Raw genomic sequence first — 72,089 nt, 5'->3', positions numbered from 1 at the left:
AAAGTGAATCATACACCTATGGGAACTTCAACCAGATTGGATGAATGTTCTATAGGAACAAGTTTGGACCAAACTAAGTTTCGAGGTTTCAAGCCAATCCAAAGGAATCTCATCTCACAGCAGTGAAGAGAATCCTGAGATACCTAAAGGGAACAGACGATTTAAGCCTATTCTATTCAAGAAGTGATACATTTGAACTAAAAGGATTTGCGGATGCTGACTATGCAGGAGATCTGGTCAATAAAAAGAGTACATCAGGTATGGTTCAGTTCCTTAGGCATAGTTTAGTTTCTTGGAGCACCAAGAAGCAAAACACAGTTGCTTTATCTACAGCTGAGGCTGAATATGTTGCAGCAGCAGCATGTTGTTCCCAAATGCTATGGATAAAACAACAACTACGTGACTACGGAATTTACTTTGAATGTGTTCCCATCTATTATGATAATACTAGTGCTATTAGTATTTCTAAAGATCCCGTGCATCATTCAAGAGTCAAACATATCCAGATTAGGCATCATTTTCTAAAGGATAATGTTGAGAAGGGTCTTATTAAAATGGAATTTTGTGAAACTGAGCGTCAAATTGCTGATATTTTGACTAAGCCCTTAAATAGAGATAGGTTTGAAAAATTGAGACTTGAACTTGGCTTGATCAAGTTGAAATGATTGCTATAATCTTTTCCCCTTTGTTTTGATTCTTTGTCATTATGTATGGATGAGCATATTTGATGTTTTTATTTGCTTAAATGCATCACAATCTTTATATGATTATTTCATATGTATGAGTAAAAATGTCTGAAAACTGTTCTCCAATGTCTAAGAATATTCCCCTTATTGTTCATAAGACAATTCTATGCCTTAAGTGATGACAAAGGATTAAAAGATTAATTGTGTTCCAAAGTAGCAAAATTTCGTTGTTTCCATTCGTTGTTCCCAAACGCTGTTCGGAAGTTATGATGGAGTTTGCAACTGAAGCCAAGGATTTGAATGGGTTAGTGCAAGGTGTGATGAACAAAGTTGACAAGGCTTTGGAAGGTCAACAAGTGATCGTGGAACGACTTGGTGAAATGTCTACATCTCTCCAAATGATGAACTCTAGATTGATGAAGTTGGAGGATGATGTGCTCAAGATTGATCACACCATGGCCGAAAATTATAAGGAGGTGATGGCTAAGCTAAATGATGTGGTGCAAGAAGTTATCGAGCAACCTTCCTCTCCTAAACCTTAAACTCTTCTTAGTTTAGTTTTTGTGGGAACATGAACTTTTTACTCTTTGTCTTTTCTATCTTTCTTTCTTAAGCATGCATGCTACAATGGAACTATGTTAATTTGATAATTCTATGTTTAATCTTGTTGCATGTGTGCGTCTCTTGAATGGCTAATATTATTGGATTGCGATTTTGAGAGTTGAATGTTTTATTTACTTATACTAACCAAATTGTATCTCACAAGTTTGGTGGTGTGATGTGTTTTAGTAGCTAATTTCATCTTTTTGAAATCGTGGACTAATGTTTTTGAAGATGCCAAAGGGGGAAAGAGAAACGCAATCAGAGTAATTTTTTTTTGTCATGGTTTATGTTCTCATGTTTCTTTACAAAAATAAAATAATGAGTCTACAATAATTGACTTATGTGCATTACATATTATTATATTATATGCCTTCTTCAAAAAAGGGGAAATTGTTGACCCTTGAGTTTTGAAGATGACTTAACCACAAAAGACATAGTATATTTTATTTATGTTGTTGCTAGGTAATTCATTCTCGAGCAAAGAGAATACTTGATTGAAGATTAAAACGGAGAATTAATCAAAGGTCGAAGTAAAGATGGTCGAGTGATGAAGAATCAAGCATGGAATGAAGATTAGAATACATTAGTGTTGTAGCCAGAAAATCAGTGGCTACGATGATGACACGTGGCACCATCCCAGCCATACATATGGCATTCGCTCATGGAAAGAAAGTACATAGGTCTGCAGGTTATTTGGGCTAAAGTACACTTTTCTGAAAGAAAAGGTAAGGTGTACTGAAGAATTCCCTTGTGGCCCTAATATTGTACTTAGGCCCAATACAGGTAAAGCCTGATTCAGCAATAGAGTAAATTATATTCACCAATCAGCACTTGCCACGTGTCATGATATTTTTGCTTAGCCAATCAGATGCTCCTAAATTAGGGTGACATCAAGGCACAACAGTCTTTTCAAACAGTATAAATAGTCCTTGAAATCAGGGGAAAGGTACGTTTTTCAGAGCATAGTACTGTTATTCTGCCATAAATTCTCTCTCTGTCTACTTTCTCTCTCTAAAAGTTCCTTCATAACCCTGATATCTGACTTAAGCATCGGAGGGGGGAATACCACCCAAACCTCCAGGGTGGTCCCTTTTTTGCAGGTTGCTGCTCAGAGTTCTGTACCGGGATCCGAGCCCAATCATTATTGCACAAGTCTCCAAATTAAGAACCTGAAGTTGGGAGTTGTTGTATTTATTTACCAGTTTTACATACGAACATTTGGCACCGTCTGTGGGGAGATGCAACAATGACGGATTGTCACTCATCAAACGTGGCAAGGAATAGAAGTTTCAGAATTCAAGTAGAGGATACTATGGATGACGAGAGACCACCCCATGGACGGGACAGGCACCATGCTGCCGTTCATCTTGAGGGAAGGACTGTGACCCCTGTCATCCAGGAAAACCTTGATCATCCGTGACAGCGGTCACTGGAACTACTGTTTTGAACGACTTCCAGACCAGAATGGCCGTTGTTATGGAGGAGCAGATTAAGAACAATATGTTATTCTTTCAGATAAGTCCAGGAGGGGAGGTTGCTAAGCCGCTCAAAGGAAGGTCTCGAGAAGGTCGTCCAGGGACCAGCCGGCCACCACGGTCAGAGTTGTCCAGACCACCTTCTAAAGGGAAAGCAGCCAGCTGTTAGTGAGTCAAGGAGGAAGATGGAATGGAAGCTGGTAGTCCGTCCAGGAGATAATATCCCTCCCACTGGTCACAAGATGGAGACGGATGCTAGAGAGTACCTGGAGGCCAAGAGGGCTGCTGCTCTTCAGCGTTCAGCCTCTGGTTCTACTCCTTACATGAAGGATCCGTCATTGAGAGTTCCATCTAAAATAGCCAGGAAGAAGTCATGGACCTTCGGCTATTCAGCCAAGGCAAGAGAAGACAGTTTTGCAGCCAATGGTGTATAGGCGTCAGGCCTTAGCTAACACCTCTTCGAACCCAGTATTGAAGGAATACCGCAGGGAGTTCATACCCATTGAGGGTCAGGCTGGGGCACTCCAGATTAATTGGCCGACTCCCTTTTCGGTCAGAATCATGGAGTCTCCTCCTTTCCCAATGGTTAAACTCCTGACGATCGAGCCTTTTGATGGTACAACCGATCCAGATGATCATTTGTCAGCTTATAAGCACCAGATGTAGTTCAGGAGTTGACGACGCTACATGGTGTAAGAATTTCCAGCCACATTGAAGGGAGTGGCACAGAAGTGGTTCAACAATTACCTCCTAACTCAGTGAATAACTTCACTGAGCTTAGTATCTTGTTCACTAGCCATTTTGTTGCAAACCGTCAAGAACACAAGACAAGCATGCATTTAGGGAATGTAGTTCAAGGGCCTAAGGAAGCCTTAAGGAGTTATGTGAAGCGGTTCAATTTAGAAGCATTGCAGATCCAGGATCTGAATGCTGGAATGGCGTTTGACGCCTTCATCCAAGGTCTGAGACCTGGCAGCTTTAAGTTTGATTTAGTGAAGAAGAAGATAACAACCTTAACAGAGGCTCTGAAGGAAGCCCAAGCATTCATCCATGCCACAGAAGTTTGTGCAGAAGCCAAACAGCCAGAGGTGAAGAAAGCTGAAGAGGCAGTTCAGCCAAAAAAGAGTCTCCCTAAGAAAGCTGAAACATGGGCGATGACTTCAATGACCACCTCGTCCAAGAGGAGCAGAAGGTCTGAGCCGACAGACTCAGTTGAGCCCATAGAGTTCAACAAAGATCAGTATTCCATCCTCATGGAAATTAAAGATCAGCATGAATTGAAGGCGCCGGCAGAGATGAAAACACCGTACAGAAATAGGGAGAAAAGTAAGTACTGTCATTTCCACAAGGATTGTGGTCATGAGACGAAGAGTGCAAGCATCTTAAGAGAGCATTGGAGGATTTGGCCCGAAAGGGAAAAATGAACTCTTACCTACCTTCGTCCGGAAGGAAATTCCAGAAAAAAGATAATCGTCAAGGAAGAAGGAAAGATGACGAAAGTACTGATGAAGATGTTGTAATGGTAATCTCTGGGGGATTCGCGGCTGGAGGTCCAACAACTCGCGGCCATAAAAACTATCTGAGGGAACTCAGCCAGGTGATGCTCACCAATCAGGCGGAGGCTGATCCTTTCCCCAAGATAGTGGTCAGTGAGCAAGATCGGGGAAAGATAAGAACCCCTCATGACGACCCGCTGGTGTGGAAATGAAGATTGCTAATCTAAGGGTGCGACGGATCCTGATTGCACAGGAAGTTCCACCGACATCATAGCGCGGATTGTTTTCAAGATTAAGGTTTGATAGAAAAAGAATTGGTTCCGTAAATCATCCGATCATTGGTTTGGTGGGGTGTGTAATTCATCCTATGGGGACGGTTACCCTACCCGTAAGTTGGAGAAAAGAAGCTGCGAAACGCTTTTTGTGAAGTTTGGTAGTACGAGACCTGACGGCATACAACGTCATCCTCGGACGACCTACTCTAAATCAGATCAAAGCTGTCATTGTTACTCACTTGATGCTCATGAAATTTGAGTGTAATAATGGGAAAATTGGGTCTTTGTATGGAGACCAGCAAGCAGCAAGAGAATGCTATCTTAATACATTGAGACCATCATCATGGAAGGAGAAATCAGAACGGCCAAAGGCCATAGAAGAAGAGCCGGCCGAAAAAGTGAAAGGCCATATAACTGAGTTGAAGCATGAGGTAGAGAAAGCACAGGCAAAGCCTCTTCAAGAGGGCAAGCCGTCAATGCTCTTACCCAGCAAGAAAAGGAGGTGTTTGGCTATTAAAGAGAGAAGAATTCATCTTATGAAGTAATGGCGATTGTGAGCTTGGGACTAGAACGTCCAGAGCCAGTAGAAAGTCCAGTAGAAATCTGTTTAAGATCAGAGCCTCCGGAGAGGACATTGAAGATTGGATCCGTTCTGAATTTTGAAGTCAAGGACGCCTTGGTTGCGTTGCTGAAAGAGTTTGAAGATGTTTTCGCCTATACTGTGGAAGAAATGCCGGGGATAGATCCTGAAGTTGTCGTGCATAAGCTGAACATTGAGCCGGGGCAGAAGCCAGTCCGACAAAACAAGAGGCACCTAAGGCCGGCCAGGAATCAGGCCGTTGACCAAGATGTCCAGAAGCTACTCAAATCCAAGTTATCCGTGAAACCTATTATCCAGATTGGTGGCAAATGTGGTAATGGTTCCCAAGCCGAATGGTACTTGGAGGATGTGTGTTGATTACACGGATTTGAACAAGGCTGGCCTAAAGACAGCTTTCCACTGCCCAAGATTGACCGGCTGGTTGATTCTACAGCAGGGCATGCACTGCTTAGTTTCATGGACGCCTACTCAGGTTTCCACCAAATTCCTATGTGGCCGGATGATCAGGATAAGACCTTTTTCATTACTGAAAAGGGGTTATATGGCTGGCTTCGGATGCCCTTCGGCTTGAGGAATGCGCCGACCACCTTTCAAAGGCTCATCAACACTGTTTTTCAGCCGCAGCTTGGGAAAAATATGGAGGTTTATATTGACGATATGATCGTCAAAAGCAGAGAAGAAAAGGACGATTTGGAAGATTTAAGAGAAACCTTCATCACTTTGAGAAAGTACAAGTTAAAGCTCAATCCTCAGAAATGCGTATTTGGCGTAGTGGCTGGGAAGTTTTTAGGGTTTTTGGTCGATCACGAGGTTTTGAGGCCAACCCTGACAAAATTCAAGCAATTCTGATATGACCTCGCCGTCCAAGGTCAAGGAAGTTCAGCGTCTGACGGGATGTCTGGCTGCTCTTGGACGGTTTCTTTCAAAATCAGGAGATAAGTGTCATCACTTCTTTGCGACTATAAAAAAGAATGCAAAGTTTGAATGGACGGAGGAAGCTGAAAAGCACTTCAGCAAGTTAAAGACCATATCGGAATTACCTAGGCTAATCAGCCCGGCCGAAGGAGAGAAGTTGTACGTTTACCTGGCCATGTCCCCATTCGCGGTAAGTGCTGTTCTCCTAGCTGAGAGAGATTCAGTACAAATACCCGTCTATTTTGTAAGCCATGTGCTAAAGGATGCAGAAGGCAGGTATTCGTCAATTGAGAAGTTCGGCCTGGCGCTGCTAATGGCCAGCCGGAAGTTAAGGCCTTACTTTCTAGCTCACAGTATTCTTGTCTACACAGACCAGCCGTTAAGGCAAGTATTGCATAAGATGGACGCATCCGGCCGAATGTTAAAATGGTCTGTTGAGCTTAATATGTTTGATCTGACGTTCGATCCCCGAAAAGCAATTAAGGGGCAAGCTCTAGCGGACTTTATTGTAGAGCTCATCGGCCAACAGTGGAAAACGTCAAGGACCCAGCAGAGGGAAAGAGGCATTGGACTCTAATGGTGGACGGATCATCCACTGCTAATGGATGTGGAGCCGGGATCATTTTCCAATCGCTAGAAGGGGACAAGTTTGAGTATGCAATGAAGTTCCAATTCCTGGCTTCAAACAACGAAGCAGAGTATGAAGCTCTCTTAGCCGGCATTAGAATGTGCAAAGCGGGTGGAGCCCTAGAAATGGAAGCTAAAACTGATCCTCTGCTGGTAGTCAGCCAAGTGAATGGAGATTTCAAATGCAAGGAGGCGTCTATGAGTAAGTATATGAACCTCATAAAAGAGGAGATCAAGTCTTTGAAACGATTCGTCCTAGATCAAGTGCCAAGATCTAAAAACCATCAGGCTGATGCTCCGTCCAAGCTAGCCAGTTCGGCTGAGGGGGATGTACCTAGAACAGTGTTCTGGGAGGTCAAGGTGGCCAAGAGAATTGATGCCAAAGAAGTTCTGTTTCTCAGCCGAGAAGATAAGTGGATGAGCCCCATTATTGAATACAAGAAGACAGGCGGTTCCCCTTGATCCTTTAGAAGCTTAGTATGTGAAGGCAGGGACAAGTGGTTCGAGTTGTGGAATGAAACTCTGTACAAAAAATCCTTCAACCGGCCTCTTCTCAAGTGCATCAGTAGGAAGGATGGATTGGACGTTTTGAAAGAGTTGCATGAAGGAGCCTGTGCTTCCCACATTGGAGGGAGGGCGTTAGGAGAAAAAGCTCTAAGGACTGGCTATTTTTGGCCGACCTTGAAGGAGGACGCCTTGCTTTACGCGAAGAAATGTATAGTTCAAAAGCATGGCAACATCTATCAGAAGCCGTCCAATTACTTAACTCCAATCCTTTTTCCTCTACCCTTTGCTAAATGGGGAATGGACATTCTTGGCCCTTTTCCTATTGCTGCCGGCCAGAAGAAGTTTGTAATAGTAGCGTCGACTACTTTACAAAATGTGTGGAGGCTGAAGCACTGAGAGGCATTACCACCAACGACGTCAAAGGGTTCATCTGGAAGAACCTATCACAAGGTTTGGTATGCCCCAGTCCATTGTCTTTGACAATGGACCACAATTTGAAACACCCAAGCTTCGTCAATGGCTGGCCGATCAAGGAATCAAGGCTCACTTTGCGCAGTGGCTCATCCACAAGCTAATGGGAAGGTCGAAGCTTTTAATAAGATCTTGTCAGCCGGAATCAAAAAGAAGTTAGACAATGCAAGGGGATTATGGGTCGAAAAATTACAGTTGGTCTTGTGGTCAATAAGAACAACGGCCAAAAACTCCACTAGAGAAACTCCAATTATGCTGGTACATGGCTCAGAAGCCGTCCTCCCCATTGAAGTTGAGGAGCCAACTCTGAGAGTGATGATGTACTCAGAAGATGCCAATTGGGCGCTCTTCGGACGGCCTTGGATCTAGTTCCTGAAGTCAGGGCAATGCGCTGCTGAGGATGCAACTCTACAAGCTAAGAATGGCTAGAGATTTAACAAAAGAGTGGCTAGGCGGCCACTGAAAAAGGAGACCTCGTCCTGAGAAAATGGAAGCAATAGGCCGAGCCAAAGATAGGCAAGCTCACTCCAAATTGGGAAGGCCCCTACAAGATCGTCGAGGAAGTTCAGAATGGTACCTTTCGTCTGGAAGGAATGGACGATTGTTCTATTCCTAGGACGTGGAACTCTGATACTTTGAAAAAATACTTTGTTTAAGATATCTTGGAAAAGTATAATTTTTTCTTAGTACCTCGCAATGAAAGAAGTAGAAATGTATACATGTACCTTGACTCTTCGTCAAGCAAAATTCGCATAATACAGCTCTACTTATCTCCTATGACTGTCTTTATGTTTTATTTATTTGCTTAAGTTAAAATGCATATCTTCGTCCAAGCTAACTAATAAAATAGAGCAGCGAGTAAAAACACCTTCTATTAGGAGATCGGCCAACATGTTATCATCCTAAAATGGATAAGCACATGAAATTGGCCGGCAGTTTGTTTACTTAAAATTAAACATCTCCTAAACAGGTCGGTGGAATTAGGACGCCTTAGTAAAGGATCCTACTTTCCTTCCAAAAGCCAAATTAGAAATAACAACCTTAGTAAAGGAACAAGTTATTTCAGAAATTAACAAAGATGGACGGTTACAATCATTTCATAAAACGTCCAAGTTATTATAAATTATGGTCTTTGTTCCTTCTTGAAAAAGATAGGTCACTAAGACCTCCTCGTCCAAGAAGGGGGCATATAGGGACCTAATTTTATGAAAATAACAAGTCTTTTGTCCACTAACGAATGAGAACCAAAATTCAGGCCGAGCAAGTTATTAACTTAGCAGTTTTTTAAACTCACAAGTTTTTAACTTAGGCAGCTGATAAAACGTCTTGATATATTCGGCCAAAAAGGGTCGTTGATCAGATAAAGTGTGTTAGGACGAATTGCTTTTGTACTTAGGCATAAATGTTTGATTAAAACAAGGCGTCTAGTGCATGAAAGTATAAAGCATTGGAAATGGAAGAAGATAGTTCTTTTATAAATTGAAGAAAAGATTACAAACTAATCTAAAGCAAACGTAAAAAAAAAAAAACTACAAGTACAAGAGGCCTGCGGCCGAGAGGGAGAATGGGAAAAGTTAAGCCTCTGGAGGAGTGTTGTTCTCTTCGTCTTAAGCTTCAGCTTCGTCTTCCTCTTCATCTTCAGAGGATTCCTGGAAGACGGGGGGTTTTTCCCTTTAATGTTAGTCTTGTGCAGGCTCTCTTGAAATTCTAGCCGGCGAACATATCTAGGGATGTCGTCCTCCTCAGCCAGCATTTCAAAGGCCTGCACAACCCAAGCTTTCGAAGTATTGATCACTTCGTTCATAGCCTCCGTGGCCGCCTCCTCGGTAGCCGAAAGTTCCAACTTCAGCATATGGCCCTTCCCTCGGAGATAGCGGTTCTCTCTTCTAAGTTCCGCCGCGGCCAGCAAGGCCACATTCCTCTCGTTCTGGAGAGTGTCCCTCTCGTCCAGAAGACTGGTCAGCCGGAGGAGATAGTTTTTGATCTGGGCCTCCATCTCAGCTGACCGCTTTTCCCAGGCCGTCTTCGACTGCTGGTGCAGTAACTCCTGCTCGACCATGGAGAACTGGGCAAGGTTGGCAGCTTTGGTAACATCAGTAACCAGTTTTTTGTTCTCTTTCCTCAGCTGCTTTGCCCAGTATTCGGCAATAAAGCTGCGAGCAAAGAGCTGTCAAAAGAAAGACGGAAAATGTTAGGACGAATGCAAAATTGAGAAAATACATCTAAGTAAAGAATTCAAAACGTCCAAAGAAAAAGTTACCTCTGCAGCTAGTTGAGACATGTAGCTAACATGCCCTGATGTGGCTCCCCTCAAACCCTTGATGTAAGGTTCAGGGAAGCATTTGAAAAGCTCCAGCTTGATCTTCTCTCTGTCAGCCGAGCTCATCTTCGAGAAAGCGGCCGAAGACTCGTCGTCAGATAGAGTTGGAGAACCGGCTGGAGCTTCTTCAGCTATGCTCTTTCCCTTATCTGAAAAAGGTGACTCGTCAGTATTTCTGACGGATATAACGACAGTAGGTTGGAGGGACTCATTGGCCGCCCGCCAACGCGCAAGGTTCTAACTATGTTAGAGTAGTAAGACTCACTAGAGGATCGGGAGGCCGTCCGAAATGCCTCCGGCATCTAGGAAACCAGTTTGGCAACTGGCCCAGAATAGGTAGACCCGTCCGCAGCCGCGTCCGGCATGGCAGGTTGGGTCCCTGCTCCGTCCAAATTAACATCCGCGTCCGGATGCTTAGTGGCCAGTGGGCCGACAGGCCCGTATAGGTGACCAAGGCCATTTCCTCGGCCTTGGGAGGGTCGTCCTCAGCAGGAATATTAATCACGACCTTGGGAGCAGGCCGTGATGATTTCTTCTTCTTCGCTGTGAACCCCTTTGATTTCTTTGGAGGAGGGGCATGGTGGCCGGTCTTTTCTTGGAGGCCGCCTTCTCCGCCAACGCCATGGACGTTGGGGAATTTTTCTGAAAAAATAAGTAAAAATGATTAGTCTAAAGAGAAGCTTGGAAGAAAGAGGGAACCGTCCAAATAAGCTCAGGGAGTCCTATCCTTCGAAGAAGGAAGACGTCCAGAGACAGCTTTTGACGTTCTGCTCCATAAAGAGGAAGCTCGTCCAAGTCATCCCAAGACGTTTTGTCCTTCGAAAAAGGAAGACGTCCAGAGACAACTTTGGACGTTCTGCTCCACAGAAAGGAAGCTCGTCCAGATTCACTTCAGGATGTTCTGGTCATCAAAAGTGAAGACCGTCCAAAATTAACTTTGGACGTTCTTCTCCACGGAGAGGGAGTCCGTCCAGAGTCAATTCAGGACGCTTTGCTCTTCAAAGAAGAGACTCGTCCAGTAAAAAAAAATAAAATATGTCATACCAGGGTGTCCGTCCTTTTTTCAGCACCAGTTTTGCTGAACTCCTTCCAGAGGGAGTCTGTGAACCTGGACGAACTCATATCTCCTCTCCAAGATTTTCTGAGTTTCGCCTTGGCCGAGTCTGCATAAGAAAAGGAAACATGGTTAAGATCCTAAAAATAGGACGAGGGCATTTACTTAGAAATTATTGCAGGGTATACCTCAATCCTCGGCCCACCGCAAACCGGCCGCAACCAAGAAATCGTCACTGTAAAACATCTCCTTGAAAGGGATCCAATTGGACGGACCCTTGAAGGAGACGTCGTTGATAGAATACTCCGAGATTCTGAAGTATTCCACCAACTGCTCAGCCGAGCTGTTTTCTAGCTCCAGGAAGGACGTTGTTCGTCCAGCGTTGGTAGCAGCCCGGCTAGTGTAGCGATATCGTCTGGCCATCGCCTCGTTAGGAGCTTGGATGAACAGGAACTCGGCTTTCCAAGCATGCATCTTGGACGTCTTGTCCCAAGACGTCATGAAGCCTTGACGGTTTTAAACGCTAAACCAGACCCCATCAACAGTTTTGGGAACCTTGGAGACGTAGTGTATTTGTGAGAAGGCAGCCATGGACGGATCAACGCCCTTAAATTCGCAGACGGCTGTGAAGGTCAGGATGTTTTGCCATGAATTTGGGGCAAGTTGGTTAAGTCCTATGTTGTAGTAATAAAGGAGGCAGCTGATGAAGGGGTGCAAAGGAAAACGCAGTCCGGCATCTAAGTCCAGACGATAAACAGCGAAGTGGCCAGCAGGAGCACTAAGTATAGTGTCCTCCCGGCCAGGAAGAACAAACCGATACCCAGGCATGGGTATGGCTGAAGAAAGGTGTTCAAGGTGAGGACCTACTCGTGATATTATGGTTTTATATAGAGTTTTCTCCCCTATTTATGTGCTAAAAGTTGTGGTTATGGTGCTCTTAGGAGCCATTTGGTACTAACTCTCTCCATCTAGTTGTGGTTTGCTGTTTTGTATTGATTGTAGGTTTTAGGTAGCTATTACCTACTTATATGATTGCACACTAGATTAGAGAGGTTGATGCTGATTTCTAGATCCCGAGGATGCTTTCCGGGACTTTGAGCAAAGGACGAACAAGAAACGAAGATTATGCTGACCGGCACGACAGGATCGGGCGGCACGGCCCGATCGGGCGAAGAGACAACTTTTATGGCTCTGCTGCGGGCCCGATCGGGTGTTCAACGCCCTGTCGTATTTCGGTGTTTCGCCCGATCGGGCGAGTTGGCCCGACATCGGGCGCCCCTCCAGCTGTTGCCTAGCATTATATTATCATGCCGCCCGATGTCATCGAGCGGGTCAGCCCGATCTGATCGGGCGTCTGGCGTTTTTGGCCTTTCTCATCCGTTTTGGAGCCCGATGCCATCGGGCGACTTTGGCCCGATCGGGCGTCTGACGAGACGCGGTTTTTTAATGATTACGGGCCCTTCTTTCGAGATTTTCTTCTATTGTTTTAGGGCTTGTATAAATAGAAAAATCAGAATTATTAGCTCCTATCTAGTTTTTATTATTAGTTTTTCTTAGAGAGTGTTTCAAGAACCTTAATTTAGTGCTTTGTGATTTCAATTCAAGATCAAACCTTTTGCTTATTCATAGTTCAATATAATTCGGTAATCTTTCTTCTTTATTTCTTTTGTTATTTCTTCCATTGTTAATTATATTATTTTCTTAGTTATTTGCCATGTTTCAAAGTATGAGTTTTTATATGATTCTTGTTATTGTTTTCATGATTATGAGTGAGTAGTTCTATATCTAGAATTGTGGAGATCTATGTATGCAATGAGGGATTGATAGATTAGTTTGATTATCTTGTATTTCAATGTTTCCTTTGATTGATTCTTCATGCTAGGATTATAAGTTAGGCCTGATTTATATTTCTACTGTTGCAATACTGAATCTACTTCGAGAGGAGAGATACCGTATAGGCTTTCAATTATTAGGCAAAGTGACCCTTGACTATGCGAGAGCGGCTGGGTGATCTTTGAGGGAGGTAATGTTCGAGAGAAATTACATGTGCCCTAGACAGTTGACTTACTAGGTGGTTATTATTTATCCTGATTTCCCGAATTGTATGCATAGTGATCCATGATTCTAGTACTTTTTAATATATTTACACCTTCATATTTAATTCTGCTATCTGTTTAGTTTAGTAACACAACCATTCATCTGATTTGTTATGTAATATTAGAGTTCAGATACGATAGTATAACTTCTCCCTGTGGATTCGATCCTGACTTCCCTGACTACTAGTTAGTGGACCTTAGGTTATTTTTGATTAGGTGATACGACTTTAGCCTGTCAAATTTTGGCGCCGTTGCCGGGGAGACGGTTTATTTTATTTTGTCTGAATTATAGTATTAAACTAACCTCTACTCTGAAGAACACCTGTTCTTTGGAGCATCTCACGTTTGTTTTAGTGTTTTTGGTGTATGAGCAGGAAATTGAAATCTCCAAATCTCATCCCGTTCGATCCAGAGATTGAAAAGACCGCTCGTAGACTCAGAAAGAAAACTAAACAAGCTAAGCTGTCTGCAGGGACACCCTCCCAAAAGACACCTTCTCCACCATCTTCCCCACACCAAGAAACCCCACCTCACCTATTACTGTCAACATGGGTGAGAATGTTACTCGAACCTTCAGAGACTATGCGCAACCATCTCCTGATAACGTGCCTACTGGGGTACGGATGCCCACTATTGCTGCTACAAATTTTGAGATCAAGTCTCATGTTTTGAATATGGTTCAGAACAATCAGTTCGCTGGGTTACCATCTGAAGACCCAAATCAGCATCTGCAGAGATTTTTACATGTTGTGCTACTCAGAAGCAAGCTGGTGTTACTCCTGATGAGATGAAACTCCTCCTATTTGGTTTCTCTCTCGCGATAAAGCTTTGTTCTGGTATAAAAGCTGCCTTCCACCATCACCACCTGGCCAGAACTTTCCAAGATTTTCCTCATCAAGTGGTACCCTTACCAGAAAACTGCAGATATGAGACATGCCATAGTTACTTTCACCCAAGATCCTGGTGAATCTCTATATGAAGCTTGGGAGCGGTTCAAGGATCTGCAGCGTCTATGTCCTCATCATGGGTTGGACCAGTGGTACTTGTGTCAGATTTTCTACACTAGAGTTGATGCAGAACACGACGGGTAATTGATGGAGCATCTGGTGGGTTCTTCATGGATAAAGCAATTGAGGAAGGGTATGAACTTTTGGAGAAGCTAGCATCTAATCAAGCCTCTACCATTCGTTCCTCTTTGAAAAAAGGAGGTAAACATGATGTTGAAGCCATTTCTCTACTGTCTGGGCAACTAGCTACTCTAACTCAGAAGATTGATTCCCTGAAGTTAGGTAATGATTCCTCCCACATGAGTGTTAATGCGATGGCTAGTGCTTCTAACTATAATGTGCATATATGTGATGCTTGTGGAATATCTGGGCACAACTCTCAAGAGTGTCCTGCGCTGGGAAATAACTGTGAGGCCGTCAATGCTTTCCATCACAACCTAGGAACCAGTTCAACCCTATTCCAACACCTACAATCCTGGGTTAAGACACATCCAACCTCTCATATAGGAGTACTAATGTGTTGAACTCTCAACCTCAACAACCATATCTGCCTCAACAACAGGGTCAACAATACCAACCTCCACAACAAGCTCCACCTGGTTTTCAGAGAAATCAAGCACCTCCACAGCCTGCTCCTCCTGCTGACCCAGCCATGACAGAGTTGAAGAATATGATGTTCCAGATGCAGAAAGGGTTCAATGCTTTTCAAGCTGACACAAAAGCTCAACTGGAAAATTTGGGCACGCATAACAAGATGTTGGAGACTCAACTAGCTCAGTTGGCTAGTTCTTCTGCTAGTAGGCCACCTGGGGCCTTACCTTCACAATCAATGCAACCAAGGGACACTGCCAATGCCATCACTCTTAGGAGTGGAACACATTATGATGGTCCCCCAATGCCTAAGGATGGTCCGGTTGAGCCAGAAAAAAATGCAGACTACTGAAACTTCGTCAGCTCCTGAGGCTACCACCAACACAATGCAGAGAAGCAGATAGTACCTGAAAAAATTCCTCCACCACTCCTGCGATAAGGTACCATTCCCACTCGTCTATCAAAGAATAAGCTGGATCACCAACTTGGTAAGTTTATGGAGGTAGTGAAAATCTTCAGGTAACTGTCCATTTACTGAACTCATTACTCAAGTACCTGCATATGCTAAATTTTTGAAGGAAATTTTGACTAGGAAAAGAGCCTTTAATGCAGTAGAAACTGTTGCCTTTACTGAAGAATGTAGTGCTCTTTTGCAAAATCAATCCCTCCTAAATTGAAAGATCCGGGGAGTTTCTCCATCCCTTGTAATATTGGCACCATATTTATTGACAAAGCCTTATGTGATTTAGGTGCTAGTGTTAGTGTCATGCCCTTGACTGTTTGTAAAAAGCTTGACATGGGAGATTTAAAATGTACCAACATTACTCTTCAAATGGCTGACCGTTCTGTTAAATACCCCCTAGGTATCTTAGAGGACGTTCCTGTGAGGGTAGGTAAATTTTACATTCCTGTGGATTTTGTTGTGCTTGACATGGAAGAGGATACTCAAATCCCAATCATTTTAGGGAGACCATTCCTTCATACTGCTGGAGCTGTCATAGATGTTAAAAATGGGAAATTGACTTTGACTGTGGGGGATGATAAGGTACTTTTAGTTTGACCAATGCCTTGAAAAGTCCCATGCTAGAGGAAGCCTGTTACAGAATAAATGTCATTGATGTGCTGGTTAATGATGACATGCCTCAATCCCTTTTGCGGGATCCACTGGAGGCTTTGCTTTGTTTTACTCTTCCACAGGTGATGATATTATCCGGACTACTGAAGTGGATGCTTGGGAAGCAGCTTTTACCTGTGTCGAGCTTGATGGTACTACCACTCATGAGGATGAACGGTTAGTATGTGCTACTCAACCGGTAGAGGTAAAGAAACCTGAACTGAAACCCCTTCCCCCTTCTCTGCGATGCTTTTCTGGATGATTCTGAAAATTGCCCTGTGATTGTTAGTGCTGCATTAAATGATGGTCAAATGTCTCAACTTTTGTCTGTTTTGCGACAACATAAAAAGGCCATTGGATATAATATTGATGATTTGAAAGGCATAAGCCCTGACTTTTGCATGCATAAAATTCATCTTGAGGATGATCATCGTCCTAGTATACAAGGTCAGCGTCGTTTGAACCCGAATATGCAGGAAGTTGTCAAAAAAGAGGTTATGAAATTGCTTGATGCTGGGATTATCTATCCTATTTCTGATTCTAAGTGGGTGAGTCCAGTTCAAGTGGTTCCTAAAAAGGGTGGTACTACTGTAGTTAAAAATGAGAAAAATGAATTAATTGCTACAAGAGTAGTTACTGGGTGGCGTATGTGCATTGATTATAGGAAATTAAATGTTGCCACTAAGAAAGACCATTTTCCCCTTCCCTTCATTGATCAGATGTTGGAACGTCTAGCTTGTCATTCTCATTTCTGTTATCTAGATGGCTATTCTGGTTTCTTCCAAATCCCATCCACCCAGATGACCAGGAGAAGACCACCTTTACATGTCCTTATGGTACCTTTGCATATCGAAGGATGCCCTTTGGCCTATGTAATGCCCCTGCTACTTTCCAACGTTGTATGATGGCCATATTTTCTGAATTTATTGAGTCCATCATGGAAGTATTTATGGATGACTTTAGTGTGTATGGCATTGATTTTGATGCATGTTTGCTGAATTTGACTAAAGTACTGAAAAGATGTGAGGATGTCCACCTTGTCTTGAACTGGGAGAAGTGCCACTTCATGGTTACTGAAGGAGTGGTACTTGGTCATATTATTTCTGAACGAGGCATCCAGGTGGACAAAGCAAAAATTCAAGTGATTGAGCAATTACCCCTCCTGTGAATGTTAAGGGTGTTAGAGGTTTTCTTGGTCATGCGGGATTTTATCGCCGCTTTATCAAGGACTTCTCTAAAATTGCTAAACCACTTACTCAGTTGCTCCTCAAGGATGCCCCGTTCCTGTTTACTGATGAGTGTCTAGTGTCTTTTAACAGGATCAAGCAAGCTCTGATTACTGCTCCTATCATCCGATCTCCAGATTGGACCCTCCCATTTGAGATTATGTGTGATGCCAGTGATTATGCTGTGGGAGCTGTCCTTGGTCAGAGAAAAGACAACATCCTCCATGCCATCTACTATGCTAGCAAGACACTCGATGAAGCTCAAGTTAATTATGCCACTACAGAGAAAGAGCTGCTAGCTGTGGTCTATGCCTTGGACAAGTTCAGGACCTATCTGCTTGGGTCTAAAGTCATTGTCTACACTGATCATGCTGCATTGAAGTACCTCCTCGCCAAAAAGGAGGCCAAGCCTCGACTCATTCGGTGGATTTTGCTGCTCCAAGAATTCGACTTGGAGATCAGAGATAAAAAGGGTGCAGAAAATGTAGTGGCTGACCATTTGTCCCGATTGCAGTATGAAGATATGGAAGAAGGTCTACCTATTGACGACTCCTTTCCTGATGATAAGCTCCTGGCAGTCACTTCTGTTACCCCGTGGTATGCGGACTTCGCCAACTTTTGTGTGAGTGGACAAACCCCTCCAGAGCTGAGCTACCAGCAGAGAAAGAAATTTCTCCATGATGCCAAACAATTCTTTGGGATGACCCTTTGCTTTACAAGCTCTGTGCTGACACCATCTACAGGCGATGTATCCCAGAGTGGGAGGTGCATGACATTCTGAAGCACTCTCACTCCCTTCCATGTGGAGGCCATGCTGGGCCTCCAAAACAGTAGCAAAGGTACTTCAATCTGGTTTTTATTGGCCAACACTTTTTCATGATGCTAGTACTTTTGTTAAGTCTTGTGATGCATGCCAACGAACAGGAAATATTTCCCGTAGACATGAGATGCCCCAAACCCCATCCTAGAAGTTGAACTATTTGATGTGTGGGGTATTGATTTTATGGGTCCTTTTCCCTCTTCCTCAGGCAACAATTTCATACTTGTTGCTGTTGACTATGTCTCTAAGTGGGTAGAAGCTATTGCATCACCGACCAATGACTCTAAGGTTGTCATGAAAATGTTTAAAAAGATTATCTTTCCACGGTTTGGGGTACCAAGAGTTGTCATTAGTGATGGGGGATCCCACTTTCACAAAAGAACCTTTGAAGCCCTACTCAAAAAGTATGGTGTCTACCATAGGACTGGCCTAGCATACCACCTCAGACAAGTGGGCAAGTAGAAGTGTCTAACCGGGAAATAAAGTCTATTTTGGAGAAAGTGGTAGCTAAATCGAGAAAAGATTGGAGTGATAAGTTAGATGACACCTTATGGGCTTATAGAACTGCTTTTAAGACCCCTATTGGTACCACCCCTTATCGACTAGTCTATGGAAAAGCATGCCACCTACCTGTCGAACTAGAGTATAAGGCTTTTTGGGCGGTTAAAGAGTTGAACCTTGATGCTAAATTAGCAGGAGAAAAGCGTTTATTGCAATCAATGAGCTTGATGAACTTAGACTAAATGCTTATGATAGTTCGCGTCTCTACAAAGAGCGCACTAAGAGATGGCATGATAAGAAAATTCTGAGTAGGAGTTCAATATTGGTGACAAGGTTTTACTGTACAACTCTAGACTAAAGCTTTTTCCTGGTAAGTGAAATCTAGGTGGTCTGGTCCTTTTTCTGTCACTAACACTAACAAGTTTGGTTCTATTGAGGTATGAATGCAACAGGTGAGAAGTTCAAAGTTAATGGACAACGTCTGAAGTTGTACTATACCGGAATCCCTGTTGGATCTGTGGAGGAGTTATACCTTCAACCCCCTCCCCTTCTGTTTGAGGGATGAAGCATTATGGTCGTGCGGGACCTTTATAAACCAGCGCTAATCGGGAGGCAACCCGATTTCTTTCCTTTTTTTCGTAGTTTTTTCTAGATTTTTATTTTTTTACTTTGTTTTTTTGTAGTTTGGTGAGAGAGTGAGAGGGTACTGATATCCTCTTCAGGTTACATGTGTGCAGGAGTGCTTACCAATGGATCATAAAATACGAGCCATTGCTACTGGGCATAGCCCGAAGTCATCGGGCGAGGCTGCCCGATCGGGCGCGCAACGAACATGAAAAGAAGAAAAGAGCTCGCCCGATGGATCGGGCTGGACGCCCATCGGGCGAGTTCCGTCAACAAATTCGACAAAATATGGAGGAAGTGCTAAACGCCCGATCGGGTCGGGCGACTACGCCCGATCGGGTCGGGCGACACGCCGATGGCCGTAACCAAATTTGGGAAGGTAGAAAAACGCCCGATCGGGCGAGGACACCCGATCGGGCCCGCAACGAATTTGCTTTTTGGGAATAAATTGACAGACGCCTGATGGCGTCGGGCGAGCTCGCCCGATCGGGCGCGCAACGGATTTGGTAAATTTCAGGAAAAAAAAAGACGCCCGATGGGACCGGACAGAATCGCCCGATCGGGCTCGGGGTCCGGCTGGTACGAATAAAGGGGTTTTTCCCTTCTTTTCAGTCACTTCCTCTCACATTTTCTCTCTCCTCCAAACCCTAACCCCCAAATTCTCCATCTTCTTCTCCAAACCCCTTTCCACCATTGAAGACCCTCCTTCAAACCTTCAAATTCTACCAATTTCTCTCTCTATCACTTTCTATTCATCTCTCACTCTATTTTATTCACTTTTCTCCCACTCTATCCCTCCCCTTCATCTTCTTCTTCATTTTTCCACCATTAAAGTGAGGATTTGAGTGCTTCAAGTTTTTCCCCATTAGAGAGTGAGTTGAAGCTTCGAAATTTTAAACATCCTAGCATCATGTTCACAAGGCGACGAAAATCTACAACGGGCTCACAACCACCACCACCACCGGAAATTCCCCGAGATGAGACCTTCCCGGAAGTCATCTTCTCCACGGAGGAACAAAGGGAACGATTTCAGCGCCTCAAGGGGGCGAGGTAAGTCCTACACGTTCCTTGATATTGAATTTTTGGATAAATTGGGCATTAATAATGAATTTAAGGATTTTATGAAAATCATTGGTATGGAATCCCTTTATCCTGTTCATGTCAATACATATCCAGTGCTTGTGTATGAATTCTACAGTAGCTTGAATGTGACCCACCCTCGCTCAGGACCAATTTCGCATGTTTCCTATAGGCTTTTAAATAGGGACTTCACCCTCACCCTCCCGGAGTTTGCTCGCATACTCCGTGTCCTTAACCGGGGGGGATTGGGCACCCCCTGACTATCATCACAGGGACATTTACTATGCCATAACTGGGGACGAAACTGATTTTACCTTGCAACACTGTCATGCTAGGTACATACACCAACCCATCTTCAAAATTTGGGTTCGTTTATGTCAAAGACCTTTTTTGGGAGGGTTGAAGGGCAGCTCATTCGAGGGGATGAGCTTTATCTCATAGGTAGCTACATGTATCGGGGCACTCCCCGCCGTTTTCACTACAACATCCCTCACCATGTTGCGCTCCAAATGGAGCGTATTGCCACCACATACCCTAAGCGGCGCGCCGATGGGACGTTCTCCTCTCGGCCCATCGTGAACGGGGGCTAGTCACTCTTTTTGCTAGGGCCATTCCCGACTTTGACGAGACTCGTATCAGCCAGCCTTAGGCCTACCCTATTGGACTATGCCTATCTCACTCGCCTGCATTGGTTAGAACGGGGTGGGGACACTACAGTGGCAAATTAACGGAATGCGTTCCATTGACCTGCCCAACCCTTGGCCAAAATCAAACCTGGCCAACCTCACTATCACCTTCCCATTGCAGGTTCTGACTTTCCCACCCTCGCCCCCGATCCCTGAGCGTACCTATTACCGTCGTCCCCATGTTGAGGATATCCCTCATCTTCTGATGCTCCCCCTCCCCCATATTCTACTGCTCCTCCTTCCTTTGATTTTCAGGAGATGATGACCCTGCTTCAGCGTATGGATACTGGCATTACAGCCAATACAGCGGCCATCCAGGGCCTCAGCCAGCAGGTTGATGCCAATGGTGTTCTTCTACAGAATCTCAGTCAGCGGGTCGATACATTAGCCACTGATCAGCACCTGGCGTTATATTCGATGTACGACGAGAACTGCCGCTTGCATCGCATTGCTGAGCATGATGCACATCCCTCTTGGTATACTTGGAACCCGAGCTACAGTCAGCCCGGCAATGAGGTGGATGGAGATGAGGCTAGTGAGGACGTGCACATGGATGACTGATCTCCATGTCTCTCCTTCCTCTTGTTGCAATGAGGTCATTGCCACGTTCAGCTTGGGGAGGATTTCTGTAAGTATCACTCTCACTATTATTGCTTTTTAGGTAGGTTAGTGCTACTGTGTTCTTAGGCTAGTTAAGTTAGTTAATTGTTCTTTTTCTTTTTCATAAAACAAAACAACCAAAAAAAATGAAATATTGCTGAAAAATACCAAAAATACGAGTTGAACATGAATAGTCTTATTGCTTCCCCGTGCCCCAAACTTTGCCTTGAAAAATGCTTTAACTCATTATATTGGATAGTCGGGCATTCTGATTGGGATGTTGTGATGTGATCTTTGATTGCCTTGGTCTTGAGTAGATTTTGATGATAAAACACCTACTTTAACTGCATGCTTGAACTGGTTACATTGTAAGGATTCATTCGAGCCTTCGGATGCATATTTATGTCCGAATTATCCTTGTGTGTTAGTTCCTCATATCATTCTTATCTTGACTTTGGCATTGTACTCGTTGATTTCTGATGACTTTGAACATTGTGTTGTGATAGAGGCGTTCAATTGTTTGATTTTGGCCTCGAATTTTCTACAAAAGAATCATTTCCCTCCTAGCCCCGCTGAGCCTAATGAGTTTTTGGATCTATATCAAGCCACATTACATGCCTTGAGCCTTTTCAATGTATTTATTGTCCCAAGCCTAGCTTGGGGGACATTTGTTAGGTTAGAACTATGTTGTGTGGTTGATTTTCGGGTTGATTGAAATAACATGTTTATGTTACATGAGGTGAAGTGAATAAGATAAAAGAAAACAAAGAAAAAAAAATAGAAAATAACACATGAAAAGAATCAAGAACTCACGAGTCATGAAAAGAGAAAAAAGTGTAAAAAATCATAACAATACATTTTTGCTGAAAACTATCAAGGAGACAATTTGGTTGGTTCGAAAAATCTAAAGTTGGTCATTATTTTGGGTATGTGATTGAGACCATGGAAGTTGTTTTACCACATCTAGTTTTACTAGTGTTGATTGCTCCCCTTTTCTGGGCTTTTCCACCACATTCCCCAAATAATTCCTACCTTTACCCGAGCCCCATTACAACCCTCAGAAAGACCTTTTGAGCACTTGTTTGAATGTTTATTGGAATGATACAGAGTCAATGTGCCAAAGTTGAAGTTTAAGTTTGTTATTCGAGTCGACTTGAGTAGGATGAGCGATATTTTACCCTTTCTAAACACATGAGAGTGTGAGAGGGAAGGGATATTATAGTTGGGTTGGTGAGCGTTCGGGCATACTTTATGCTCGCCACAAAAATTGAGAGGAGTGACACCCTGGTGAGTCCCTTTTCAAGATATGCAATTCATGTATGGCTGTTATTTTGGATAATTTGCTTAAGTGATTGGTAGTCAAAAGGGATCTGATTCAACTGAACTTGAACTTTGCTTGCTTGAAGGTTATTGAGGTCAAATTGTTTGAGTTTCGTACTTTGAGGGGTGAAGCAAATTCTATTCATATTCATGTTGTGCTTTGCTTAGGGACAAGCAAAGGTTTAGCTTGGGGGAGTTTGATATTATAGTTTTATATAGAGTTTTCTCCCCTATTTATGTGCTATAAGTTGTGGTTATGGTGCTCTTAGGAGCCATTTGGTACTAACTCTCTCCATCTAGTTGTGGTTTGCTGTTTTGTATTGGATTGTAGGTTTTAGTTAGCTATTACCTACCTTATATGATTGCACACTGGATTCGAGAGGTTGGATGTTGAATTTCTAGATCCCGAGGATGCTTTCCGGGACTTTGAGCAAAGGACGAACAAGAAACGAAGATTATGCTGACAGGCCCGACAGGATCGGGCGGCACAGCCCGATCGGGCGAAGAGACAACTTTTATGGCTCTGCTGCGGTCCCGATCGGCGTTCAACGCCCTGTCGTATTTCGATGTTTCGCCCGATCGGGCGAGTTGGCCCGACATCGGGCGCCCCTCCAGCTGCTGCCCAGCATTATATTATCATGCCGCCCGATGTCATCGGGCGGGTAAGCCCGATCTGATCGGGCGTCTAGCATTTTTGGCCTTTCTCATCCGCTTTGGAACCTGATGCCATCGGGCGACTTTGGCCCGATCGGGCGTCTGACGAGACGCGGTTTTTTTAATGACTACGGGCCCTTCTTTCGAGATTTTCTTCTACTGTTTTAGGGCTTGTATAAATAGAAAAATCAGAATTATTAGCTCCTATCTAGTTTTTATTATTAGTTTTCTTTAGAGAGTGTTTCAAGAACCTTAATTTAGTGCTTTGTGATTTCAATTCAAGATCGAACCTTTTGCTTATTCATAGTTCAATATAATTCGTTAATCTTTCTTCTTTATTTCTTTGTTACTTCTTCCATTGTTAATTATATTATTTTCTTAGTTATTTGCCATGTTTCAAAGTATGAGTTTTTATCTAATTCTTGTTATTGTTTTCATGATTATGAGTGAGTAGTTCTATATCTAGAATTGTGGAGATCTATGTATGCAATGAGGGATTGTTAGATTAGTTTGATTATCTTGTATTTCAACTGTTTCCTTTGATTGATTCTTCATGCTAGGATATAAGTTAGGCCTGATTTATATTTCTACTGTTGCAATACTGAATCTACTTCGAGAGGAGAGATACCGTATAGGCTTTCAATTATTAGGCAAAGTGACCCTTGACTATCCGAGAGCGGCTGGGTGATCTTTGAGGGAGGTAATGTTCGAGAGAAATTACATGTGCCCTAGACAGTTGACTTACTAGGTGGTTATTATTTATCCTTGATTTCCCGAATTGTATGCATAGTGATCCATAATTCTAGTACTTTTTAATATATTTACACCTTCATATTTGATTCTGCTATCTGTTTAGTTTAGTAACACAACCATTCATCTGATTTCGTTAGTGTAATATTAGAGTTCAGATACGATAGTATAACTTCTCCCTGTAGATTCGATCTTGACTTCCCTGACTACTAGTTAGTGGACCTTAGGTTATTTTTGATTAGGTGATACGACTTTAGCCTGTCAAATTTTGGCGCCGTTGCCGGGGAGACGATTTATTTTTATTTTGTCTGAATTATAGTATTAAACTAACCTCTACTCTGAAGAACACCTGTTCTTTGGAGCATCTCACGTTTGTTTTAGTGTTTTTGGTGTATGAGCAGGAAATTGAAATCTCCAAATCTCATCCTGTTCGATCCAGAGATTGAAAAGACCGCTTGTAGACTCAGAAAGAAAACTAAACAAGCTAAGCTGTCTGCAGGGACACCCTCCCAAAAGACACCTTCTCCACCATCTTCCCCACACCAAGAAACCCCACCTCACCTATTACTGTCAACATGGGTGAGAATGTTACTCGAACCTTCAGAGACTATGCGCAACCATCTCCTGATAACGTGCCTACTGGGGTACGGATGCCCACTATTGCTGCTACAAATTTTGAGATCAAGTCTCATGTTCTGAATATGGTTCAGAACAATCAGTTCGCTGGGTTACCATCTGAAGACCCAAATCAGCATCTGCAGAGATTTTTACAATGTTGTGCTACTCAGAAGCAAGCTTGTGTTACTCCTAATGAGATGAAACTCCTCCTATTTGGTTTCTCTCTGCGTGATAAAGCTTTGTTCTGGTATAATAAGCTGCCTTCCACCATCACCACCTGGCCAGAACTTTCCAAGATTTTCCTCATCAAGTGGTACCCTTACCAGAAAACTGCAGATATGAGACATGCTATAGTTACTTTCACCCAAGATCCTGGTGAATCTCTATATGAAGCTTGGGAGCGGTTCAAGGATCTGCAACGTCTATGTCCTCATCATGGGTTGGACCAGTGGTACTTGTGTCAGATTTTCTACACTAGAGTTGATGCAGACACACGACGGGTAATTGATGGAGCATCTGGTGGGTTCTTCATGGATAAAGCAATTGAGGAAGGGTATGAACTTTTGGGAGGGTCGTCCTCAGCAGGAATATTAATCACGACCTTGGGAGCAGGCCGTGATGATTTCTTCTTCTTCGCTGTGAACCCCTTTGATTTCTTTGGAGGAGGGGCATCACTGGTGGTAGCCGGTCTTTTCTTGGAGGCCACCTTCTCCGCCAACGCCTTGGACGTTGGGGAATTTTTCTGAAAAAATAAGTAAAAATGATTAGTCTAAAGAGAAGCTTGGAAGAAAGAGGGAACCGTCCAAATAAGCTCAGGGAGTCCTATCCTTCGAAGAAGGAAGACGTCCATAGACAGCTTTGGACGTTCTGCTCCATAAAGAGGAAGCTCGTCCAAGTCATCCCAAGACGTTTTGTCCTTCGAAAAAGGAAGACGTCCAGAGACAACTTTGGACGTTCTGCTCCACAGAAAGGAAGCTCGTCTAGATTCACTTCAGGATGTTCTGGTCATCAAAAGTGAAGACCGTCCAAAATTAACTTTGGACGTTCTTCTCCACGGAGAGGGAGCCCGTCCAGAGTCAATTCAGGACGCTTTGCTCTTCAAAGAAGAGACTCGTCCAGTAAAAAAAATATGTCATACCAGGGTGTCCGTCCTTTTTTCAGCACCAGTTTTGCTGAACTCCTTCCAGAGGGAGTCTGTGAACCATAATTCTAGTACTTTTTAATATATTTACACTTTCATATTTGATTCTGCTATCTGTTTAGTTTAGTAACACAACCATTCATCTGATTTCGTTAGTGTAATATTAGAGTTCAGATACGATAGTATAACTTCTCCCTGTGGATTCGATCCTGACTTCCCTGACTACTAGTTAGTGGACCTTAGGTTATTTTTGATTAGGTGATACGACTTTAACCTGTCAACTCGTCCTAGCCAGCCGCTTTCGGCCAGAATATACTTGGGGTCAGATAAGGGGCCAAGACGCCGCCTTATCTCAGAAGAAGTTGTGGACGGCTCGTCTGAGTCGCTAGCCGGGTTAGAGGAGGTTTCGGCTTCGTTCGACTCATCTAAGGCCGACCTGGGCTTGGACGGGCTAGGGTCTGGAGAGCCTCGAACTTCAGACTCTTCCTGGACGAGTTCAGGAGAAGGACTTGGGTTAGCAGGACGAGCGCTTTGGACTTCTCGCTCTCCATCAGCGGGAATCCGTCCAGTAGATACCTCCATTTCTGAGCTGGAGGCCGGCAGGTTAACCCCTCGTCTGATACGAGCTGTTTGCTTGACGCGCGCCATATTACCCTGCACAGGTAAAGACTGAGTCGTCTGACTTTGCCGTCCATGACTAAAGAAAAAGAATGCATGTCCGGCCGAGATAGGTCCAACTCTAAAAGATGCCGAGGAAGACAGGCCCTCTGTTCTAGGGTTAGTACCAACCCATGAGCAGCCGGGATTGTTCGATGAAGAAGACGAATCCATTTTCTTAAAATATGCTTGAAAATACAAAAGAAATGAATAAGGAAATACCTGTAGAAAAAGTTCGGACGAATGTCAAAGACGAATGAAACTTCGGACGAACGGAGTAGCAGAATGCAAGAGCTCGGACGGGAGTCACTTCTCTCTCTAAAAGCTCAGTAAAAATTGTAGAGTCTCTCTCTCTAGAAAATCTCTCAAGGATGTTAAAATGATTCCAGAAGCGACAAAGGTTCATATTTATAAGGAGGTAAAAGTGACCCCCTCATCTGGTAAAAAGTAACCGTTGCCTCCAAATGGTCTCTGAAGGTTGACCTGGTCTGACCGACAAAATGGCGCCTCTTTTTCGAAAGGGTGGGGGGCAGTTCAGGTCGGTTAAAAGAGGAAACCAACCGTCTTGGCGCCTAAATGGTAACTTCCTCTTTTAAGGGGCAAATGTTGTAGCCAAAAAATCAGTGGCTACGATGATGACACGTGGCACCATCCCAACCTTACATGTGGCATTCGCTCATGGAAAGAAAGTACATAGGTCTGCAGGTTATTTGGGCTAAAGTACACTTTTCTGAAAGAAAAGGTGTACTGAAGAATTCCCTTGTGGCCTTAATATTGTACTTAGGCCCAATACAGGTAAAGCCTGATTCAGCAATAGAGTAAATTGTATTCACCAATCAGCACTTGCCACGTGTTATGATATTTTTGCTTAGCCAATCAGATGCTCCTAAATTAGGGTGACGTCAAGGCACAACAGTCTTTTCAAACAGTATAAATAGTCCTTGAAATCAGGGGAAAGGTACGTTTTTCAGAGCATAGTACCATTATTCTGCCATAAATTCTCTCTCTCTCTCCCTACTTTCTCTCTCTAAAAGTTCCTTCATATCCCTGATATCTGACTTAAGCATCGGAGGGGGAAATATCACCCAAACCTCCAGGGTGGTCCCTTTTTCGCAGGTTGCTGCTCAGAGTTCTGTACCGGGATCCAAGCCCAATCATAAATTAAGAACTTGAAGTTGGGAGTTGTTGTATTTATTTACCAGTTTTACATTACATAACAATTAGGATGTATTTATTATCTTCATGTTAAGGTTGAGTGAAAGCTCAATTAAGTTTGTGGTGAATTCTCAAAGGAACTTGGTTCTGTTCCCACGACAGGAACAGACCTGGCACTGTTAGGAACAAGGTTAGGGAACAAGACTTTAAAACTGGATTAGGAACTCCTAAGTGACTCTAAAGTTGTGCGCCTAACTCTAAGTGTGCGCCTAATATGCTAGTTAGAGTTTTTAGGGTTGTTTTAATTAAGATCCACTATTTTAGGGAATTTGTTTTTAGGTAGTTAGGAAAAGATTTTAAAATAATTTTCGAATTTTATTTAGAAAAATATCTAACCTTTATCTTTTATATTTTATTTAAAAGATTTTGTTTTCAAAATAAAATATCTTTCCAGTTTTAAAAGATTTCGTTTTAAAATATAAAACTGATTTTTGTTTTTATTATAGTTATTTTCAAAAGATATTTTCCTAAAATCTAGCTAAAGTAAATATTTTATTTACTTCCTAAAAATGAGATTACACGCCTAAAGCTACTGCTACACGTTTTTGTAGTTAGTGGATTTAGTGGCTTAGTTAATTATCTCCCAAGTATTAATTAATTTAAATAAGTTTAATTATTCCTCAAGTTTGTAAAACCACGTAATATGTTACTGCTTCTCTTATTTAGTTAAGTAGTGGTTTAGTGGGTTAATTACTTAACAAGGAATATTTAATTTAAATTGTTTAATTAATTAAAGTCATGGAGATCATGGGATCATGGATTAATTAGTGGTTAAATTGTCTTGTCTTCATTGTTTATAGATAGGCGCCTAAAACCTTAGAACAATTTGTGTCTGACTTTTATAGTCTCACCAACGTGTGTCTGACTTAGCTAATTTGTCTTAGTTGTCTAAAAGAGTCAGTGCCTTTTCCTTAAGAGAATTCATACTTACATTAATCGAGTTTATTACTCTTTCATTGTTTTACAAAGTGTATTTTTGAGAAAAAGGGTTTGAGTGAACTCTTGTAAGTGTGAGATGCAACACCCCGACCCGTACGGAGTCGAGTATATCGTCAGCAATGCGCATCTAGGGCCAACAACTGTCCTCAATAACCAACACAAGTTCTTCCGGCGCATTTTGTCCTCACTCATGCGCACCTTGAGAAACTTCCCAGGAGGTCACCCATCCCAAGACTACTCCCAGCCAAGCACACTTAACTGTGGAGTAACTAAGGAAATAAGCTCCCTAAAAGAAAGATGCACCTTGTTGGAATGAGTAGCTTGTTAAATCCCTTTAAAGCAATCATAAGGGGTATGACAGAGAAGCTTTGAGTGAAGCAAGAGAAAGAGAAAGAGAAAGAGAAAGGAACTTCTAGTGAAGTTTGTGAGGAACGTCAGTTGTGGGAACTGTCGTTGGGAACTTGAGTTGAGTGACTTAAGTTGAGAATTGAGAGAAAAGTAATAGGTTGTAATAAGAGTTGTTTTGGCCTATTATAGTGGAAAGTTGTGTTAAAATCCCTTGTGGTCGAGGTTGTTTCTTCCTACTAAACCTAGGAAGTTTTTCCTCGCTAAATCTCTCGTGTTCCCATTGTTTGTTCCCAAGTTTACTTTTAATTCCGCAAAAGTATAGCTTATTCTCTCACTATAATTCACCCCCTCTCTTATAGTGCTCATATTATACAACAATTGTGTTAAGTAGTACTGAAGTTGTGTGTTTTTTTTTTAAGTTGTGTCTTCAAATGAAGATAAATGGGGCATTTTTAGGTTGCATTATTAGATCATTTTAGTTGAAGTAATTGCATTTCAGGTGTCTTTTTTATCCATTTTGTGCTATGTTACGCTTCGTTTGTAGTTTTTTTTTACAGTTTCATGTAGTTTCATAGCTATTTGGAAGCATTCAAGTAAATTCGGGTGAATTGGATAATTGTTGAAGTGGAAGTCGATGAATCGAGGTTTTTGACCGAGGAGCTATGCTTCTGGAAGTTTTTATGCGAGCTATAGTATTGAATGAAGTGTTCTTAGATCACATGAGGATCACGTCACATATTTTAAGTGCGAAACAAAGTTGTAATCAAAGAAATTAAATAGTCTCAAAATGATGATGATCAACACATGTTCACTGTTTTGGTCGTATCTGGATTTCTATAGATCGTATTGATGCGATTCCAATTTTGTTGGAAAGTAGACTTGAAGAGCTTCGAAAGGCTAGGTCACACGCTAGATTACTTGGGTTTTTATTCCTTATTCGAGGAGGAGTCTAGTTCTATTGGCTAGATTAGGTTTTACAATTAACAAAAGGAGGGATAGACTTTTACTGTCACCCACACTTTTATTTCCTTGTTTTGAGTATTATGATGTTCATATCGTTCTCCTCCAATGTTATACCTTGTTTCACTTTTCCATTAATCCAATTTTTGAGGTATTCTTAATTTCTTTCTTCTTAAATTATTTTTTCTTGCTTTAATTTATTGTTGCTTTAATTTTGTAATTGCTTATTCATTATTTCTCAATGAATTCTAGGTTAATTATTGATTTTGCTTTAGTTATTTCAATTATGAGTGAGAAGTCTCTTTTCTAGGGCAAAGTAAGGAAAGCCATGTTTATACCATGATATTTATGCTTTGAAATTGATTGATTTATAAATTAGGGTTTTAAGTACTTCCAATTGATAAGTTAAATAGTTTGATTCTTCTTGTAATTAGTTTGATTCTTCTTTTAATTGGATAATACCAAGACATAATTAATTTGCTAATAGGAACTAGAATCAAAAGATCATATTCTTAGAGGCTCCATTACAATTGTCAATTCTGAATATGTTAGCGATTGTACAACATAGGTTGAATTGAAAGTGTTAATTAATACCCGACAGAAGGATTGACCATCTCTTTAATTACTCACCCTCTAGTTTATTTGTCATTGAATTGATTTGTATTCTTAGATTGATATAAGCATGGTGGACCAAACGTATTCCCTAGACTCTTAATTTATTGATTTAACCATAATCTTGTTATTTCTCATTTCTATTGATCAAATCAACATTCATTTTCCTAAGATAATTAATATAATTAAGTGAAAATAAAAATAAATCCTCTCCCCGTGGGATCGACCTATATTTGCTAAGTCTCTACTAACAACAGACATCGTGCACTTGTGGTATACCTTTTGTTTAGTTATTTGAACTATTTCAATTGTCTCATTGGAACTTCAAGTTCCAATTGAGGCAATCTTACTGTATTCTTTTCTTTTTTTTTCCTTATGCCCATGTCCAAAAGAACACGTACTCCAGTTCCAATTGAGCTTGATCTTGCGAAAACCATCTGGCAACTAAGAAAATAAACAACAAAAGAAGAAAAAGGAGTATGATAACCAGGGAAAATCCACGGAAGGCCCTTCAGAATCAAGCATGTCTCCTAAGTCATTGAAGTCTTATGGGGTACCTTCCCTTGATGGAATATCACTGACCCTGCTATGCCTACTATAGTTGTTGCAAACTTTGAGCCTACCCTCATCAACATGATTCAACAGAACCAATTTGGAGGGTATCCAACTGAAACCCTACTAACCACATAAAACTGTTTCAGCAACTCTGTCTTACCATCAAGCACTAAGGGGTCACTCCTGATCAGTTGAAGGTTATGATTTTAATGATGTTACAGAAACAGAGTGGAGTGCTATATATGAAGCATTCCTGAGAGATTATTATTCTCCAACCAAAACTGCAGAAATTAGGCAAACTGACCACATTTTCTTACAAGAGTGTGATGAGACACTGAAAGAAACATGGAATAGGTTCAAAGACCTACAAAAAGAGTGTCCACACCAGAACCTTGACAAGTGGTTCCTTACCTAACCATTCTACAATGGTCTGTAACACCATATCAAGAGTATAGTTGATTCATCTGCAGGGGGTGTTTTCTTTGATAAGGTGGATGAAGGGTATGATTTTCTTGCAAATATTATTGCAGCTAATGATCATACTTCTTCCAGGTGTATTAAAAGAACAAGTTGGAGGTTGATGCATATGCACTTATATCATCCCAAGTTGCACACTTGATCATGAAGATGAATGCCGTGAAATCTTAACAATCTAGTACTCCCTCTATGAGTATTCATGTGATGTCTGATATGGCACCTATTACCTCTTTTTCTTGCAAGGTGCGCGGTATTCAAGGTCACTTTGGTCATGATTGTTCCTACAGTCACGCAATTCAGATGGAGCACACAAATGCCTTTCAGCAAAGACCTCCATACAACCCATACGCCAATAGATTTAACCTAGGGTGGAAGGATCCTCCTAACTTCTCACACCATAGTAACAATGTTTAGAACCCTTAACCTATGCCACAAGCCTCCTACCAACCACCTCATTAAAACCCACCACAATATGCTGCTAGACCACAATGATACTATGAGGGTCCTTTGAATCACCATTCTGGTTTTAGTAGAACCTGAAACTAATTCTTTTAGCAGCAATCTTCTCAAAATGTCGGCTCTCAAGAGCCTAATCTGTTTGAAGTGATGAAGCAGATAGTTTATATAAAATAGAGTATTGATTAGAGTAATAAGGAGTTGGGAAATGCAACGAAACATTTGGAGACTCAACTTGCTCAAGTAGCTACGAACAATACTCAAAGGCAACCAGGTCAATTACCAGGACAACACATCCCCAAGGGGACAACCAAAATCTTTGAAGCGGCACCAAGTATCATGCCTACTATTGATATGAATTCTTGACAAAAGGTATGTGTTATGAATGATATCTAAAAGGATGAACTAGAGCTAGAAAAAGGAGATGAAGCAGGGAAGAAGAAGGAGAAGGAGAAGGTTACGGACTCTCCTATTATATAAAGTGGATCAATAATTTGGTAAAATCATGGCCATGGTTAAGAACCTTGAGGTAACAGTTCTTTTCATTGATTTAATTCCTCAAGTACCTGTGTATGCCAAGTTTTAGAAAGATATGATCACCAAGAAAAAGAATTTTGATGGTAGAGATAAAGTTGCTCTAACTAAAGAGTTCAGGTGCTATTTAAAATAAAATCCCACTAAAACTCAAGGATCATGGTAGTTTTTCCATTCCTTGTAATGTAGATGCATTGTTATTGCTAAGGCTCTATGTGATTTAGGTGCTAGTGTGTCTGTTACTCCTCTTTCTATTTGCAATAGGTTGAATATAGGATCCTAGAAATGCACACAAATCACTATGTAAATAGCCGACCGTTCTGTGAAATATCCTTTTGGGTAATTTAGACGATGTACCTGTCAAGGTTGGGAAATTATACATTCTTGCTGATTTTCTAGTACTAGATTTGGAGAATAGTCAAATTCCCATTATTTTGGGTAGACCTTTCTTATGTACTGGATGTTCTGTTATAGATTTCAAGTCTGGTTCCTTGACTTTAGTTGCTGGTGATGATACTGTTACTTTTAAGTTAATCAATGTTATAATCTCCTATGCTTAAGCACACTTGTTGTAGGGTAGATGTTCTGGAGGATAGATTTGCTCTAACTCAAGAGTGCGGTGCTGTTATGCTGAATAAAATCCCACAAAATCTCAAGGATCCTACTAGGTTTTTTATCCCATACCATGTAGCTGCATTGTTTATTGATAAGGCTCTATGTGATTTAGGTGCTAGCGTGTTGTCATGCGTCTTTCTATTTGCAATAGGTTGAATATGGGACCTTCGAAATGCACAAAAATTACTTTGTAAATGGCCGATTATTTTATGAAATTTCTCTAGACACATATCGTGTCCCCCCATGTGAGGATCTGATGATGAAACATACTGTGGTCTGAAATGGTCCGATCCAAAGGCAAAAAAGTGTGAAAAGCCATTCAAAACCCTTTTGAAAAGTGTTAAAGTGCTATTTTAAAGCCCAATTGAATATTCATGATAATTAATTGTATTTCAAGCCCAATCCTCTGAAACGCCTTATTAATTGTTTAATAACAATAAATTGTTTTATTTATAATAAATTATTATTTTCAAAAGATATTTTTTATAGTTAAAATCAATATTTTATCCCGTAAAATCAGTTTTTCGGAATTAAAGGACAAAAGAAATATTTTAAAATGTGTTATCTAAAAAGATAGCGAAGGCGTGTCAAAAGCCAGGTTGGTGCAACACCATGTGCTTGGCGCACAACCTTGCGTCCGGTCCACCTTTTTGAGTCAAGCATATCTTTTCCTGACATATGGCATTGTGCCACACAAATGTGCCACGCGATGTGCCATTGTACATTCTAATTCCTTTTCTATACTTTATTTTATATTCATATTCATATTCATATTATTATTCTTATTATTATTTATTATTATATTATGATTATTATCTTGATTGTGTTGTACCCTCACCCCCGAACTCAATCTTTGGTTTATTTTGACCATCTATGGAGTCTAGACGGGGAAATCTACATTGGATAAGTCCCTAATTTTTCCCTATAGTTTTCCAATATCAAATTAGATTTACGAGTCATCCTTTAAAGACTTGTTGGCGACTTCAAAAACATATTTCAATACCAAAATCTTTGTAGTGAGGTAGTCAATACAAATATGCGCTCATACCGCTTGGGCAAAATAAATCCAAACCTACAATTCGGCGACTTCACTGCGAGGATTTTTAGAAAATTAATTTTTTAAATGAGTGGGTGAAACTCAAAAAGTACGATTCATACCTTTTTATGCATTAGAATTACATTACAGTTTTGCATATGCATGAATATTGTTTAAGCCACTATAAGAACAATCTACCTTGCCTCATTAGCAAATGTGCTATGTGTAAGGTCACCCCCCGGGGGTTTACGCTTTGTCCTTCCAAAAAGCTTCATGAGCGATAGTGTTGGATCTTAGTTGTAAGCAAACTTACCCAACCATGGCATTATTCTTTTGTTCCTGACTTGCGAATTGGAGTGTGTCTTACACATGGAAACCTCTTTAAGAAGGAGCACTAAGTGTAGGGATCAATCTCTTAGTCGTAGACCCTCTGAGACCGAACCTAAACCTGACCAATAGTTTCAAACATATAACTGGACTTTAGGTTGGAACGTTTGCATCCATGTTATATGACATTTGCATGTGATTGCAATTCTTGCCTCTTGCATGTGATTGCAATTTTTTTCGAGGATCAAAGAATGATCGATATTAAGGGGGGTGTAGATTAGGCATTCCAATTTGTGACTTATTCGAGCTCACCTTGGTCAATATTCGGTCAAAATTAGCTCGATCGATTTGACTAAAGTTCAACCTAAACTCAAAACATGAATAAGATAACCCAAGCAAAGGCAAGCTCACCTTGAAAGCTAATAGATAAGCTCAAATATGACAATAAAATAACTTATAATGTATTAAATATAATATAAATTAGAATAATTTGCATCTTTACACTTTATTTATAAATTGAAATGAAGTTAGTGAAATATGATTCAAAGAAAGTATATTAAATTTATTTTATTTCGAGGTAAATTATTAAAAAATATTATCAAGCTAAAATTTGATCCATGATTGCATTTCAATTACCTTAAAATTTGATCAACCTTAATGTTTACAAAGAAGGAGACAAAAAGATAAAAAGAAGGAAGAAAAAGAAGATGAAAAGAAAAATAAAGTTATGGAATACCAAGAGAGAGAAAGAGAGCGAGTTTCATCCAAACTAAATAAATAAATAAATAAATAAAAGAGAGAATGAGTAGTTCTAAGTGGGTAAAAAATTGAAAAAACAAAATTCAATTATTGTTGTCAAGAGCACTCAACCAACTAATAAACCACATAAACTTTCACTAGGTCATTAACCACCAAGCCAACAATATATTTCATGTTTATAGAGGCTTCTTTTATTAGAAAAATATATGCAACAGCCTAATTTAATTGCTTGGCTGCTTGCTTATGAAGATGATGTAGTTATTAACAAATTCATAATTCTCACTTTTTCAAGTCTTCTAGCTAGTTTCAATAAACAGTATGTTGAATGAAGTGAGAAATGAACAATAGTAAATTTGAAACATATTTTGAAATTTGAATTTTGAAAATCATCAGTAATTTTGAATTATAAAAATTCGTAAACATGTCGATTTCGGAATAAGTCATAAGTGTTCAATCCAAAATTACAGTTGTTCATTCAACATAAAGAATGTGTTTATTACACTAAATTTTTCATAAATGTTCATTTCGAAATTGCAAATATTCAATTAACAATAACGTGTGTTCATTATACTATGATGTCCAGTAGAATAAACTGAATGTTTATTGGTTTATAATGCACATGGGGTGAAAAAGTTTAGGAAAGAGGATTTAAGGTGGATCCCACAAATGTTCATTCCAAAAATGAAAATGTTCATTGGAATGACAAAACGATGTCGTTTTGTACCATGCGCACCTAGATGAAGGTGCAACTATGCACACTTTCGAATTTACGACTTTGAACTGAATATTAAATAAAAATCGACATGTAGAGTGGAGGTGTAATAAAAAAACAAAGAAAATAAAAATTATCAGTTGTTGAGGTTGATGGTTGGAGAGATTGTTTGGAGAAGATATGTCCTATAGGTGGGATTGTTACATGTCACTTAAAATATGAGACTGTTATAAGAAGATGGGGTAAAGATGAGATTATTATAATCAATTTATCTTTAAATAAATTTTCATTTTAATTATATAATACTACCTCCGAACTTTATTCGTTTACCTGTATTTCTTTTTGGGATGTCCCTTATTTTATTTTTTTGGCAATTCAAGATATTTATTGATAACCAAAATAAGATTTTACAAAATAAGGAGTTAAAGTAGCATGCTACCCTAACACCAACTACACCAAAAAACACACATCAAAGAATCAGCTTAAGCCTTTCTAGCTCACTACATCTATAAGAAACTCTTAAAATGATGTCCCTAACAAGAATACTATGACTCATTAAAGAATTCTTAAAAAATTTGCTATTTCTACTAGTGGAAAAATAAGGAAGGACTGCGCTAAAAAAGACCCTTAGGGCTGCATATTCTGACAGCAGCCCTTTCTAGCAGCCCTTCACTTTAAAGGAAGGGCTGCGATTTTCAAGCGCAGCCCTTCATGTGTAAAAGGGCATCGTTTTTGGACTAAAAACGCAGCCCTTTACTTGAAGAAGGGCTGCGTTTTTAGTTCAAAACCACAGCCCTTTTGGACCCCAAAAAAATAAAAAATAAAATTATTAAAATCGAAGGCTCTAAACATCTTCCTTACAACCTTAGATGTTGCAGAACCAAAAATTATTTGGTTTTAGAATTCAATAACTCGAATATCTAAGAATTCATTAAAAACTTACCTTAAATGTATCTTGATGCATGAAATAGAAATATTTCCACTCAAAAATAGCGCGCAAGATATTGATACAATTCCATTTTTGACATAATTTCCTAATCAAAATTTCCATATACCAGAATCAAGAAAAACTCAAATGAATATTACTTTTAACATGTAGCAGATTCCAACGAATCAATCCTCCAAACAAAAAACAATCAATACTTTGAAACTCAAATCTCATATAACAATCACTCTATCACAAATCCACCATCATCAAACCTAAAATTCAACAATACAATCAGTGAACGAAAATGAACAAAAAATGAGAAAAAATAACAAAAATGAAAAAAAATAACAAAAATGAAAAAAAACGAACGAAAATACAAAAGAGAAAAATTATAGATCTGAAATTACATGAATTCATCAAAACAAATTATAGATCTGAAAAACGAAAAATCTATACTTGTTGTTGTCGTTGCCGATGATGTTTCGAATCGATGCGGAGCGGATTCGGCGGCAGATGCGGGAAGTTGCGGTGGCTAATTACCGTTCTATCTTTCTCTCTCTCCTAAAATCGATGTTAGTGGGTTCTATCTCTCCTAACCTGAGGTATTGAAATTGTCATTTTTTGGAATGTTTGAAACGGTTTGAACTCTTTATCTCTACTCCTTCATCTTCTTCACTCTTATTTTCCCAATCATGATCATAATGGAGAAAAAGAAGAACAAGAAAGAGAGCGGCAGGAGAGAGAAAGAGTGTTGTTGATGAAGAAGAACGGCGTTGAGAGAACGAACGAACAAACTGAAATCATCTTCTTCACTCTTAGGGTTAGAAAAAAGTCGGCGAAGAGGGAGAACGTGAGAGAAGGGAGGATGGTGAGAGAGAAGAGAGAGAAGAGGGAGAACGTGAGATTGAGTAAAGGACGTGAGAAGTAAGGGAATGAAAATGAAGCCCACGAGAAAGAAGATCCGTATTTTTAGGTTAGAATTCATTTTCAAATTTTTTTTTTAAAAAGCCCACAAAGGGCTGCGTTTTTAAAAAAAACGCAGCCCTTTATGGCTTATAGGGCTGCGTTTTTCTTTAAAAACGCAACCCTTCCTTTTTTCCCCTAGTGTCCTCTGCAACCAGATCGCATAAACACACTCAGTATATAACATCACATACACCTTGTCTTTACTTTTTTACTTCTAGCCTTCTTAATAGCAGTAGTTAATTACTCCACAACATCTATTTAAGGTTGACAGTTGATAAACCTCAACACCTACTTCCAGACTTAAATAATTAAAGAACATATGTTGAGTAGTTTGCATTTGTTGTCCACAAATTTACATAAAGGGCTAAAGTCCAAGTTCCACTGGTTCACCCCGGTTGCAATTGATAGTCTGTTAAGTAAGGAAAGCCAAAGGATGAATTTACTCTTTGGAGTTGCTTTGTTATTACACACCAACCTTCTCCTGCCCACCCTTACACAATCTTCTTGAAGCTTCTTGTAAGTTTTCTTAATGCTGAAAGATTGTTGAGAACTAATTGTACTCCATCCTCCAACTCTCACCAGAAGATCTCTAGCTGCAATAATCTTCCTAAGTATCCAAGAGATGTTACGACTAATAGTAACATCTTGCACATTACTTCTCTTGATGTAGTAGGCATTAACCCACCTTACCCAAAGCTTATCTTGTTTAAAAGCTATAGCCTACAATAATTTTAAGATAGTAGCTTTGTTCCAGAGCACCATATCCACCACATTCAAACCACCAGCATATTTGGGTTGTTGAATGTAAGACCAAGCCACAGGGGCCTTTCTAGAATTATCCACAACACTTGTCCAAAGAAATCTTCTACAAATTGTTTCCACAACTTTAATCAATTTCTTAGGCACAGGATTAATTTGAGCCTAATAATTCTGCATACTCCCAAGAATAGATTTTACTAGCTAAATATTCTGCCAGCATAAGAAAGGAAATTTGTCATCCAACCTTGAGCCCTTGTAGTGATCTTGTCTATTAGAGGCTTACACTGAGAGAAATTAAGCTTCTTAGCTACTAGAGGCACACCAAGATACCTAAAAGGTAGGGAGCCAATAGGCATTTGGATACTACTAGCCAGCTATGAAGTGTAATTTTCCCGTAATTTTATGGATTTTATAAATATATTTTAGTATTAATATATTTATATTTAAACATAATTTAGTTTGAAATGATTTATTTATGTGAAGAAGGTTGACCATTTTGAAAGTCAAAGAAATTATTTTAAGGATTTAAGGAAGTTAAAAAATTTTTTTAAGGCAGCTTTGAAAAATGTTTAAAATACTAATTGGATTTGGAAAAGAAGTTTAAATGGGCTTAAGGAATCCAAATTCTAAGTGGATTAGGAAAAGAATTTCTATTGATGTTAGGAATTCTAAATCATCAATCATATTCATCATAAAACTCTATTCAAACCCAATTGCTTGTTCCTAAGCCCAAAAGGAAAAGCCTACTTATAAGTATCTTAAACCCAATTATTTTACCAGACAAATTTTCTCTCTCCTCCTCACACTTCCCAAGAGCCGGCCACTTTTTCTCTCTTTCCCTTTTACGTTTTTCTTTTTGTTTCTCCCAATTCTCTTTCTTCTTCTTCAAGAAACACTTTCTTCCTCGCCAAGAAACGTCACCACACCACCACAATCACCGCCATCACGCCGCCCTTGCTGCTGCCGGTGTTGTTGTCCTTGCCGGCGTTCTTTCCTCCTTTGTTTCCTTTGATTCATTGGTTTAATTCTTGTCTTCCTCCTCAAGTTTTGATTAAAGATTATATAAATTATGTATTCAAAGAATAAAATTTCATATTTGACTATTATATTTAGATTGAGTTTTTAATTATCAAAACATGAATTTTTAGAGTGTTAAAGATTGGAAAATCATAGTAGCATGTTATAAACTATGAAATTGATTTAATTTATGAATTAAAGCATGCTTAAGTATGTTTAAATAGAGTTTTAATATTTTACAAGTTGTTGGAATTTCATAAAGGTTGTTATTAATGGAGTTTTATGGATTTTAATGACTAGTATAATAGTACTATGGTAGGTAAATTAAGTAATTGAAGTTTTAATGGTAAAAACGACTTTTACATATTTTTAAAGAGGATCTAAAAATTTTAAAGTTGCTGAAATTTATTTGTGTAGCGTCCCGACCTCTCATCATCATTAATAAGTTAATTAAAGAGCCATTAGCAGCGGAACCTAGAAGTTCGGTGCATTACGGTCGTACTTCCTAATTGGAAAGCACAAGGCAACATAAATCATAACTCAAACATATTATAACTTAAAGCATCATAATTATCCATTTAATTAAACTAAATTTGAAACTTAACAACTAACATAGTTTGACATAACTAAATCATAAGTGCTTTAAGAAAGCTAAAACTAAACAACTCCTCATAGGTACGCCATCCCGTTTTCGTCATCAGTACCTAAAACTAGAAAACAAAACGTCATGAGCCGAAACTCAGTAACATACTACTCTAACATCGTAAAACATTTCAAATCATTTTGTTAGCAAACAGGGAGGAGAGAAATAATAAAACTATTTCGTAAACATGTCATTTAATTGGGAATATAAAACATAACCATCATCCTTTATCAGGTTAATTCTCATCATATATCTTTTAATTAGGTAACTTGGCTAGTACATCATAAGGGACGTCTCCCATTACATAACAGTCAGGCGGTCACATCATAGGTGATACTTGCAGTGCACGTATCTTTTAAGCAGTCAGGCGGTCACAACATAGGTGACACTTGCGGTCCCCGTATCATAAAAACAGTCAGGCGGTCACAACATAGGTGACACTTGCAGTCCCCGTATCATAAAAACAGTCAGGCGGTCACAACATAGGTGATACTTGTGTTGCCCATATCATACTACCAAGAACCATCTTTTACTATACTTTATCATGTTTTGTCTCTTTTACGTATCATAATTACATTACATAATCGTATTCGTAACCATAAAACGTAATCATAACATATGCATAGTCATATTTTCATAATTCCATGAAATACTTTCATAAGCACCAAAACTTATCATATTCGTAAATACATTTCATATCCTACAATCTATACATCAATAACATCATGCAAAAATATCATAAAACATAGTTAGAAAGGGGTTGTGGGTGTTAGCAGTAGACGTTGCCTGGTGTCGTAGTTATATTTTCTTGAGGGCCGGGGGAGGCTTGTAATATTTCTTCCTTTAATCTAATAAATAATTGAATAATGAAATTTATTACTATTTAATTAGATGTTGCATTTTTCTTAAACATTCTTTCATTAGGCCCTGAGATTACCCATAAAATATTTTTTCGAGTTATCCTTAAGCATAATCAATCTTAATTTTATCTTATAGTTTATACCATTACAATCCAACAACTCATTATTTCCTAAATAAGCTTAGGTGTGGTCATTATTAAACTTGAATTATTATTATCATTAATCTAATGACCACTAATATATTATAATTCGAACTCCTAATATGCTTTAGAACTAAAACTAATGATATAAAGTTATCAAATTACTCATCCATGATCAACCATCAATTTTCGCATGATCACTAAACTAGGTTGGTTATCAACTTTATTCTAGTTATCTAAAATATTAGCATTAACCTCCTACATTAGTAGTCAATAAACTTATGAACAAAATATAAAGTTATTTATACAAATTTAGCGTTCTTAATACTCTCTTACAAAAATTCAGATTATATGAACTAGAAATTAATTCATTTAACATAACATCTTTAACTAATCCTCAACATAATTATTAACCCAACTAGTTGAAGGTTTAATCTAAACCAAGTGATTTAATTAAAACCAACAAAACAATCCACTTAAGCCCAAAATAACCAAGCAACAAGATTAACTTAGGTGACTTCATTAAGTAAAGCAGATTTTAAGCCCAAAATTATACTTAACTTGATAAATTAAACTAACATGACTTAACTAAGTACTAAATCAGCTTTAAGTTAACTCCATTAGCCCAACTATTATTAGGTAGCTCAACTAACATTATGAAAAATCATATTTCAGCCCACTAATGTACATGCAACAATTGCATTGAGTTGGTTTAACTAATGGAAATCAGTTTTTTGGCCCAACTACACTAATTAGAAATGGGTAACAAGTGGGCTAGCATTATAAGACTTGAAATCTGATTTTTAGCGGGAAAATAAAAATCAAAAGAGGTGGTATACTTCTGCTCACTTGGAGCAGGGACGAAACCAAACAGAGCAGAAGCTCCGACGAGCAGCACAGGCGGGTACGGGTGGTCGGCAGCGACGACAGCAGACCCGCGTCGGTTGTAGATCTTCGGAGCTCCGACAGCGGCGTGACGATAGGAGCAGCAGCAACGAACGAAATAGAGGAGTGTGTGAGCGAGGGTGGTGTTGATGGCGTCATGTGTGTGCAGATCCGGTGAAGAAATGATGTGGGTTTGTCGGTCATGGTGTTGCGCAAAAAGGTGTTGCGCTTAGTGGTGGTGGCTCGGTGGTGCCGAGAAGAAAGAGGAGTGAGAGGAGAAAAATTTTGTGATTTTTTTGTGGTTTGAGTTTGTGATTCAAAGCTCATTTACTCTATGCATTTATAGACAAATGTTTGGAGACAAAAATGGAGATGGTAGATGATGAATGGTGGTTCACATAGGGGAGGTTAGAGTAGGGAACAAAGAGGGAGTAGGGGAAGTGGTGGTCGGTTGATCGTGGGTGTTCTTAGGGGAGGTTTCCTCCTATTTTCTTCTTTTTCTTTATTTTTTTTTAATTTCTCTTGGTGACTAAATGTCAAGCTTTGACTCATTAACAATGATTGGATTTTGCTAGATTTGGGCTTCAAACATCTATATTGGACCTTAGATAGAAATCTTCAACTCAAAAATCATATAGGAAAAATAAATAGGATTTTCTTATTAGAATTCATAAAGTATAATTTAAAATCATTTATCGTAATACTAAAGTAAATATACTTGTTTTTGAAAACACTCTTAATCATAATTATTTCGAAAATGTTAAGTTAATAAACATAATTAGTAGCTAATAAAACGATATTAAAGTTCGGGTTATTACAATTTGGGGTATTAACTTTGAATTATATTGGTTATTTTGGGCGGAGATTATTCAGTAGGCGATCTTTAAAGTGATTAAAGGTGGCCTACCAATTTGTTTACACAAGGTACGTACATACCTGTGTTATGTGATGTAGTATCATGATTTTAGGAAAGAAAAGTTGTAGTATCATGTATATGAACTTTGTAAGTTTATATGTGATTTCTATTATGGTTGGATTTTACATGTTTTATGCATGTATGCAAACATATTGATTATGAGATCTGATTAGGAGTTAAATATTATGTTTGTGTGGAATAATATTGATTCAAGCATGTTGATTGGGAACTTTATTTATTAATTCACATGGGGGAATTAATATATTGATTTAGTTGGATCATGTTGAATCATGTGTTCCTTTGTATTATTATTTTCACTACTTTATGAGGATTGTTAGCCTTATTTGGTAAGTTGATGATTTATGCTTTTGAAAGGTAAGTTGGTTGTTGGCTAGCTTCAACAAATAAGAAAGATTGGAATAAAAAGGAATTAATCTTGGGTTGTAAGTTGTATGATCACTTTAATCCTAAGATAAAAAGGAGTTAAGTTGTGAATGTTTGATTATATGTGTTGGTGTGGCTTGTGTGTCATAACAAGTAATAATTTGTAAATCACGTAAAGTGTAACTTGGATAGTACTAAACTTTAGACTGGTGCACATCTGAAGTTGGACAATCAGAATTTAGGGTTCATGGTGAGTGTGCCATGGCTTTTTATGGGAAACAGATTGATTATCGTTCCTATTTTTCAAAGGTTCCTCGATATCTCAGGTCATTCTGGAATGCGGAGTCGCGCCCGTATTTCGTCTTCCTAGGTGAAGGCATGTTTTGGTAGGACAACTCGGTCCAATAACTATTCCATTAAAGTAATAAAAAGATGGTTAAAGTTTAGTTTAGTAAAAGTTATCTGCAAAATGTTAGATTGTTTTATTATTATTTATCTCTGCTTATTGTTTATTAGTATCATGTTAGGAATGTTTATTATTATTATGTAGTACTCAGCTTTGCTGATTACGTGCTTTGTTTATGTATGTTGATCATGGCTTTGCCTTATTAATCCTGTGATGACCCATTTTGGTGAGCAGATTCTTTAGAGCATTGACATCTACAGGTTTGTAGATGTTGCATCATGAGGATCAGGGAATGTAGAGCTTATGTAATATATTGATTTAATTATTGTTTTTAGTAGGAACATATTATTAAGTTTGGTGTGAAGTTAACATTTATAGTGTGTTGGTTTTAAGTACTTTGTTTATTTATTATATTTAAAGTATGAAGTTTAGTTATATCTTTTCCACGGCAAAATTCTGAATAAGCTGATACGTTATCACACAAGTGATAATGCTTTGTTAATTCTCTATGTTTTATATTGAAAAGGTATTTTTGAAAAGAGAGAATTATTGGGGTGTTATATGAAGCCATCGCTTGAGTAATGCCAGAGAAGTAAATACAACTTTTTTCATTGTTTGCTTCTTAACTAGAAGCCTTCGAGAATTTATAAAAAGCTTCCATCCTTTTTCCAACTGAACTATGATCTACTCTAGCAAACATGAACAAATTATTTGCAAACATTAAGTGAGCGAGCTTAACTCTCTTACACTTAGGATGGTAGTAGAACTCAAGATTACTACTCATCATTCCCAAACACCTACTAAGATATTCCATACTCAAAGCAAACAGAAAAGGAGACAAGGGATCACCTTGTCTCAAGCCTTTCTTAGCTAGAAAATGAATAGTAGAAAGTCCATTTAATAAGATAGAATATGACACAGATTGCACACATGCCATCACCCATTTGATAAAACTGAAAATGAAAAGCCAACTCCTTCATCATACCCTCCAAAAAAATCCATTCAACAGAGTCATAAGCTTTCCTAATGTCATCTTTAAAGACACATCTATGAGACATATGACTTCTGTTATATCCCCTAATCAACTTAGTAGCCATAAATATATTATCTACAATATGTCTACCAGGAATAAACCTAATTTGAGAGCAACTCACCACCTCAGTAATAACATGTTGAAGTCTACTATTTAAAATCTTAGAGATCAATTTATAAACTACAGAACAACAAGCTGATGTTCCTTATTAGTTTACCCATTTCTTTTGTTTCTATTTTTGAAATGAGACCACTAACTTTCCATTATATATACATTCAACTTTACATAAAATAATAGTTTATCTTTCCTTCTATGTTGCACAACATTGTTTCTCCTAAAATTTTGTGGAAAAGAGATGGGTAAATTAATAAAGACCAGAGAGAGTAGTTGGTAAATATTTGAACTATATATTTTTTATGACATTTTATGTAACTAATGTTAAATAAAAAATTGAAATAGATTAAATATAAAATAATATGTTAAATTTTGTAGAAAGAATGTGAGGGATAAAGTGTAAAATTAAAATGAATTTAGAATGAGCCTAAAGTTTAGGGATAAAGAGATAAATTCAGCCTAACTCGATTTTGAACTTAACCCTCACCAACTGGATTGACTGGTCTTAACTTTTGGGCTATACAACATGACCAGATTTAGCCCATCACCCACTCATTCCGCCCTTAAACATACCAATTGTCTCGTATTGCATTTGCATTCGCATTCGCCGAAGAAGTTCCTCGACCCTCAAAAAAGGAAAAACCCTTGCGTTAGACCCTGTAAATTCGTTGCTTCTACATTTGTAATTCGTTCTATATTTCTTGCTAGAATGTTCTTCCCTTTTATTACTAGTGTTTAAATAATTAAGTGTTTTATTTCTGTTAATTGCAGGGTTTTGTTCGATTTATTGTTTGCTGTTTGTAGATCCAGCGGTTTAGTATGAGGTGATTCCAATTTTTTCTCTCTTATTCCCGTAAATTTTACCCGTATTTTTTTTTACTGTGATTTTAACCAAGATTGTTTGATTCTAACTTGAACTGGACCCTTCATAAATGATGATTTTGTGGTTCATTACTTAAATACAAGGGGAATTTTAAATTCAATGCAGCTTCAACGTTGATTTTAAGTTTTAGAGTTTTGGGGAAGGTTAAATTAGGTTTGGTACTATTAAAGGTCAAATAATAGTTCATTTATAGGGTGAATCTTTAGGAGATTGGGATAATGCGTCTGATGCAGTTAATAATGCCTAGAGTAGCCTAATATATGATGTTTAGTTGTATTAGAAGTTTGTTCTGTTGCCATTTTAATGATCTTATGGGTTATGACTTGCATAAGCTATATATTTCAAAGTATATATCCTCGTTTTGCTACTGATTGAGGGAAGCCAATTATTACGTGGATTTTTTTGTAAACATGTGTTTTTTGTAATGTATTTAAATAATTTTAATGGATATGAGAAGTGCGTTTTTCTTCCAAATTTCATTGGGATAAGTTTGTATTCAAGCCATTGTATTAGTTTGGTTGTGATTTGGTGTTTCTGGTTCTGAACTCAAATTAATATACCAGGCTTACCTCTTGATATTCTTTTGTTGATTTAGCTTGAGTACGAATTTGTTACGAGGAATTCATCTCAACTTTTATAAAAGCAAGAATGAATCTTATCTGCATGCTAGGTCAGCTAACTTGTTTTGACACACATTATTTAGCTAAAAGGTTGGTGATAAAATTTGCTTACAGCAATTGATATTGCTATGGTTAATAGACCGAGCTTAGGTTAGTATGGGATTTGGAGGGGTGCTATATATGTGTAATGAACTTGAAATATTCTTCGAAACAAAGAAAAACTCTTTTGGTCTTGTTGCTAGAGATTGTGCATTGTTTATGCTATATGGCCATGTTACTAGAGCTAATATAAAGTTTTATTATGGATGAGAGTTGATGTGTGGATGATGAGTAGTATGTTGGTGATGAGTCCTAGTTCTGTTAGGACACTTATGTAGTTTCCTAGTTCTGTTAGAAGACTATTTATTTTAATTGCTTTATAATTCTATGTTTTAGGTGTTTGCGTGATGAAGGAATCCTACTATATTTAGGAGTCTAATTCCTTTGTCATTGAGTCTTATTATGAGTCTTTTTGGTTTATCCTTTAAGATAGGTGTGTGGTTTAGTGTTTATCTTGATATGATTCCGCGAACGAAATCTTCTTAGCTTCGAATAACCTTCACTCAGTTAATCTCCACTAAGGGTTCTAATTCACTTTTAGGGCTTCACTCTCCTTAAAATTGAACTAGGAACTTGAGGACAAGTTCTTTTCAAGTGGGGGAGATTGATGCGTGGATGATGAGTAGTATGTTGGTGATGAGTCCTAGTTCTGTTACGACACTTATGTAGTTTCCTAGTTCTGTTAAGAGACTATGTATTTTAATTGCTTTATAATTCTATGTTTTAGTTGTTTGCGTGATGGAGGAATCCTATTATATTTAGGAGTCTAATTCCTTTGTCATTGAGTCTTATTAGGAGTCTTTTTGGTTTATCCTTTAAGATAGGCGTGTGGTTTAGTGTTTATCTTGTTTGATTAGGCGTGTAGGTTTAAAGTTATCTTGTTTTGGTTTATGCTTTATCTTTAAGCTTTTTAGTGCATTAGGGTTAGGACTCTTGTGCTTATATATTTCGACTATTATCATTAGTAAGATAAGAGTTGGTTTTTGTTAAAAGTTTATTGTATTTGGACGGATTTTCTAGATTTGTTATTGTTTTTAGGGAGTGAATCTAAAATACAAGATCCTTGATTTAAACGAGTGAAGTTTAGATTAAGCTTAGGTGAGTTGTTTAGTGATTGAAGCTAAATGAAATCATCCAAAACCCTTCTTAATTCAAGTTTAAGGTGAGTGAAGCCCTAAAAGTGAATTAGAACCCTTAGTGGAGATTAACTGAGTGAAGGTTGTTCGAAGCTAAGAAGATTTCTTTCGCAAAATCATATCAAGAGCTTAGTTGTAAAAAGCGCGCCCAAGGCACGCCAAATCGCCTCCTCAAACGCAGGGAAGGCATTGTACATTAGGGGAGGAAAAGCATGCGCCTCTTGCCTTTGTGAGAGGCGCAAGGCGCACTGCAAGACAGCTTTGAGTACAGAGGGGCATGAATGAGGGTTGAGATTACATCTGGACCGAGAATTAGCAAATAAAAAACAAAAAAAATTTTAGTTGTAAACTTACTTGGCTTTAGATTCACCAATTTCGAGCAAAAGCCCTTTGTTAATTGTGTTAAATTTCAGCAAAATTAAACCCTAATTTTAGAAACCCTAATATAGGAGAATACCCTAATTTATGGTTTGATGGCAATTGACGAGTGCCAACTCGCCAGAGAGGAAACCGGTGGGCCATCTACCATGAATTCCAGTATTAGATATTTGGTTTCCAGCACCGGTGAGAAAGTTGTTCCCGTGTTCTTTTCTCTTTCTTTGTTCTTTTTTCTTTCTACTTTGTGCGACTACTTCATTGCTTTTAGCTCTAAGACACTAGGACCCCAATCCCTTTTCTTTTCAAAAAAAAAAAGAATTAGTGTTTCATGCTTCATATTTTAGTAGTCACGTGCTTTTCTCTTTTTACCTTTCTTTGTGAGGATTGTTAAACATCGCCTCCAAATTACTTAAAATCGCCCCAACTCCCCTCTTAAAGTACTATTATACCCTTGCGATATATTTTTTGATTTTTTACTTCAACTTAACTCCTCTTCTAATTCATATTCTCTCTCATTTTCGCCATCACCACCGACGATCAACACCAACAAGCACCACCGACAAACACAAAATTTCGACGAGGTAATGTTTTTTAATGAATTCCATGGACACAACATGTGGCCTCGACGTTGTGTGTTGTGTCCATGGGGCACAACTTGTGGTCTGACACAATGTCTAGCCTTGACGTTGCATTCATGGACACAACGTCCAAGAGACGTGTTCATGGACACAACGTTTGTCCAAGAAGTTGTGTTCATGGACACTGGCTTGTGGACACAACGTCCAGGCCACACATTAGCCGATGGAATTAGTTCAAAAAAAAACATTTAATTTGCCGGAACAAAAATTACGTCGTTGGAAGACATTGTTGTCGTCGGTGGTAATCGTCGGTGGATTGGAGGTAGCGATTGGTGGTTAGTGATTTTAGGTGGTGGTGGAGGAAGAGTTGTAAAAGCAGCCAAGGATATAATGATACATTTATATGGTAGTTGGGGTGATTTTAAGTAATTTCAGGACGATGATTTGAAATTCAATTCTTTGCTTTTTTTTCTTTTTCCTTCTCTCTATCCTCTGGTTTTTTTTTTTGTTTTTCCTTTTCTCTGTTCTTAATTTATTTTTTTTCCTTTTTCTATTCTTCAGCTTTTTTCATTTTCCTTCTCTACTTTTCTTCTTCTGCTTCTCTACTTCTTGATAAGGCTGCCCCTTCTCAAAGATAGCTCTCATCAGATTTTTTTTTAAATAAGAATGTACACTTTTTTTTAAAAAAAATTTATGGGTAAACTAAAAGTATAACAACCATAAATTTACAGTAGCTGATTTTACAAAGAGTATATAGCATATATTTTTTAGTTATAACAACGTGTATTTTTTTTGTGTATAAAATTATTCTCTAATTGATTCTAAAGGTCTTTGGCATCAAAAGTGCGCTTCGCCTATGAGAGGCGTCCGCCTTCGCCTTCCGCCTCAGTGTGCCTAGCGCCTTTGAAAACTAAGGATGAGAGCCGGATGTTATGGGAACAACGCAGTCGTCCTTGTGAGCACTTATACCCTTCATTTCATCTCAAGTACCCGTGTTGGATCTGCGACACTTCTTTTTGTGTTATTTAAGGCAGCCTAACCCCATATGTCCTACCAGCTATTATGTTACTTATACCCTTCATTTCATCTCAAGTACCCGTGCTGGATCCGCGACACTTCTTTTTGTGCCAAAATCGTGATAAAGTTTTGCAAAATAGTTGAGTACAAAACTTGGATATGTACCCGCATTGAATAAGAGTACTTGAGTCCGAGCAATATAGCCTACAAGCATGAAATACTAAATCAAGAATATGACACATAGTGACACTAACCTGCACTAAACCATGTTAGTATGAGCATCGGAGTTGCCTCATATAGGGCCGGCTATGCACTAGCACCAGAATTCTATCAAGCCAACCCATGAGACCGTGACACGGTAGTCTAAACTATAGTTAGAAAAAGATAGATTGTGCATTTGTGCAGTTTCTACTGCTTGTTGTATGTACCCATCATCAAATCAATCTTTGTTACTGGTTGGTATTTCTCCTGTTGCATGCTCTGATATTTCGTTGATGCTTCTTTACATGTTGCCTCTCCGATGGTTGGTGCTACAGGTATAGTGTATATATTGACTAGGTAATGGGTTGTTGTTGTGAGTATTAACTACTTTTGATTTATTTGTTTTAGCATACTGTTGTACCTACTAAAGTTATATTTTAAACTAATTTTCATATTCTATTTTTTTCATTTTCAGTCGACCAATGGAGGAAGATGCCCCAGTAAGTACTATTTGCTTTCTGCATCTATACCAGTTCATCAATGACCCTTGATTAGTGATTGAGTATTTTAGTGCTTTATTTTCCACTATCTAATGTGGCTATCTGAAAGTGTAATCTTCTATTAATGCGCTTGGGCAAATTTGATTTAGGTCGTTCATTTGAGATGTTGAAACTACAAGGAATGCATGTGTCATTATATTGTCTATCTTGTTAGTCTCTAGATGTTGAAACTCCTGAATGCTTATTGCAATCCACCATCACCAAAACATATGATACGTGGACTGCAGGCAGGATTTTTATTGAGAATGAATGATGGTTCAAATTTGATCTAGAACCTGCACATGTAAATTTGTCAAATCCTTGAGTAATTGATGTATCTTAAACGGTGCTTTACATGTTATATGAAACTGAGTTTTTCTCACTCTTTCTTTTTTTAGCTTTCATCTTCGCTACGATATTAGAAGAAAGGATTCTTTGAAATTCACATGGAGAAATATGGACTACATATTGAAATGGCTTCGGCATGAGCTATACTGGTAAATTGCCTGCCTAAATGTATTTCATGCTAAAATTTTACAACAGTACCAAAGCCTTAAAACCCAAAAGATAGGGTCGGCTGCATGAACTAAGAAATTATTCCATGTGCTCGTCCACAATGATCATATTTCTATCTGCTGATGTATGCTTTTACAAACCCAATTTCTTCACATCCCTTTTAATTCCCTTCCGCCAAGTCATTTTTGGTCTTCTGCTTCATTTTAAATCCCCATGATCCCCAACTCTCTACTTTTCTTACTGATGCGTGAGGAACTTGCGGGAGTTTGTGTAATCAATTGATCTTGTTGCCTCTATATATGCAAGTTGTCTATGAGTATTTGATCTGGTATATATTGCTGAGGGAATATACTTTGGCAGGGCAAGAACGAAGAGGAGGAGTTTAATACTGGTCCTCTTTCTGTGCTTATGATGAGTGTCAAGAATAACACACAGGTAAAAACCAACTACCCCTCCTTTCTCTTCAAGTTGCGTCTACTGGCCCTCTTGATAGTTGCGATACTTATACTTTGTGTTTTTTTTTTTTTTTCATACATCTTTCGTCTTTACATCATTTGTAATGGCTATGAGATTGATGTCTAAATCTTCTAACTTACCTCTCCAGGTCCTTATTAATTGCCGAAATAACAGGAAATTGCTTGGGCGTGTGAGAGCTTTTGATCGTCATTGCAATATGGTACTTGAAAATGTCAGGGAGATGTGGACTGAGGTTTGTGTTAATTGGTCTTAACCCATAAAAGTTGATTCTGAAATCTTACAATGTCACTGACGTTAATTTTGGGGTAGTGGAGAAATTAGTTATAGTGAAATTATATTTTGCAGCTAATTTGTTGTTGGCATGTTGTAGGTACCAAAGACTGGGAAAGGGAAGAAAAAGGCCCAGCCAGTAAATAAGGATAGGTTTATCAGCAAGATGTTCCTCCGAGGAGACTCGGTTATCATTGTCCTCAGGAATCCCAAATAAAATTGCAGCTCCCGACGTACCTTTGATAGTTCTGCGCTGTGGGTTAATCTGAGTAGTAGAAGTATTACCTAAGTGAAAGTTTTGTTCTCGAAAGTATAACTTTGCTGCGGCTTTACATAAAGTATGCCTGAGTTACTTTTGATCAAAGGCTAGAAATTTAAGTCTTGTGAAATCTGCATCTATGTTGCTATCCTGGTCACATGCGATGTTCCAATTTTGCTTGGTTTTGTAGAATGCGAACCATAGTTGACCTTGTCTTTAAAATGTACTATTTATTTTTTGGGTGAAATTTAGTACTTGTTGGAGCTCTTGGAGGAAGTTAAAAGTTCTCGAGTTCAAACAAACACAATGTTCTCATTTCGTATCCTTCAATGTAGCAAATTCCTTGGAATCGACACTTTACATGTGCAACCAAATGAGTTATAAATATATAAGGTCTAATTTCGTTTAACAAAATTTAGACGTGCATTGAACTTTTTTGAATGTAGTATAGTGATTACTTATTGGGAGGAATTTCTACCATATATTCGTCCTTTAGATGTTTTTTTCTTTGAAAGAGGAGAAGAACAGACTAGGGTGGTTTTCAGGAAATGAATCATCATAAAGCACTCTTTTGAATGATTATAGAGAAAGGAAAATTAGGAATATCAAACTAGTAGGTAAGATTTGTTTACAAATAACCCTTATGAGCCAATGAACTGTAGTAGCATTAGCTTTTTGAAATACGAGAGTCGAATTTGAATATTTCAAACCTCTTCAAATCTTCACTTGTATCCAAAATGATAGTATTAATAGTCCAGAAAATCTTTCAAATATTTTTGATAGACTGAATAACAGCTAAATTATGACCCTAAGCAACTTTGTTTTTTAAACCCAAAGAAATGGCTCCTTTGATTCCTTTTCTTGACCCTCGCGCTTCAGCAACAAGAATGAAAGTCGACCTATCTAGATCCTCTGCCCCACAAAGCTAAACTTTCTCTTGAGCATCCCGAATAACAAACTCAAATGAAGCTTGACCATCTGAGAGCTTGCAACATCAAAATTAATTTTATAATAGTCTGACAAGGAGGAGACCAAACAATATAATCTCAAGTCCTTGCTTTATGAGGATCTATAACCAAATTTTGGGGCCAACGAAGCGAAAAATGAGTATCATAATCATCAACTAGAGCACCTAGGCGTCTAACCTTATCAACATAAACTCGAATAATCGAACTCACTTTGGAGGCAGAGCATGTGTCCTAACGAAAGATCACACCATTCCTATTATACCAAATGAACCACCAGATAATAAATATCACCCTGAAAAATTCTCCATGTAAAACCAAAAATTACTCGACTTAAGAAAGAATAAATATTCTACAAAAGACATACCATTACCTATACTAGTTGGCCATTCCAAATGAGAATGAAGATCCTCAAAAACATTTACTACAAAAGGACAATTAGAAAAAAAAGATGAGCATCATCTTCCGTATGGAAGTTACAAAAAACATATTCCAAGGGCAAATAAATATGACTTAATTCCCATATTTCTTTTTGTGGGGGAGTCTATTATGACAGATTTTTCAAATAAAAAATTATTTTAGGGAGAATTTTCAACTTCCAAATCCATTGAAAAACACAAGGTTTAGTCCCTTGGTAATCAAGACCTATAAAAGATCAACCCTAGATTTAACTGAATAAATCCCATATGTATGGGGACAAACCCCAACAAATTTTATCTGAAATTTGATTGCTAGGAATAAATATTTTAATAATTCCATCAAGAATTTCTATAGGAACAAATTGACCAAGAAGTAACTTATCCCATTGACGATCTTAATTAATAAAATAGCTTACTTGAAAACTTTTCGAACCTCTTATGACAGGGAAAACTTGCACAATAGGGTAATTATAAACCCAAGTATCATATCAGAAAGGGACAATCTCACCATTTCTTACATTCCATCTAAGTTCTTTGTTGAAGGAGTTTCTCAAATTCATAAGTTTCCTTCACTACCAAGAGAGATTAGCTTTTGACTTTGTAGTTAAAAAAACTCTCCTCCTTTAGATACTTTCTCTTGACAATAGGGTAATTATAAACCCAAGTATCATATCAGAAAGGGACAAACTTGCACAATAGGGTAATTATGAACCCAAGTATCATATCAGAAAGGGACAATCTCACCATTTCTTACATTCCATCTAAGTTCTTTGTTGAAGGAGTTTCTCAAATTCATAAGTTTCCTTCACTACCAAGAGAGATTAGCTTTTGACTTTGTAGTTAAAAAAACTCTCCTCCTTTAGATACTTTCTCTTGACAGCATAACCCATAAGTTTTCAGGGGAAGTTAAAATTTTCGAAGTAGCTTGAATTGAAGCGCTATAATTTTAGTCTTAGCTTTCCTAAGACCCAAACCTCCAAACTTTTTAGGCTTACAAACAACCTATCAGATTTGGAGATTTAGCATCAAAAGATTTGTTACAAAAAGTAATTCCTATAACTTTTATCTAAAGAAGTGAGCACTGAAGGAGGCAGAGTAAAACTTTGCATTTGATAATTAGCTTTCATTGCTAAATTTGTTTGAATAAGAACAATCCTTTCTGCATGCAATAAAGAGTTAGCTTTCAATTGAGAAGTAACTTTTTCTTGAATATCCATAAATGTGTCACTTGCAACTTTAGAGCTTATGATTGAGCAATAAGATACTTTCCTAATGAGAAGGTCTCTTCCATCTGAAGAATACTAACAAAATTTAGACACATTTGATGGGACATTCATTGTACATTGAAAAGCAGACTTTTGGAAATTAACCAGTTGGCCTGACATGGAGCACTATTTGTCTAAAATACTTTTGATAGTATAACAATTTTCCTATGAAGTTTTAGCAAAATCCATTGTCTCATCTACAAAAGTTAGAAATAGAATTTTAATTCTAGAGTGACCCAACTTAACACCAATTGATTTAGTGCCATTAATACTTGCTTAGTGAAACCTACGAGCTAGAATTTCTGCACATAAAATAAAAATATAGGGAGGCATCGGATCACCTTGACGAATACCTCAAGACGAAGTAAAAGACTCTTCAGGAATATCATTAAATAAAATTGAAAAAGAAACAATATTAATACATTGCCTTAGCCATTCTATCCAACGAGTGCAAAAACCTAACTTTCTCAAATACAATAAAAATGAAATCTCACTCTAGTCTATCATAAACTTTCTCCATATCTAACTTTAGAGTTATCCATCCTTCTAATCTTTTTTAATTTCAAAAAGAATGAAAAACTCCATGTTCTAACAAAATATTGTTTCGAATGAGCCTTTTCCGAACAAAAGCTCCCCGTAGAGGATAAATTATCTTACCTAGGATAATCTTTAGCCTATTTGCCATAATTTTTGAAATTATCTTATAAATGGTGGAACAAAGGCTTATTGGTCGAAAATGTTTTACATTTGAACGTTTATCGATTTATGGAATTAGCATAATAAATGTATGATTTATTTCTTTTAAAAGTTTTCCTGAATGAAAAAACGCTTTGACAGCTCTAAAAACTGACCTACCTATCAGAGACGATACTTTTGAAAAAAAGTAAGGAGGATAACCATCTGGTCTAGGGAATTTATCTGGTGCTAAATCAGATGTTGTTGTCTTAACTTCATCAAAAGTCACATCCTTACCGAGATATACATTATCTTCATCTGATATTATTTTCTCTAATAGGGAAAAATCTTTCACTCAAATGAGCACAAAGCTTCCTAGCAAACCGATGTTAAAATGCATTAGTTATACATTTTTCAATCCGACATGGATGAGTGATAGAATTATTTTGAGCATCTTGAATTGAATTTATAAGGTTAAGGTTTCTTCTTATAGAAGCACAACCATGATAATATTTAGATTGATATTATTTGATTCCATTTACCAGTACAACAAAACATATTTGATCCTTGAAAACGAATACACCATGTTTTTTTTAATCAAGCAAACCAAATCCTTACGAGGCGACCATAATTTGTTAAACCGAAATGAAGGATCTTTTCCTACACTTACTTATGTTCAGGGATACTGAAATTTGACAATGATCCGAAGAGGTGAAATTATGATGCTTTACTTTCGTATTTGGAAATAAATTGATCCAATCCAAGCTAACTACACCTATATTCAACCTTTGTAATATATTATTTGGACCATGAGGTTTTTTCCTCCATGTATAGATATTGCCTTCAGAAGGTAATTTAATACACTCTATAGATTTAAAAACTAAATTCATATAACTAAGACGAGAAAACTAAAATATAGCACCACCCAACTTGTCATTACTAGAACTTAATTCATTGAAATCTCCTAACAACATAAAGGGAGAGTTTAAAGAACTTAAATAAGCTTTCAATTCTTCCCAAAACTCTTGTTTCAAAGCATGATTAGGAGGAGCATAAATAAAAATAGCAACAAAGGAACAATTCATTGCTAACATAGATATATTACAAGCCATAAATCTATCTGATTTATAGGCGATAAACAAAATAATAGGAGTTGAAGCATTATCCTTCCACATACACCATAATCCACCTGCCAAACCAAAAGTAGGGAGAAAATCACAATGAGCAAAATCATAGTGCCTTAACCACCCCACCCCACCCCCCCAAGGGAGAGGATTACACTTTGGTTTCACATAAACAATTCAGTGCTAACATAGATATATTACAAGCCACAAATCTATCCGATTTATAGATGATAGACAAAATAAAAGGATTTGAAGCATTATTCTTCCACATAATACACCATAATCCACCTGCCAAACCAAAACTGAGGAGAAAATCACAATGAGTAAAATCACAGTGTCTTAAACCCCCCTCAAAGGGAGAGGAGTGCACTTTGGTTTCGCATAAAACCATTATATGAACATTATTATGATTACATATATATCCTTAACTTCTTCCACGGCAAGATGCCTCTTGCATCCTCTAATGCTTCAAAAACTTATATTCATTCAAACACGTTGGCAAGTGGGAGACAAGACTTGACTATGTCCTGCCCCTCTTAAGATCCGAGGAGGCTGAATCATCCTCCAATACTAGAAGAAGATTATGGATCCATAGGGCTAGCCTCTTCAGCCTCCACTCCCTTAATTCGTCAATCTATACAAGCCTTAGAGTTGATGGAATGAAAAGTGTTTTTAGGCTGAGAGAGATACCCATCCAACATATCATCATCATCTTGCTGCTCCTCAATTATAAAAGTGCCATCATCAACACCAGAATACTTCAAACTGTTATATAATAAATTCTATTCCCCAAGAAGAAGAATATCTACTGCAGGTAGATAATTTTCAGAAAACAAGTCACCAAGGTATATAACTCTGAGAGACACATGGGCAATTATCTCATCATTAGCTATGGGAGGAGGGAGGGGTAGTAACCCAGGATCACTAACAGGCACTAAAAAGTGCTCCTCAGTTGAGATCAATTCTTTCTGAACTAGAGAGAAGTCAGGAGGGAGAGTAATATCCTAAAATTCAGGCTCATCATCAGAGGATTCCACATTTTCAAAAGCATTAAAAATCATTAAACCATTACTTTTCACTTTAGAAGGAAATTTCTTCTTCACAAAGTTATGAGAAACACCAGTTGTAGCAAAAGCAAAATTCCTAGAAACATGCCTAGGCCTAGCCTCCACTACATTAGCCAACTCAGCTATAGTGAGAGGCTTGACTTACCTATTAGCATTCTCAAGAAACTCAACAACCATTTCTTCTTTGGATTCTTAAGCAATGTCACATTAACTTCCCTCTGAGCAGGGTAGAGCAGAACACATTTTTCAATACTATAATTATCACATCCACAAAAGGAGCAGCTAGTAGAAAATCTTCATACCACAACACATAACCACAGGTCACACCCCTTGCACGAGTAATTTCAGCATACTTTAAAAGAGGTTCAATAATATCAACCCTCACACACACTCTAGTAAAGCTAATTTCATGCCTCGAGAGAGACCTAACATCAAGTTTAACAAGAGTACCCACATTATTGTAAGCTAACATATTGACCACATATTCATAATTCAAGAGCTTAGTAGGAAACCTAGGAATTCTTACCCACAAATCAAGCCATTTTATTTCCTCAATATAAGGATCAAAATGAGCATGCCAGAATGCAAAAAAAAAAAAAAAAAAAAAAAAAAATTCACCCTCAACATGCCATGGTCTTTCAAACCAAACCAAAAAGAGATCCAGGATTAACAAACCTAATCGTTACCCAATTATTACCCATTTCCATAAAATCAACATCGCATGTGCAAAATTTTCAATCTACTTTAGTTCTAAAAATAATGGTACGCAAATCAATTGGATCACCCAACATTTTTCCAATTAAACATGACTTAGTAAGATCATTAGTATCTTCTATAACTCAAGGTAAGTCATTTACTATAGTAGCATCAAGCAAACAAGGGGGGTCAGATTAATCACTTACACCCAAAGGAACAGGCTCAGACACTGGACCATTACTAGCACCAGACTCATCTGACAAAATTACACCTTCATGATTGATGGACACCAGAGATGCTCCACCCTTCCTTGCATATTCATTAATAATTGAATCCTTAAAAGATGTAGGGATTTGCATCATGAAGATAGAAAAAAAGTAGCACTTAACCAAGCACCCAAAACTCAAGAGTTGAATAAAGAGCGAATTAAATGAAGAATAAACTAAAGAAGAGAGATTGGAAGTGAAATGATAAAATACCTAAATTTGCCGACTTATATAACACAAATTAGGGTCAGTTTTGAAAATTTCCGAACACATCTTACTAGAGACATTTCTTATCACTTTAAATGCGATAGCTAAATCAATGGAGAAAACTCCAAGGCGAATAAGCAAACTCTACTTCCCACCAAAAGCATACGACACCAAAGAAGTAATGATGACCTTAAAACCAAAAAAAAATTGAAGACCCCACCACACAAACCTTCACCATGGAGTAAATGAACACTCCTGTCACTAAACAGTGAAACCCTTACTCCTCTTTCGATTTTTTGTACTTGAAACTCATGAATTGAAGCCACCTAATCCATATTGAAGGAGAATTGCTTGAAGTATTCATGAAAAATGGCTCAATTGCTCTCTTTCTAAGCTTATAGCCCTGACATGGAGTGAATTTAATGTTAACCGACTCTACTAAAAGTTACAGGCTTATAACTCCCAGCTTAACAAGAATGCAAAAAGTTTTTTATTTTTGGTGATAACCAGCTAGTTAGAGAGATATTTAGTAAAGAGATTGTTACAGAACCAAAGATCTGAAGGAAGATCTTAGTTATCGTTTGAGCAGAGCACTGAATTGGGAAAATTTTCGGTTACTGAGGGCTAGGATTTCTTTGGGTATGAGAAATGGGGGAAAATATTCTAGAGCTTTAATCTCTAACTTTCTCACTCTTCCTTTTTCCTTGAGAATATAGTCCTCTGGATGTTGAATAAATTTCATCATATACTACTATATTTTACACTCCAAAACCCCTCAAAATCTAATTTCCCTCCTCATTTATTCCCAACCTGTCAATCATCGCCTTGTCACCTGCCATTGCTTTCTAAAAACCTAACCGTTGTGACCTAAAAATGAAGGGCTGATGAGCGCAAATATGGACGAATCAGAGGCCTCCACGTGTCCTTAAAATTGAAGGGAAACTTGGCTTTTTAAAGGGTTTCATTCCTCTGTGTTTTAGGCCAATATGATTGGTTGAAATTCAGCCTCCAATCATTTTCTACCACGTGTCGAATTATGATTGTTTAGCCAATCAAATGACCCCATTCTAGGGTGACATCAAATGGCAGATTTCATATTTCAAACACTATATATGGTCCCCTCAAAATCAAGTAAAATGTAGATCATTGAATACTGTGTCATTACTCTACTAAAAATATTTCTCTCTTTCTCTCTCTATCTCTACACCTGATTCCCTACCTAGAGTAACTTAAGCTTCGGATAGGGAACCACTACCCAAACCTCTAGGGTTGATTTTCTTTGCTACAGGTTCAAAGCAAGGAGCACAGTCATCGTTTGCACAAGTCTCTCCAATAACATATTGAAGGAAGAAGTTGCTTGATGCCCAAGTAGACAAAACATTTGGCGCCATCTGTGGGGAGACGCGGATATGACTAACTGTCCCTTGTCCAACAAGATTGAAATTGTAGTTATTAGATTCGAGTAGAAGACACTGTGGATGATGATCGACAACCTCGAGGGATGGATAAACCTCCATCCAACGTTCCTGATCAACCTCAAATACCTGTTCTCCAGGAAAATCTTGAGCGTCCTGTAACTGTTGCTCATCTGCAAAATGTATTGAATGACTTTCATACCAAGATGGCAGCAGTCGTTCAGGAACCATTCAAAATATGCTTTTTTCAGGAGAATCCAGAGCCATCTACCCGCAATCCAGCTCCTCTTTGGGATGCTCTCAAGAGAATGTTGCAGGTCCAAGTCGACTTACTCATCCAGAAGTTTCAAGAAGGATAGCTAGAGAGAAACAACCGACTTATAGTGAATATCAAAGGAAGATGGACTTGTATGAGAATGACCAGCATCCGAATGGGCATCAGATGGAAACAAATGCTCGGGAATATCATGAAGCAAAAAAAAGCTACTGCATTACAACGGTCGGCCGCAGAATCTACATCGTATCTGAGAGGTCCACCTCTGAAGATACATACTCAGACATAAGGAAGAAGTATGGGCCCTTCCCTTCTTTGTCTAAGACAAGACTAGAATTTTTTTCGAAACAGAAACTCGATTTTATTCCACATAAGAGTTAAAATTTGAACATTAGACATACGAAGTATAATTGTTTTTAGTTGCAAAATTTGATTGGTTTAGTTTCTGTCACATAAGTCTCTCACCATTCTTTTTGTTTTTTTTTTTTTACTTTTCAAAATTAAATTCTATGAACAAACTAGAAATTTTATTGAATTTATTTATGATTTCTAATATTATAACTTTTTAGTTTATTTTTGAATTAAGTAGAGTACTTCATAAATTGTAAGGAAAGTGGACACTTTGATTTCAAGTCAATTTTTTCATAGGTTGTAGTTTGTAAGTGAATTTTTAAGTTTTTGTAAAGTTTCCTCATTTTAGTGATTTGCATAACGTAAATTATGCAATTTTATGATTTTAGTTGACTTGTGAGTGATTGTTATAATTGTATTTTTGGTATCTTTGTTTGAAACTCCATTTGATTTGTAAGTGAATTTGTAATTTATAATGGGAAGGAAGTAACATAGTCTCTTCATTCAGGGACACCATAGATTCCCCCTTCCTTTATATAATAGAGATATGTTGTACTTTAATTCTTGAATGATATTTTACATAAACCTTTTTACCTTGATAATTAATCGCTATTGTATAATAGAAAAAGATAGGTCCAAATATATGTAAAAGTTTCATTATATATAGGAAACACTATAAAAAGTAAATATTTTTTTCCTTGTCTAACTTCTAAATTCTGATTTCAGTACAACTACACCTTTATTTTTTTTAACATGACCCACCATTAATTGTGAATGGTTCTTGAGAATAGTGATTTGTAAGTAAATTTTTGTAAATGTTTTTGTATGTATTGACGTTCTAGGTTATTAGTTTTAGTTTGTATGTTAATTTAAGTTTTAATAAAGTTTCCTGATTATTTGAGTGATTTGCGTGATTTTTATAACGTGATTTTCTCAATTGTATGAGTGATTTGTAAAGTTTCTTCTTTTAACTGATTTGTGAGTGAGTGTTGTAAATTAATTTTCGGTAGTTTTCTTTGAGTGACGATTTTGATTTTGACATTCCTTTCGTAATTTAGAAAGGAAAGGAGGGTAAAATAGGCGTTCAAAAGAGGACACCATTGCTCCCCCCTTCCCTTATATAATAGAGATAAAACAGTGGTGTAGTCGATGGTCTATCAACGTGCATCCCCAGCAAACACCTCATCAAAACCATCTTTAAAGGAATACCATAAGGAGTTCATACCCATCGAAGGCAGTTGAGAGCTCTTTGCATGGATTGGCCAACTCCCTTCTCGGCCAGGATCATGGTGGCTCCCCCTTTTTGCCAAAGGTTGAACTCCTTACAATTGAGCCACTTGATGGAACGACTAATCGTAACGATCATCTTTCTTCTTACAAGAATCAAATGTATGTTCAAGCAGTAGATCATGCTACTTGGTGCAAGAATTTTATTTTTTGGCTTATTATTCTTCCACCCAATTCAGTTAACATTTTCACTGAACTCAGTTACTTATTTATTACAAGTCACTTTGTAGCAAACCAGCAAGAACAAAAGACTAGTATGCATTTAGGAAAGGTTATTCAAGGTCCAAAGGAAGCTCTTCAGAGTTTTGTTAATAGGTTCAATCTAGAAGCTTTGCAGATCTAGGATCTTAACGTTGGAGTGGACTTTGATGCCTATATCATATGGAGGCTGAAGCCTTTATACATGCTACTGAAGTATTTGTCGAGGCTAAGCACCCTGAGTCCGAAAATCCTGAGGAAGTGATTCTAGCAATAAAAGAACAACCCTAAGAAGGCTGAGACTTGGTACCAACCTCCACAACTGATGTTATGATTTTATATAGAGTTTTTCCCCCTACTTATATGCTAAAACTGATGCTTATGGTGCTCTTAGGAGCCATTTTATACTAACTCTCTCCATCTAGTTGTGGTTTGCTATTTTGTGTTGCATTGTAGGTTTTAGGGAACAATTCCCTACTTTCTATTTATTATATGACCGCTACATTGGATTGGAGAGGTGCAACGTTAAGTCCCGAGATCCCGAGTACGCTTTCCGGAACCTTGAGCAAAAGAAAAGCTAAAGATTTGGCTCTTGAGCCAAGAAACGAGTAAAGGATGCTTGGCCCGACAAAATCGGGTGGTACAACCCGATCCGACACAGAAGAGAAACACAAACTTTTCTTGAGGGCCAGATCGGGTGTTGAATCCCAGTCGTAATTCGTTGTTGGCGCACGATCGGGCAGTTTGGCCCGACAACATCGGGCGCCCATGAAAGACCTGTTGCACATCTACTGAGTATTTAGGAGGCCCGATGACATCGGGCGCCTGGGATTTTGAGCTGCTTTCAATACTTTGGTGCCCGATTAGGTCAGGCATACTTGGCCCGATCCGGCGACGACGCGCCACGCGCTTTTTAATGAATCCCATGCTGATTTTTGAGACTTTTTCCAATTGGTTTTAGGACTTCGTATTAATAGAAAAATTAGAATTTTAGAAGACATCTTGGTTTTTATTATTAGTTTTCTCTAGAGAGTGATTGAAGAACCCTAATTTAGTGCTTTTTGATTTCAATTCAAGATCGAAGCTTTTTCTTATTCACAAGTTCAATATAATTCGGTAATTAGATTCTTTTCTTAGTTATTTGCAATGTTTCAAAGTATGAGTTTTTATATTAATTTATTTTGTTATTGTTAGTGTGTAGTTTTATTTCTAGGATTGTGGAGATCTATGTATGCAATGAGGAATTGGTAGATTAGTCTGATTGCCTTGTATTTCAATTGTTTCCTGTGGTTGAATCTTCATGCTGGATTTATAAGATAGGCCTGATTTATATTTCTATTATTGCAATACTGAATCTGCTTCGAGAGGAGAGATACTGTATAGGCTTTGAATCAGTAGGCAAAGTGACCCTTGATGGCGATGCCTTAGTCGTATCGGCTAACGCGCAAATAAATCAATACTATCCTACACAAACATAGTATAAGGGAGTAAGGTTCGAATCCAAGGAGAAGGTGGGTTTGGTTTGACTAGACGTGTGCTAAGTAACAATAGGGGGGGTTTGAGGAATGAAATTGAAACAAATAAAGCATAAACAAGGAAAATCAAATAATAAACGAAAACTTGGCAATCAATCTTCACAACCGATTCAACCCTTAATCATTGAACAATTCAACACCTAAGTTACATGAACGCCCTATTGTGAATCATAAGATTCAATCTCCCCTAACGTAGTGGTAAGACTAAGCGAGCGCTCTAATCCGACCCTTAATGGCGTAACAACCTAGCCCGAGCGTTCTAGGTTTAACTAAGCAATTAGATAACAACTAGGAAGATTTCAAATAGGGTAATCTAGCATTCACAGAAGCGGTCGAATGCGAAATTATATGATGATTCTTCTTATACTCTATCATCCACGAGCGTGCGATAATTGGGCATAAACTACAAACCCTAGATAATCTCAAAGCAGACAATTATCTAGATAGTAGAGATTGTAATAAGCAAAAAGTTAATTGATCAAGTTAACTTAAGCACAAAAACAATCAAACATAAGAACATGAAGAATCATCAACATTCAAGCAATTTAAAGGAAGAATTGAACTCACAAGTTGATTAAAATGGTTGATTCGATTGATACACCAAGATGGGAGATTAGCTTTCCATAATATAAAGGATTACAATATAGAAATATGAGAGTTGTTTTCTGAAAAGCTAGAGGAGAAAAGATGATATATCATCCTAAAAACAAAAGACGAAATGTTCTTTTAATCAGCAAAACAGGGGAAGACGAAAAGTCGATTCCTTGTTACAGGGGTCCGCGACCACGGAGGAAGGCACCGCGCCCGCGGTGGGGTCGCGGAGAAGCTCTCGGCGTTTTTCTTCAATAATTCGCCGCCCCCGCGTTGAAATCTCTCGCGATCGCAGAGGCTTGGCCGTATAACTTCTCATCTCCCTTCTTGAAAATGACTTGCTCATACCAAAAATACTCAAGAAGACGCATCTCACTTCCTTGCTTCACTGTGATAACTCTTCAAAGAGTTTCTTTGACTTGCTAACTTTCCAGCTTGAACTTTCTCCAACACAAATGAGCTCAAATGATTCAAAAGAGCAAATAACAACATAGTAGAGAAAAAGATCAATATCATTACAAAACTTGTGTCAAATCCCGTTAGTAAGTAGTGAAAAAGTGTAAAAAATGCCATATAAACATGGCATATCAAATTCCCCCATGCTTAGACCTTTACTCGTCCTTGAGTAAAATCCTAACTCTTTTCTATCTCCAAGGTCTAACAGGAAGCACGGGAAAATTCGCAAAGAAACTCAACCTAACACCATTACACCAAACCAACAAGTGCAAGTACCACAACTAGCTAGAGCTCGGGTGGAAATAGCCTCAACGCGCCAAACTCCAACCATCTTATCTCACTCCATAATCCACAAGGATAGTTAACTTGAGGTGGAAATGACCTCAACACACCCAAGCTAACTTACACAACAAACCAAAGAGTAAGGGAGGCTAACATGACCTAAATCCCCCCAAGCTCATCTCATGCACAACTACCTCAAAATGAAGCTTTGGGTTGGAATGACACCTTCAACCCAAAAGCTTACCTCTTTAAGCACCTCCGACTCCCCTTATGGCTCCAAGATGAAAAACAAGAGGCTTAACCTACCACGATCTAACCCACAACCTCCTTATTTCAACAATGAGTGACCTAACCAAACGCCGCTTCAAACACCCTTCATATGCCACCACTCCGAGAAATAAATGACACCAGAGTCCTCTCCTTTTGCCTGGGCGCCCTTCCGGGTTTTCACCTAGCCACTCATTTTGTTCTTTTTATTTTGATTAAAACGAAATGAAAGACAAATATTTACAATATAAATACATCATCAATAAATCCTCTCCCCCATGCTTAAAGACACATTGTCCCCAATGTGTAAGAAAATCGAAAGAGCAAGCAAGAGGGAGAAACAAACCTCTAGGGATCACCACGACATGCCTCACCGCTACCGGAGGCACCGGAGCTGGATGCTCCACCAGGAAATTCACCATGCGGAACATAGCTACCACTGCTGCTGAAAGAAAGCATCCAAATGTCTCATGTAAGCCATAGTAGCATTACCCTGGAGCACAAGAGCACTCAATTGCTCCTCGATAGATGAAAGTCTACTTCCTTCTCCTTGCTCCAACTCCATATCAAAATCTCCATCACCTTCCTCATCCTTATCTATCTCATCCAAAATCCCACCGCCAACCTCGGGCCTAATAAAGAAATTAGCCACAGTGGGGCCAAAAGGAAAATGCTCCCAAGGAAGGAAAATGAAACCATCACCACAACTTATCTGGAAAGGAGGACCATCAGAACTCTTCAACATGTTCATCTTTAACAAGGTTCGGGCATTAAACAATAGAAATTTGTCGGACACCGGATCACAAGCATTATTAGGAGCATAACCCAACCGCGTAATCAAAGTGTGTAATCATACCTCCCATGCTAAGGTGGCCACCCAACTTGGTGTGCACATCAATGCAAGACTTAAGCCATAGGTCAGCCCAATCCGGAATACCCACACTACCCGGAAGCAAGGCACGAAGATAGCACATCTCTACTTGGTTGAACTTCCCCGTATCACCCTTGCAAAAGATAGTCATGCCAAGGAAATACGCAGCCATGCGTAGGGCAGGGTGACAGATACTACTAATCTTCTCACCGCCACTGCTAAGGGGTAACCCAGAAATGCGATACCAAAAGGTGCCAACATCCTCAGATGGAACACCCATGGGGACAAAAGGGTTGTCGCTTGATGGAGCGACCCAACCAAAAGCCTCTCGAACTTGGCTCAAAGAAATATCACGAACCCGATCATGCATCCTAAAACGAATACGGGTGTCTCCCCTGTGCTTCACCAAGGTGAGAGTGGACAGAAATTCATATACACACCTCTTATAAGTGCGAGGTGCATAATCAAGCATGCCCAATAGTCCGGCTCTACCCATCATCTCCCGAAATCCATCTAACAATCCCAACTAAGCTAAGAAATTGGTGTCAATAAACTTAGTACACTGGACAACTCGTTTTGATTTACTAAGATTTCTCCAAGTAACCTTTTGCTCCCGCTTCAGTCCATTCAAACCCATGGTGTCAATTATCACTTCACTAGCAACAGGTTCCTCGTGAGCCTCAGGCTCATTGGAACTTTGGGCACGGCCACGCTTCCTCACCATTGTTAGAACAATTAAAATTTCACAAGGACAACTCAAGTAAGTCAAAAGCAATTCCACCCTTAACTCTCAAAATAAACTCCTAAAAATTCACTCCAAACTCACAAATTCAATCCTCAACAATGTCTTTACAACCACAAAGAAGTCCAAAACACAACAATCCACCACAATCTCAACAATAAATCAACCACAACTAAAAATTAAGGCAACTTCCAAAAAGAGAGTGAAGAATTGAAGTTTTGCCTTATGGAAGAATCAAAAGGGTGGTTGACCAAGTACCCAAGTGAGAACAACACCCCAAGAATGATCCTTGCTCCTTTAATTGCCCAAGAACTCCAAGAATTAAAAACTCCCAAATTTTAGGGATTTCAATGGATTTTGTAAAAAGAAAAGAAAAGTGGAGATTTTTGAAGATGATTGAGTGGGAAGTGATATGAGAGAGTGAGAAAAAGGGATTTAATGAGTGAAAGAGAGAAATTTGAGTGAAGTAATTGAAGGGAGATGAAAGGGGATAAGTATTTGTGAGAATAGAGAGAGAGGGAGTCGAAAATGATGGAAGGAGGAAGGAAGAGAAAAGGGCGAAAGAAAACTAACCTGGCGGAAATACGCGGGTCCGCGACCGCGGAGGGAAGGTCTGCGCCCGCGGACGGGTTCCGCAATCGCGGGCGGGTCGCGAAACTGCTCTCGGCCCTTTTTTTTCTGTTTTTGGGCTGCGCCAGCGGTCAGCCCGCGGAAACCCTCTCGGCTTTCTTTTCCTCTTCTCTTTTAAATTCTAAGGGAGTGGTGATGAAACCCACCCCTTTCAGCTCTCTTCTTTTGCTTCAAAGGTTCTCCTACAAAAACCAAAACCCCAAAAACACACCAAAAGCATAAAAAAAACAACAAAGTATCTACAAACCAATTATACTAAAACACGGGTTGCCTCCCGAGAAGCGCTTAGTTTAAAGTCGAAAGCTCGACCTCATGCAATTGCAAAATATCTATCTCACATCGAACACATCATGAACACTCGGCTTAACCTTCCCTCCCTTCAATACCACCTTCACTCCACAACCCACCACCATTTATCTCTCATCTCCCATCTCCATCCTCCTGCCACCACCACCACCACATCACCATCACAAATCTCGCCGGCGTCCCCCACCAGCATCATCATTATCTTCAATATCCTCCACACACCACCACCATTATCACCTCCTATCTTCGATCTCCTCCACCACCAGCCGAAATCCACCGAAATCCACCCGAAATTCGAAATTAATCTCCATCTTCCTTCGTTTTTTCTCCACCCAAAATCCACACCAGATCTCTCACCTTTGTTCCTTTGTTATTTCTCCACCTTCGTTGTTCCTCCACCTTCGTTCTTCTCTCTCTTCGATTTGTTGGTGGTTTTTGGATGCGAGTTTCGGTGGGTTTTGGATTCACATTACGGCGGATTTTGTTGGTGGTTTTGGATTCCAATTTCGGTGGGTTTTGGATTCAAATTTCGGTGGTTTTTGGCTGTTGATGGTGGTTGTTGGTGGTTGTGATGGCGTTTCGGTGTTGGTGGTGGTTGTGGTGGCGTTTCGATGGTGGTGGCGTTTCGGCGATGGTGGGGGGGGGGGCGGTTCGGTGGTGGCGACAGTATGTGGTGGTGGTACTTGGTGGTAGTTAAGTACACTAAACATTGCCCTTACCTTTGTTAATCTTACCTTAAGAAATTTTGCCTAGGAGTCTGTGTCGAAGGATTTGTTGCAATTAATTTGATACGGAGGAAGTACAAGAGATCATTTGCGACGAGGTGAAGATCTGGTAGTAAAAAATTAAATTCTCAAAATTTGGCCGAAAAATAAAAGCGGGATTTATTCTCGGGTTCTATTTCAATTTTTCAATTCTATCTACTAATGGGGACCGACACTAGCTAACTTCTCTCTCTATTTTATTCATTTTATTCGCCAAAAATTTTCCTTAATTTCTTCCCCTAATCTCTTCCACCGACACTTACTCATTCTCTTTGTTTTATTCATTTTCCCCCCAAAATGTTTCCTTAATCCCCCCCCCCAATTCTTCTTTCATTTTTCCCTCAAATTAGCACCACCGACATTACTCAATTCTCTCTATGTATCTTCTTCTCTCTAATCCCCCTCATCTATCATCTCCCTCATCTCTCATCTCTCTTTGTTTTTGGGGAAAATTGGTTCGAATTTATCCGTAAATTGGTCGAATTTGGGGTTTGTTTTGCTTGGGTCGAATTTCGGGTTTGGGTCGAATTTGGTGTTTTTTTGGGTTGATTTTGGAGCTTTTTTTGGTTTCAAATTTTGGGGAAAACGTTGGCCTTGTATAATAGTTAGTATGTGCTACTCAACTAGTAGAGGTAAAGAAACCCGAACTGAAACCCCTTCCCCCTACTCTGAGATATGCTTTTTTGGATGAATCTGAAAATTGCTCTGTGATTGTTAGTGCTACACTAAATGATGGTCAAATGTCCCAACTTTTTCTGTTTTGAGAAAATATAAAAAGGCCATTGGATATAATATTAATGACTTGAAAGGCATAAGCCCTAACTTTTGCATGCATAAAATTCATCTCAAGGATGAATATCGTCCTAGTATACAAGGCCAGTGTTGTTTGAACCCCAATATGCAGGAAGTGGTCAAGAAAGAGGTTATGCAATTGCTTGATGATGGGATCATCTATCCCATTTCTGATTGTAAGTGGCTGAGTCCAGTTCAAGTGGTTCCTAAAAAGGAAGGTACTACTATAGTTAAAAATGAGAAGAATGAACTAATTGCTACAAGAGTAGTCACTGGGTGGCGTATGTGCATTGTCTATAGGAAATTAAATGTTGCCACCAAGAAAGACCACTTTCCCTCCCCTTCATTGATCAGATGTTGGAACGACTAGCTTATCACTCTCATTTTTGTTATCTAGATGGCAATTTCGATTTCTTCCAAATCCTTATCCATCCAGACGACCATGAGAAGACCACATTTACATGACCTTATGGTACCTTTGCTTATCGAAGGATGCCCTTTGGACTATGTAATGCCCCCGCTACTTTCCAACGTTGTATGATGACTATCTTTTTTGAGTTTACTGAGTCCATTATGGAAGTGTTAATGGATGACTTTAGCGTGTATTGAATTGATTTTGATGCATGTTTGATAAATCTAGCTAAAGTTTTGAAAAGATCTGAAGATGTCCACCTTGTATTGAAATGGGAGAAGTGCCACTTCATGGTTACTGAAGGAGTGGTACTTGGTCATATTATCTCATAATGAGGCAAAAATTCAAGTATTGAGCAATTACTCCCTCCTGTGAATGTTAAAGGACTTAGAGGCTTTCTTAATCATGCGGGGTTTTATCGCCGCTTTATCAAGGACTTCTCTAAAATTGCTAAATCACTTACTCAGTTGCTCCTCATGGATGCCCCGTTCCTGTTTACTGATGAGTGTCTTGTGTCTTTCAACAAGATCAAGCAAGCTCTGATTAGTTCTCCTATCATTCGATCTCTAGATTGGACCCTTCCATTTGAGATTATGTGTGATGCTAGCGATTATGATGTGGGAGCTGTACTTTGTCAGAGGAAAGACAACATCCTTCATGCCATATACTATGCTAACAAGACACTAGATGAAGCTCAAGTTAACTATGCCACCACGGAGAAAGAGCTTCTAGTTGTAGTATATGCACTGGACAAGTTCAGGACCTATCTATTGGGGTCTAAGGTCATTGTATATATCGATCATGCTGCATTGAAGTACCTCCTAGCCAAAAAGGAAGCAAAGCCTTGACTCATTCGGTGGATTTTGCTGCTCTAAGAATTCGACTTGGAGATCAGAGATAAAAAAGGAGCGAAAAATGTAGTGGCTTATCACTTGTCTAGATTGCAGTACGAGGATATGGAAGAGGGTCTACCCATTGCTGACACCTTTCCTGATGATAAGCTCATGGCTGTCACTTCAGTCACCCCGTGGTATGCGGACTTCGCCAACTTTTGTGTGAGTGGACAAACGCCCCCAGAGCTGAGCTATCAGCAGAAGAGGAAATTTCTCCATGATGCCAAGAAGTACTTTTGGGATAATCTGCTTCTTTATAAGCTTTGTGCTGACACCATCTACAGGCGATGTATCCCAGAGTGGGAGGTGCATGAAATTCTGAAGCACTCTCACTCCCTTCCATGTGGAGGCCATGTTGGGCCTCCAAAACACTCGCTAAGGTACTTCAGTCTTGTTTTTACTGGCCGACTCTATTTCATGATGCTAGCACTTTTGTTAAGTCTTGTGATGCATGCCAAGGAACAGGAAATATTTCCAGTAGACATGAGATGCCCCAAACCCCCATTTTGGAAGTTGAACTATTTGATGTATAGGGTATTGATTTTATGGGTCCTTTTCCCTCTTCATCAGGCAACACTTTCATACTTGTTGCTGTTGACTATATGTCTAAGTGGGTAGAAGCCATTGCATCACCAACTAATGACTCTAAGGTTGTGATGAAAATATTCAAAAAGATTATCTTTCCAAGGTTTGGGGTACCAAGGGTTGTCATTAGTGATGGTGGATCTCATTTTCACAAAAGAACTTTTGAAGCCGTACTCAAGAAATATGGCGTATACCATAGGATTGGTCTAGCATATCATCCTCAGACAAGTGGGCAAGTAGAAGTGTCTAATTGTGAAACAAAGACTATCTTGGAGAAAAAGGTAGCGAAATCTAGAAAGGATGGAGTGATAAGTTAGATGACACATTATGGGCTTATAGAGCTGCTTTTAAGACCCCTATTGGTACAACCCCTTATAGACTAGTCTATGGTAAAACATGTCACCTACCTGTCGAACTAGAGTATAAGGATTTTTGTGCTGTTAAGGAGTTAAACCTTGATGCTAAATTAGCAAGATAAAAACACATATTGCAATGGCATCATTGAGAAGATGTGTGCAAGGATTAAGGTTTGGAGCAACAGGAATTTGTCTTATATGGCAAGAGTTAACTTGGTGAACTCGGTATTGTTAAGCATACATCAATACTGGGCTCAAATGTTTATTATGCCAAAAATAGTCTTGCAGGAAATTGAAAACATCTGTAGGGCTTT

At 38.8% G+C, this 72,089-nt stretch overlaps 1 protein-coding gene and 2 non-coding genes across 8 annotated transcripts; 1 reads left to right on the top strand and 2 right to left on the bottom strand.

The window, feature by feature from the left end:
* Positions 1–14,049: 14,049 nt before the first annotated feature.
* LOC125492186 (small nucleolar RNA R71) lies at positions 14,050–14,156 on the bottom strand. The gene has a single exon (XR_007268630.2). It is a non-coding gene; the product is annotated as a small nucleolar RNA R71 (small nucleolar RNA).
* A 10,896-nt stretch (positions 14,157–25,052) lies between these two features.
* Positions 25,053–25,159, bottom strand: LOC125492191 (small nucleolar RNA R71). Its single transcript, XR_007268635.1, has one exon. It is a non-coding gene; the product is annotated as a small nucleolar RNA R71 (small nucleolar RNA).
* A 20,456-nt stretch (positions 25,160–45,615) lies between these two features.
* LOC104899090 (uncharacterized) lies at positions 45,616–52,439 on the top strand. 6 transcript variants are annotated; one of them, XM_010686227.4, is made up of 7 exons: positions 45,616–45,770; positions 45,883–45,935; positions 50,359–50,380; positions 50,499–50,523; positions 51,439–51,513; positions 51,683–51,787; positions 51,926–52,439. In XM_010686227.4, the coding sequence occupies exons 4-7, from the start codon at positions 50,506–50,508 to the stop codon at positions 52,040–52,042; spliced, it is 315 nt and encodes a 104-aa protein (XP_010684529.1). In that variant the 5' UTR covers positions 45,616–45,770; positions 45,883–45,935; positions 50,359–50,380; positions 50,499–50,505; the 3' UTR covers positions 52,043–52,439. The 6 variants fall into 6 exon arrangements, with proteins under 6 accessions (XP_010684529.1, XP_010684526.1, XP_010684528.1 ...); XM_048647892.2 differs by having other exon boundaries at positions 45,675–45,793; XM_019250852.2 differs by having other exon boundaries at positions 45,687–45,760.
* The last annotated feature ends 19,650 nt before the right edge of the window (positions 52,440–72,089 follow it).

This window comes from Beta vulgaris, chromosome 7 (genome assembly GCF_026745355.1).
Source record: "Beta vulgaris subsp. vulgaris cultivar EL10 chromosome 7, EL10.2, whole genome shotgun sequence".
Taxonomy (NCBI): Eukaryota; Viridiplantae; Streptophyta; class Magnoliopsida; order Caryophyllales; family Amaranthaceae; genus Beta; species Beta vulgaris.
Note: the sequence above shows the minus strand (reverse complement) of the source record. Positions and strands in the feature narration are given on the sequence as shown.

Excerpts from the sequence above, each read along its gene's own strand:
- LOC104899090 (XM_010686224.4), top strand. Across the intron at positions 51,514-51,682 it reads GTGTCAAGAATAACACACAG|GTCCTTATTAATTGCCGAAA; the intron begins GTAAAAACCAAC and ends TTACCTCTCCAG. Across the intron at positions 51,788-51,925 it reads TCAGGGAGATGTGGACTGAG|GTACCAAAGACTGGGAAAGG; the intron begins GTTTGTGTTAAT and ends GGCATGTTGTAG.